We start from the raw sequence: 72,089 nt of genomic DNA, 5'->3' as shown, positions 1-72,089 counted from the left end.
CAGGAGTGAGATGGAATCTCAATGTAGTTTTGATCTGCATTTCCCTGATGACTAGTGACGTAGAACATTTTTTTAGATGCTCATATGCCATTCATATTTCTTCCTTTGAGAGTGCTCTATTTAGTTCCATAGCCCATTTTTTTTGATTGGCCTGTTTAATTCCTTATTATTTAACTTTTTGAGTTCTTTGTATATCCTAGATATTAATCCTCTATCAGATACACAGTTGGCAGAGATTTTCTCCCATTCTGTGGGTTGCCTCTTTGCTTTTTTCACTGTGTCCTTTGCAGAGCAAAATCTTTGTAATTTCATGAGGTCCCAGTGATTAATCTGTGGTTTTATTGCCTGAGCAATTGGGGTTGTATTCAGAAAGTCTTTGCCAAGACCAATATGTTGAAGGGTTTCCTCTACTTTTTCCTCTAGCAGTTTCAGAGTTTCAGGTCTGATGTTAAGGTCATTAATCCATTTGGACTTAATTCTTGTGCATGGCGAGAGAGAAGAATCTATTTTCATCCTTCTTCACATATATATCCAGTTTTCAAAATACCATTTGCTGAAGAGGCTGTCTTTTCTCCAATGAGTATTTTTGGCATTTTTATCGAAGATCAGGTTGCTATAGCTACTTGGGCTTACATCTGGGTCCTCTATTCTGTTCCACTGATGTACATGTCTGTTTTTGTGCCAGTACCATGCTGTTTTTGTTACTATGCCTCTGTAGTATAGGTTAAAATCAGGTATGCTAATACCACCAGCCTTATTTTTGTTGCTCAGTATTATTTTAGATATTCAAGGATTTTTGGGATTCCAAATGAAGTTTTGGATTGTTTTATCTATTTCCATGAAGAATGCCTTTGGAATTTTGATAGGGATTGCATTAAATGTGTAGATTGCTTTAGGAAAGATTGCCATTTTCACAATATTGATTCTTCCAATCCAAGAACAAGGGATGTTTTCCACTTTCTAGTGTCTTCTGCAATTTCTCACTTGAGTGTTTTGAAGTTCTCATTACAAGATTCCTTACTTCCTTGGTTAGGTTTATTCCAAGGTACTTTATTTATTTATTTTTTTTTTTTTGATGCAATTGTGAATGGGAGTGATTCTCTGATTTCATCCTCTGTGTGTTTGTTGTTAGCATATATGAAGGCTACTGATTTCTGTGTATTTATTTAGTATCCTGTTACATGGCTGTAGGTTTTTATCAGCTCTAACAGTTTGCTAGTAGAGCCTTTAGGGTCCTTTATGTATAGAATCATGTCATCTGCAAATAATGATAACTTGATCTCTTCCTTTTCAATTTGTTTCCTTTTTATGTGTGTCTCTTGCCTTATTGCTATGGCTAGGGCTTCCAAAACTATATTAAATAAAAGTGAGGACAGTGGACACCCTTATCTTGTTCCTGATTTTAGTGGAAAACCTTCCAGTTTTTCCCCATTTAGTAATATGTTGGCTGTAGGCTTGTCATAAATAGCCTTTATTATATTGAGATATGTTCCTTCTATTTCCAGTCTCTGTAGGACTTTTATCATGAAGGGATGTTGGATTTTGTCAAATGCTTTCTCTGCATCTAAGTAGATAATCATGTGATTTTTGTCCTTCAACCCGTTTATGTAATGTATTACATTTATAGATTTGCGTATGTTGAACCATCCCTGCATCTCTGGGATAAATCTACTTGGTCAGGGTGAATGATCTTTTTGATATACTCTTGTATTCTGTTTGCCAATATTTTGTTGAGAAGTTTTGCATCTATGTACATGAAGGAGATTGGTCTGTGATTTTCGCTTTTGTTCTATCTTTGCCTGGTTTTGGTATCAGGGTGATGCTGGCCTCATAGAAGGAGTTTGGTAGAATTCCTTCTTTTTCTATTTCCTGGAAAAGCTTAAGAAGCAATGGTGTTAGCTCTTCCTTAAAGGTCTGGTAATATTCAGCAGTGAATCCATCCAGGCCTGGGCTTTTTTTTAGTTGGGACATTATTGATAACTGTTTGGATCTCCATGTTTGTTATAGGTCTATTTAAGTGATTAATCTCATTTTGATTTAATTTAGGTAGGTCATATAAATCAAGGAAATCATCCATTTCTTTCAGATTTTCATACTTTGTGGAGTATATGCTTTTATAGTATGTCCCTATGATTTTTTGAATTTCTCTGGAATCTGTTGTGATGTTACCTTGTTCATCTCTGATTTTATTAATTTGTGTTTCTTCTCTCTTTCTTTTGGTCAGATTTGCTAAGGGTTTATCAATCTTGTTTATCCTTTCAAAGAACCAACTCTTTGTTTCATTAATTCTTTGGATTTTTTTTTTGGTTTCCATTTCATTAATTTATGCCCTAATCTTTATTATTTCTTCCCATCTACTGATTTTTGGTTTGCCTTGGTCTTCTTTATCCAAGGCTTTAAGGTGAAGCATTAGGTCGTTTACTTGTGACCTTTCTAATTTCTTAATATAGGCACTTAAGGCAATAAATTTACCTCTTAGAACTGCCTTCATTGTGTCCCAGCGATTTTGGTATGTTGTGTTCTCATTATTGTTTGACTCTATAAATTTTTTGATTTCCTTCTTGATTTCTTCATTGACCCATTCATCATTTAGTAGTGTATTGTTTAGTTTCCATGATTTTTTGTATGCTCCAAAGTCTTTCTTGCTACTGATTTGTAGTTTAATTCCATTGACGTCAGATAGAATGCAAGGAATTATTTCAACTTTCCTGAATTTGTTAAGATTTGCTTTGTGGGCTGGAGAGATGGCTTAGCTGTTGAGCACTTGCCTGTGAAGCCTAAGGACTCCGGTTCGAGGCTCGATTCCCCAGGACCCACATTAGCCAGATGCACAAGGGGACATATGTGTCTGGATTTTGTTTACAGTGGCTAGAAGCCCTGGCATGCCCACTCTCCTCTCTCTCTCTCTCTCTGCCTCTTTCTCTCTCTGTCTGCCACGCTCAAATAAATAAATAAAATTTTTTAAAAAAAGATTTGCTTTGTGTCCTAATATATGGTCTATTTTAGAGAATGTTCCATGTACTGCTGAAAAGAATGTATATTCTGCAGTCTTTGGATGAATTGTCCTGTATATATCTGTTAGGTCCATTCCTTTTATAACCTCATTTAGTCCAGATGACTCTGTGTTTATTTTTTCCCGGGATGACCTGTCAATTGATGAGAGTGGGGTGTTAAAGTCACCCACCACCACTGTGTTTGGTGTTATCTGTGACCTTAGTTCTAATAGTGTTTGTTTGATGAATTTGGGAGCCCCCATGTTAGGTGCATATATGTTTAGGATTGTAATGTCTTCCTGTTGGAGTGTCCCCGTAATCAATATTAAGTGACCTTCCTTATCTTTCTTGACTAACGTTGGACTAAAGTCTACCTTTTCTGATATTAGGATAGCAACCCCTGCTTGTTTTCTAGGCCCATTTGCTTGAAACACCGTCTTCCAAACTTTCACCCTCAGGTAATGTCTATCCTTTGTAGAAAGGTGAGTTTCTTGGAGACAACAAATTGTAAGATCCTGATTTTTAACCCAGTCTGTAAACCTATGTCTTTTCGTTGGGGCATTGAGGCCGTTGATATTAAGAGATATTATTGAAAGCTGTGTATTTATGTTTGCTTTTTTTTTTTTTGTGGTTCCAGTTCTACCTGTGCTCTCTTCTGCTAACTAGTATTTGAGTATTGCTTGTTTTTTCTAAGTTCCTGCTGCTAAATCTGCCGCTGCTGGGTCTGTAGCCACTGCTGCTGAAGCTGCTGCTGGGCCCACCACTGCTGCTGCCTCTGCTGCTGCTGTAGCTGCCACTGCTGGAGCCACCACTGCTGCTGAAGCTGCTGCTGCTTTGTCCACTGCCGCTGCTGCCACTGAAGCTGCTGCTGTGGGATCTTCTGCTGCTGCTGCAGGATCTTCTGCTGCTGCTGCTGCTGTGTCTGTTGCTGCTGGGTCTGTCACTGCTGCCACGACTGGAGCTGCCACTTCTGGGGCCGCAGTGACTGGTGTCAGAGCCACTGATGTTGCTGCCAAACTCTGCTCCTGCTTGGGTCCTGCTGTTAGCTCAAGTTGGCATGGCTGGGTCCTGGGACAGCTGCTCTGTTTGCTGGAGGTGGGCTCAGGCGTTGGGGGAGGGGAAGGAGCCGCAGCTGCTCTAAATCTCTGGATCTCTCACTGTTCCATGTGTTCTTCTACCTCGTGGTCTGCTCCTCCATTGCTCACTGCTGCTCTCCCTTCACATTTCCTGAGTTGCAGAGAGCGCGGTGTGAGTGGAAGCTCCCGCACCTGGCTTTTCCTGCAGCTAGAGCCGAGCCTGGCAGCTTTCTGGTGCGCCCCACTGCGGCCGTTGGTGGAGCTGCCGGGGCCGCTTTTGCTGGCCTGTGTGGGCTCTGGATGCTCTGGATCTCTCCTACTTCTCTGCTGCCGCTTCAATTTCCTATACACCTCACTTTTTGGTAAAAGTGTGTATTTTGCTGAGGTTTTTTTTTTTTTTTTTGGTCTTTTTCCCCCCTAGGCTGCTTTGGCATGGTGCCTATGCTGCCATCTTAACTGGAAACCCCAACTGATTTCTAATTGGACTGAATGCCCATTCTTTAGGAGGGAATGTATGCCTGGTACTGAATACCTAACCAAAAGTCAATGGCTGGGGAGGTCATGACCCTTAGGGGTATAAAGCCATCTCTTGCCTAGATAAATGCATATATTATTCTCACCAAATTGCCCTGAAAGCACTACACTTAATATTCATATCCATATATAAATGCTATTCTCACTTCTGCTTAGAGGAGCTTCTCTTTTCAGATGGTGATGACCACTGGGATGACCCAAAAGACAACATAGTGCTGAGAAGAAGGGACAGAGGAGTGTCCAGCACTGAAACATCTCACATCCTCCAAGGCCCAGGATCCATTGCAGAAGAGGTGATGGAAAGAATGTAAGAGCGTAAGAAAGGGTACCACTCCTTACAATGTAACTGTCTAGACAAAAATTGGCCTCAATATGCAAGACCTCACATGCCTAACAATACCCACACAATACTCTCAGAATAGGAGAAAAAGATGATGACATCAAATTAAAAGAGAGACTAATGGAGAGAGGGAAAGGATATGATGGAGAGCAGAATTGTGAAGGGGAAAGCGGAGGATGGGGAGGGGAATATCATGGTTTATTGTTTGTAAGTATAGAAGCTGTCAATAAATATATAATAGTAATAATAATAATAGAAGATCTTGCTGGATGTGGTGGTGCACAACTTTAATCCCAGCCCTTAGCAGACAGAGGTAGGAGGATTGCTGTGAGTTAGAGGCCAGCCTGAGACTACATAGTGATTTCCAGGTTAGCTTGGGCTAGAGAGAAACCCTACCTTAAAAAAAAAAAAATAGATGGGCTGGAGAGATGGCTTAGCGGTTAAGCGCTTGCCTGTGAAGCCTAAGGACCCCGGTTTGAGGCTCGGTTCCCCAGGTCCCACGTTAGCCAGATGCACAAGGGGGCGCACACATCTGGAGTTCATTTGCAGAGGCTGGAAGCCCTGTCGCGCCCGTTCTCTCTCTCTCCCTCTATCTGTCTTTCTCTCTATGTCTGTCGCTCTCAAATAAATAAATTTAAAAAAAAATAGAGCAGGGGTCAAGAATCTCAATAACCAGCTGATTAAGCTTAATGAAGATATAATTAAATGCAAGAATGATTTCCGAAAAGCATCAAGAAAATCAAACCATGACATGAAATTGGAACTCAACAAATGTATGGATACTATACAGAAAATACAAACCAAATAGAGCTTATAAAGCCTCCCTAGAATCACTCATTAAAAAGGTTAATCAGGTGGAACACTTCAAAGTCTAAACAATTATGACTTCCAACCCAAACTACTATACCCAGTGAAAGTATCCCTCAAAATAGATGGTGAAAGGAAAATATTCCATGATAAAAATCTCTATGATTATATGAACACTAATGAAAAACACAGAAAATCCTTCAGGGAATACTGTACACAGAGCCCACAAGAGAAAGATCACAATGACCAAAATTAGAGCAGGCTCAAAAATGTCCCAAGCCTAAGAAAGAACCAAATCCCATAAAGACTCCCAGATGGCAGGGATAAAAACAAACTTCACAGTTATAACCTTAAAAATGAATGGTCTTAACTTATCCATCAAAAGACACAAGTTAACAGAGTAGATCAACAAAATGGACCCTTCTGTCTGCTGTCTTCAAGAAACCCACCTTACCACTAAGGACAAACACCTCCTCAGGGTGAAAGGATGGAAAATGATTTTCCAAGCAAATGGAAATAAGAAAAAAGCACAGGTGTGGCTATATTAATATATGATAAAATAGACCTCAAATAAAAAGTAATAAAAAAGGACAAAGAAGGCCACTTTTTGATCATCAAACAAGGGAACAATCCAACAAGAGGATATGACAACCATAAATCTATGTGCACCAAACACAGGTACACTCCGCTTGATTAAACCTACTTGACAACAAACCAGAAATAAACCCCAAAATCATCATAGTTGTGAACTTTAATACCTAACTATCATCAATAGACAGATCATCCAAGCAGAAAATCAATAGGGAAGTAATACAGCTTAACAACACCACAGATCAACTAGACCTAAGAGACATTGACAGAACATTACACCCAATTCCACAGAATACACATTCTTCTCAGCAAGCCATCGAACTTTCTGCAAAATAGATTATATATTGGGGCATAAAGCATGCCTCCATAAATTCAGGAAAATTTATATCTTCCTGCATCATATCACACCACAATGCTTTAAAGCTAGCAATTACCAATAGACACAACGGAAATTTTATGAGCTTCTGGAGACTGAACAACACAATTTTAAATAATGAATGAGTTGTAGAAGAAATCAAAAATGAAATTGTAAAATTTCTACAGCTGAATGCTAACAAACATACAACACACCAAAACTTATGGGTCACAATGAAGGTAGTGCTAAGGGGAAAACTCATAGCACTGAATGCCCTCATAAGAAATGCAGAGACATCTCAAATTAATAACCTTGCTATACACCTAAAGACATTAGAAAAACAAGAACAATTAAACCCTAAAAACTCCACATACAAAGAAATAATTAAGATCAGAGCAGAAATTAATGAATTGTAAATTGGCCAACAACTCACTAGAAGGTATCCCATCCCTGGCACTGAAAATTTTCTAGCAACAATCTATGGCTCCTGAGTGTTCCATTGTCCAAAATGAGAGGATTCTGTATGATTTATTTATACCCTCTTAGATTTTGATTAGCCCTCACTCCACCATTTCTTTACTCAATCTCTTCCCCTAACCTAACTTTGGGCCTTTTCACCCCCATTAATCTATTCTTCTACTTACATATATATAATACCATCCTATTAAGCACCCCCCTCCCTCCCTTACTTTCTCTTTGCTTTGTTTCTCTTTTTACAACTTACTAGCCTCTGCTACTGAGTTTTTTACCTTCTCACACAGAAACCCAATCATCTGTAGCTAAGATCCACATATGAGAGAGAATATGTGGCACTTGGCTTTCTAGGCCTGGGTTACCTCACTTAGTGTAATCCTTTCCAGGTCCATCCATTTTCCTGAAAATTTCATAACTTCATTTTTCTTTACTGCTGAATAGAAATCCATTGTATAAATGTGAAATATCTTCATTATCCACTCATTAGTTGAGGGACATCTAGGCTGGTCCCAATTTCCACCTATTGTGAATTCAGTGGCAATAAACATGGTTGAGCAAGTATGTCTAAGGTAATAAGATGAGTCCTTAGGATATATGCCTAGGAGTGCTATTGCTGAGTCATACAGTAGATCTATTTTTAGCTGTCTTAGGAACCACCACCCTGATTTCCACAATGGCTGGACCAGATTGCATTCCAACCAACAGTGTAGAAGGGTTTCTCTTTTTCCACATTCCCACCAGCATTTATGACCATTTGTTTTCATGAAGTTAGCCAATCTGACAGGAGTGAGATGGAATCTCAACATAGTTTTAATCTGCATTTCCTTGACAACTAGGGATGTGGAACATTTTTTTAGGTGCTTATACACCATCCGTATTTCTTCTTTTGAGAAATCTCTATTTAGCTCCATAGCCCATTTTTTAATTGGCTTGTTTGATTTCTTATTATTTAATTTTTTGAGTTATTTTTATATCCTAGATATTAATCCTCTATCAGATATATAGCTGGCAAAGGCTTTTTCCCATTCTGTAGGTTGCCTGTTTGCTTTATTCACTGTGTCCTTTGCCATACAAAATATTTGTAGTTTCAAGAGGTCCCTGTGGTTATTCTGTGGTTTTCATTGCTGAGCAATCAGAAAGTCTTTGCCAAGACCAATATGTTGAAGGGTTTCCCTATTTTTTCCTCTAGCAGTTTCAGAGCTTCAGGTCTGATGTTAATACATTTTGACTTAATTCTTCTGCATGGAGAGAGAGAAGAATCTATTTTCATCCTTCTTTAGATACATATCCAGTTTTCCCAGCACCATTTGCTGAAGAGGCTGTCTTTTCTCCAATGGGTATTTTTGGCATTTTTATCAAATATCAGGTGGCTATAGCTCCCTGGACTTATATCTGGGTCCTCTATTCTGTTCCATTGATCTACATGTCTGCTTTTGTGCCAGTACAATGCTGTTTTTGTTACTATGGCTCTGTAGCACAGTTTAAAATCAGGTATGGTGGTACCACCAGCCTTATTTTTGTTGCTCAGTATTATTTTAGATATTTGAGGTTTTTTGTGATTCCAAATGAATTTTTGGATTGTTTTTTTCTATTTCCGTGAAGAATGCATTTGGAATTTTGATGGGGATTTCATTAAATGTGTAGATTGCTTTAGGTAAGATTGCCATTTTCACAATATTGATTGTTCTAATCCAGGAACAAGCGATGTTTTTCCATTTCCTAGTGTCTTCTGCAATTTCTCACTTGAGTGTTTTATAATTTTCATTGTTGAGATCCTTTATTTCCTTGGTTAGGCTTATTCCAAGGTACTTTATTTTCTTTTATGCAATTGTGAATGGGAGTGATTCTCTGATTTCATCCTCTGTGTGTTTGTTGTTAGCATATATGAAGGCTACTGATTTCTGTGTAATTTTGTATCTGGCTACACGGCTGTAGGTGCTTATCAACTCTAACAGTTTGCTGGTAGAGTCTTTAGGGTCCTTTATATATAGAATCATGTCATCTGCAAAGAATGGTAACTTGATCTCTTCCTTTCCAATTTGTATCTCTTTTATGTGTTTCTCTTGCCTTATTGCTAAGGCTAAGACTTCCAAAACTATATTAAATAAAATTGGGGACAGTGGACACCCTTGTCTTGTTCCTGATTTTAGTGGAAAAGCTTCCAGTTTTTCCCCACTTAGTAATATGTTGGCTGTAGGCTTGTCATAAATAGCCTTTATTATATTGAGATATGTTCCTTCTATTCCCAGTCTCTAAGGAATTTTATCATGAAGGGATGTTGGATTTTGTCAAATGCTTTCTCTGTATCCAATGAGATGATCATATGATTTTTGTCCTTCAGTCCACTTCTATGATATATTACATTTATTGATTTGTATATGTTGAACCATCCCTGCATCTCTGGGATAAAGACTACCTGGTCAGGGTGAATGATCTTTCTGATATATTCTTGTATTCTGTTTGCCCATATTTTGTTGAGAATTTTTGCATCTATGTTCATGAGAGAGATTGGTCTGTAATTTTTTTTTTAATATTTTTCATTTATTTTTACTTATTTATTTGAGAGTGACAGACAGAGAAAGAGGCAGAGAGAAACAATGGGCACGCCAGGGCTTCCAGCCACTGCAGAGGAATTCCAGATGCGTGCACCCCCTTGTGCATCTGGATAACGTGGTTCCTGGGGAATTGAGCCTCGAACCAGGGTCCTTAAGCTTCACAGGCAAGTGCTTAACTGCTAAGCCATCTCTCCAGCCCTGTAATTTTCTTTTCTTGTTCTATTTTTCCCTGGTTTTGGTATCAGGGTGATGCTGGCTTCATGGAAGGAGTTTGGTAGGATTCCTTCTTTTTCTATTTTATGGAAAAGCTTAAGAAGCAATGGTGTTTTCTTCCCTGAAGGTCTGGTAAAATTCAGCATTGAATCCTGGGCCTGGGCTTTTTTTTAGTTCGGAGATTTTTGATAAACTTCTTTATCATTTCTATTTCTTATTTTTGTCTAGTACTGACCTCTTTATTTCATTAAATTGGTGTCCTGTGTCTTCTTTGATTCCTTTGATTTCTTCTTTGAGTTCTTTTAACATATTTATAAACATTCTTTTGAAATCCTCCTCAGGCATTTCCTCTAACTCATTCTCATTGGAGGCCATTTCTGACGCATTAATACTTTTTGATGGATATATATTGTCTTGATTTTTGGTGTTTCTTGTGTTATCACATATATACTTTTGCATCCTGGATTATTTAATGATTGGGAATTTTAGTTAGCTGTGTATTATTAGATATATCAATCAATCTGATGTTATATATCTTTAGGGTAGGAGCTTAAGGTGCTAGGTGTGGCTCTCAAGATTCTCGGAGTATCTACAGAAGTGACCCTAGGTGTTGGGTTTGCCTGCTATGAGAGTATTCAAGTAGGCTGAGTGGAACCAAATACAGATAGTTTCTAAAATTTAACTAAATAATGTACACTTTCAATGAAAAACAGCACAGAGTATCCAAGAGTAGGTATTATAATAACCAGATCCTCTGTCTGTCCCTTAGGCTGTATGGTGCCTCACCCACTCCCTTAGTCTTGACAACAAGAAGTTCAAAATTTCTGGTCTGTTGAGGGTTCCAAGTCAGTTTGTGACAAGGTGAGACCCTTCCCTAATGTATAACAGAAGAGAAAACAAAGCCACTATGTGGGAAGCCATGCTGGCTTCGTCAGGCTTTGCTATGTCAGCTTGTTTACTGCTTTTGTATCCTAATTGTCTGCGCATGAGCACATGATGTTATTCCAAAATGGCTGCTCACCTATCCCGATTGGGTGATGCAAAATCATCTGATGAGACTTAAGCCAATCAGACGACACTGTACAATCACATGACCACAAGTATATAAGCTTGGCGCTCTGTAGGGTCGGGGTCCTTCTCTCTTTCAGTTTGGAGCTCCCAATAAAGTGTGCTTGAGAAGAATCCTGTTGTTGTCATTCTTCCTGCTGGCGGGAGGGGCGCAACAAGTGGTGCCGAAACCCGGGAATTTGTCAGCAAACGGCCAGTTGAGAGGACCCCTGAGGATACTTCCGAGGGAGGATTCAGAACTCAACACACGGAGCGGCGGTACCAGTAAGTCCCCTGGTGCTATATGATAAGTTTTTGCCTGTAACTGATCTATAAGTAACGTATATAAGGTTACAAAATGGGACAACACCACTCTACCTTTTTGGAGCCACTTCAGGAAGTATTAAAACAATGTAAACTTAAGATTTCAGATAAAACTCTTAAAGGGTTTTTGGAAGAAGTGGATATGATAGCGCCTTGGTTTGAGCTGACTGGGGGTTTAAACTTGACCTGCTGGGATAAGTTAGGCAGAGACATCGACCGTGAGTCAGAAACGCGAAAGTTGCACGCAGGTACACAGCCCTTATGGCGCTTGGTGCGATCATGTTTGGAGGACAAACGTTGTGAAGAAGTGATCAGGGAAGGCCAACGCATATTAGCACATCATCAAGATAGTATGTCAGAGTCTGAAGAAAGTAAAAGGGGACAACAAAAAAAGGTTAAAATGAAAAGTGAACCTAGGTTTCAGATAGAACAGAATAAATGTGCACAGAATAAAAGTAAATCACAAAAGGAAGGGCCACATTCAGGTCCGAAGCTATATCCAGATTTAACGGAACTTGCAAATTTATATATAGAAAGTTCTAGTGAATCTGAGGGAGAAGAATTAACTCCAGAGGAAGAACAGGATTTTGAGGAAGTAGAGACCAAGTATGTTTGGGAATGTTCTAGACCCAGACAAGATGGCATCTTTACTCCTCCTCCAGCTTATGCCTCTACAAGTAAAAAATGTAAACAACAAGATGGCCGACTTCCGTTCGGGGTGTGTCCTTCGTCCGATGTAGTTTGATAAAACCAGAGACTTGGAGAAAGCTGGCTAGTGCTTATCCAGTTTTTGAGACTCATGATACACATGTTAGATACCATGAACCTATAGGGTATAAGGAGCTCAAGGATCTTGCAGAAGCTGCTAGAACTTATGGGATAAATGCTTCTTTTACTATGGCGTTGTTAGAATGACTTACCAATAGAGCTTTGACCCCAGCAGATTGGTTTGGAATCTCTACAACTTGGCTGTGTTTCCCAGTATCAACATTTGTGTATTACTCCTTTGCAATTTAATTTTACTGCTTCTTTTAATCAGAGTCGCAAGCTAGCTGAATTTTTGGCAGGAAACTGGACACTTGAAGGAGAGCAGCTATCTCGGAAGTTATTGTTCCAGATTGTACAGCTGAATGGAACTCATCTGGAGCCAATCTCTTTGGGAGATTTTACTTCTTGGCTATCTTCTGCATTTTCTTTCTTTAAGGAATGGGTGGGGGTGGCTATGTTTGGAGCAGCCCTTTTGTGTGGTATGGTGTTCTGTCTCTGGCTTATCTGTCGAATCAGACGACAACGTCAGCAGGATAACATAAAGATTGTTCAGGCACTTATGGCTTTGGATCAAGGAGCATCTCCACAAGTGTGGCTGGCGAGCCTATGAGATGGTTAGTTCCACCCTGCCTATTGTAAGGCCTTTGCACACCAAGTGACCTTGTTGTCATTGCACCTTGGAAGGCTTACATCCCTGCATGAGCAGCCTTTGCACCCCGAAGGGATTTTTCCCATTGCACACGGGAAGGTGCTTAAGCAAGTTTTTGGTCTTGGGCTCTACCCTCGATCGGACTGGCCATCATGAGGGTTGGTCCTTGATTGGGTATCCTGAGGTTCAAAACAATTTTTGTAAGGGGGAACTGTGGGAAGCCATGCTGGCTTCGTCAGGCTTTGCTATGTCAGCTTGTTTACTGCTTTTGTATCCTAATTGTCTGCGCATGAGCACATGATGTTATTCCAAAATGGCTGCTCACCTATCCCGATTGGGTGATGCAAAATCATCTGATGAGACTTAAGCCAATCAGACGACACTGTACAATCACATGACCACAAGTATATAAGCTTGGTGCTCCGAAGGGTCGGGGTCCTTCTCTCTTTCAGTTTGGAGCTCCCAATAAAGTGTGCTTGAGAAGAATCCTGTTGTTGTCGTTCTTCCTGCTGGCGGGAGGGGCGCAACACCACTATAAATCAAGAAGCAACAAATAACAAGACCAAAATATAGCTTATTTAAGAATGGCAAATCTGACCATCCATCAGATTTAACATATAATTTATCCTGATATGGAATGTGCAATTAGCACTTCTGGTTCAGGCCTATATGCCAGGTTTATTGAGCAGGTACTGACCTGGTATAATCCCAGTTACCTTTTGGGAAGATTTTGATCTCAGTTAAGCTGTGCTCCTGCTTGGGTCCCTCTTTGGTGCGTTGTGGGTCAAGTATGTGTGGCCATGTCGCTGGACTGCTGCTGTCTTCACTGGAGCTGTGCACTGGTGGTGGGGGAGGGGATGCTGCCGATGCTGCTCTAGTTCTCTCACTGTTCCACGTGTTCTTCTACCTTGTTATCTGCTCCTTCGTTTTTCGCTGCCGTTCTCACTTCACATTTCTTGAGTTTTCAGTGAGCTCCGGTGTGAGTGGAAAATCCCCTCACCTGGCTTTTCCTGTGGCTCAAGCCAAGCCTGACAGCAGTGGTCCCACGGACCTGACACCTGCTGCTATAGCCACAGCTGCTGCTGGAATTGCTGCTGCTGGAGCCACTGCTGCCAGCCTGTGTGGCCTCGGGATGCTCTGGATTTCTCCTACTTCTCTGCTGCCATTTCAATTTCCTATATACCTCACTTTTTAGTAAAAGTGTGTATTTTGCTGTTGTTTGTTTTTGGCTTTTTCCCCCCTAGGCTGCTTTGATGTGGTACCTACTCTGCCATCTTAACTGAAAGTCTCCCAGCACCATTCTTCTCAGAGATAGAAAAAAAAAGTTCTCAAAGTTAATATGGAATGGCAGCAAGCTTCAGATATCTAAGTATATTCTTAGCTAAAGAAACATCTCTGTAGGTATCACCATACCCAATCTAAAGCTATATTACAAATCCATATAACAAAAACAGCTTGAACTGGAATAAAAAAGAAAACAGACATATAGACCAATGGAACTGGAATTAAGACCTGGCCCTTAATTTAAATAATTACAGCTGTGGTGGTCCCCCATAAACTTAGGTGTTCTGCATGCTAGGTTGCCAGATGATGGAGATTTGGGAATTAACACCTCCTGGAAGCAGTGTATTGTTTGGGGCAGGTTTATGGGTATTATAGCCAGTGTCCCCTTATCAATATTTGGCATAGTTTCCTGTTCCTCTTGTCCACCTGATGTTGGCCAGTGGGTGATGTCCACCCTCTGTTTATGCCTTCATCTTCTCTTGCCATCATGGAGTTTCTCTCTTGAGCCTGTAAGCCAAAATAAATTTCTTTTTCCCCACAGGCTGATTTCTACCAGCAATGTGAACCTGACTGCAATAATAGCTAATTGATCTTTTTTTTTTTTTTTTTTTTTTGAGATAGGGTCTTACTCTAGCTCAGGCTGATCTAGAATTCACTCTGCATTCTCAGGGTGGCCTTGAACTCACAGTGATCCTCCTACCTCTGCCCCCTGAGTGCTATGTTTAAAGGCATGCACCACCACACCTGGCTGAACTTTTTTTAATGATAAATGCATTTTATTATTATTTAGATGTTTAAGCTCTTGCATTAAGATTTTGCAAACTGGGGAACACTGACAAACTACAACCACACATTCCTATTCAGTATAAATATATGGTTGAATTTAGATTAAAATATGTCACCATTTTATCAATTACATAATAAAACAAATTACCAAGTGTCCAATTATTAAGTTACATAGCTCAAAAGGAATATAAAATATTAAATGTCTGCTCAGTTCATTAGCAGAACCCCAAATTTTTATTAATTATTTATATAGTGTGTATACAGCCATGATGGTACCATCATTAGACTTCTCCTTGTCATCCCTGCACCTCCTGCAGATTCTGGATGTTGCAGTGTAGGGGTGGCCTTCAGTTTTGGGGAAGAGGCAATGTTTCTGTGCATTATGACCCAACTTATGGCTCTAACAATCTTCCACCCCCTCTCCCGCAAACTTCCCTGAGCCATGCTGGGTTCATTTTAGGTCTATTTCAGTGACGAGGTCTTGGGAGTCTCTGTGTCTCTGGATATCTGAATGCAGCCTAGTCTTAAAATATTTGGGTCTGGCCTGGGGTAACCCCAAGTACCAGAAATTAGTTGCTACTCACATTGAGCTATTGACCAGAGAGACCTACAAGGTCCCCAAAACAAGACAGGCTTCTGTCAACACACTTGATTACCCATATGAGGTAAAAGGTGAGACCCTATTGCTGAAGACACCACATAATGCTGATATAGAACACTGAGAGAACCAATTGGAATCTGGAAGAGAGCCAGCCAGCCCATCTAGTGCTGGAAAGCACTACATGAGCTACTGGTGAAAGTGGCCAAAAATGTTGAGCAAACAGGAGTCACAACTGTTCAACACTTATATAAGGGTGGCACACAGCCTTGGTGGGTTACCAATAGCTTTCTGCTTGACTAAGAGATCCACTCAGTGGAAAGGAACCCATATCTAGAACTAGAAACCATGTCAGAACCCCATGGAGACCAAGATTATGGTCTCCAATAACAAGCTCCCATTAATCTTTGGCCAAAAGAGGAAGGACATCCATCAAAACCTCTCTAGCAATGCTTTTTTTTTTTTTTAAATTTTATTTATTTATTTGAGAGCGACAGACACAGAGAGAAAGACAGATAGAGGGAGAGAGAGAGAATGGGCGAGCCAGGGCTTCCAGCCTCTGCAAACGAACTCCAGACACGTGCGCCCCCTTGTGCATCTGGCTAACGTGGGACCTGGGGAACCAAGCCTCGAACCGAGGTCCGTAGGCTTCACAGGCAAGCACTTAACCACTACGCCATCTCTCCAGCCCCAATGCTTATTTAACCTATGATGACTTCATTTTCCATTGGAGAATCTGGCCTTCTTTTATAGAAGGTATTGAGACTGCAGGAGATAAACCACCCCTCACACTTCAGCCAAGGCCCAAATGAAACCACAGATGATTTGGTGAGATGAACCAGAGTGCTCCCTCCATGGCACCCTCCAGGGTGATGGATACAGATGCTGAGGATACTCAACACATACCAAAGCAGAAATTCAAAAGCTCCTGAGAGCTTAACAGTGAAGTAGACTTAAAACACACCTACCACAGATCAATGAATTTTGTGGAAGGGAGGCTGGAAATATTGTAATAGCTATAGGTCAGGAGGGCACACCCAGAGGCACTGCCCCCATCCCCTCCCATTGAATGACTTCTGGTCTCACAGTGTATAACCAACAGCCCCATAGGGAATACCAGCAACCCAACTGAGGTGGGCCTCAGTGGATTAGAGACAGGGAGGAAGGAAATGATGGTACAAACACATGATGTGTCCATACAAAGTATATTCTTAATTTTTAAAAGTCCTCATAGTTTTTATCAATCCCAGTGATGTTCAAACATTCCCATAGTCCAAAGACTTTAGCTAAGCTATAATATAAAGAGAAAAAAAAAAAAGATAATGGCACAGAATAAACATTCAAACTGCAAAAGATGTCACTGAGCATAACAAGAAAAACTTGAACCCATACAAGATTTAAAACAGACAAGAAATACATCAAAGTCTGGAGTTCCAAGTTCAATGACTCTAACCAGTGACAAATCTCTCAGTCTTGTCATTCTATCCAGTGACAGGTCTCTGGAATTCCAATTTCACCCCTCCACTTAGGCTACTCATAGTCCCTGAAAACTTCATCAGGTGCCAGCAGCTCTCCTTGGCAATCATCCCATAGTCTTAATATCTCCATTGGATCTCCACTGCAAACCACAGTTCATCCTCATGGCTCCACCCGGCCTCCAAGCAGGCAATCCAACAAACCTGCTTCACACTGTTCATGACCATTTCCAAAAAACAAACTATGTTGCAAATTCAATGACCCTATCTTTCCTACATTTGCTATAGTCCATAGTACCAGGTAGGCTACCAATTTGCTAATCCATGGGGGAAATAAATCTGACTTTAAAGAACAGAAGACTCCTTCAGTATTCAGTCTCCTTACTTCAAAAGAAACCACATGTTTGGGCTGGAGAGATGCCTTAGCAGTTAAGGTATTTTCCTGCAAAGACAAAGAACCTTGGTTCGATTCCCCAGGACCAACGTAAGCCAGATGCACAAGATGGTGCATGCATCCAGAATTCGTTTGCAGTGGCTGGAGGCCCTGGCACACCCATTCTCTCTCTCTCATAGATAAATAGGTAATAAAGTTTAAAAAAAAAAAAGAGTCCACATTCATCATGCTTTCCCAGTGCAGATCATCTGGCCCAATCTCAATGGTTGTAATCTCTCAAACAATTGCAGCTGAATGGGCAGCAGCTTTAGCCAAAAGATTTCATTTCTTTCTGTGCCATATCCTTCTGCTCACACCAGTCCATTTCTACACAATGCAACCCTGAATAAGTTCTCAGGACATGGGCATAATAGCAAGCCTCACACACAAACTACCTTTAGCCCAGCAAAGCTCTTTTTTCCCCTTACAAGACAAACCACACAGTCCTTAGTTCTTACTACATTCAGGTCTTTCAACTTTGACCTGAATCAAGCGGTACTTATGGCACTACAAGACATTTATTAGGCCACGGTTTCAAATCCTTCCACATTCCTCCCTCAAATCAGTTCCAAAAGCCACACGTCAGGTTTGTAGAAGCAAAGCCCCACTTCTCAGTACCAATTTTACTGTTGCAGTAAGCTATTCATTGCTAGCAAAAAACACCCAGCCAAGAGCAGCTTGTGGCAGGAAAGAGTTTATTTTTGGCTTATATACTTGAGAGGAAGCTCCGTGATGGCAGGGGAAAACACTGGCATGAGCAGAGGGTGTACATCACCTCCTGGCCAACATCAAAAGTACAATAGCAGTAAGAGAGTATGCCAAACACTGGCAAGGGTAAGCTGGCTATAACATCCATAAGCCTGTCCCCAACAATACAGTACCTCCAGGAGGCTCCAATTCCCAAATTGCCACCAGCTGGGGAACTAACATTCAAAATGCATAGTTTTATGGGGGACACCTTAATCAAACCACCACAGCAAGTAACTGCTCTGTTACATGTTACAGTAACTGTACTCCTTGGGGTTTATCCAAATTAAAAAAAAAAAAAAGTCCATGCAATTGTCCATGCAAAATCCTACACCATGTGTTAAGCCAATTTTATTCATAATTGCTAGAACTGGGAAGCAACTTAGACATACTTCAGTGAGCAAATGGATAAATGAACTGGGGTACATTCAGACAGTGGAATATAATTCAGTACTAAAGAGAAATGAGATCTGAATCCTTGAAATAACCTGAGGAAACCTCAACTGTTAAACCAACCTGAAAAGGGCAATGTATACTGTAGGATTCTGACTCTAGAACATTCTGGAAATGAGTAAACATAGAAAAACAAAACAAAAAGATAAATGACTTCCAGGAGCCATAGGAAGGAAAGGGTGCATAGACAGGGCACAGAGGGATTTTAGTGCAGCAAGACTACTTTCTTTGGCACTATAATGGTAATGATATTTAATTATAGGGGCTGGAGAGATGGCATAGCGGTTAAGCGCTTGCCTGTGAAGCCTAAGGACCCCGGTTCGAGGCTCCATTCCCCAGGACCCACGTTAGCCAGATGCACAAGGGGGCGCACGCATCTGGAATTCGTTTGCAGCGGCTGGAGGCCCTGGCGTGCCCATTCTGTCTCTTTCTCTCTCTGTGCCTTTCTCTCTCCGTCTGTCACTCTCAAATAAAAATAAACAAAATTTTTTTAAAAAAGATATTTAGTTATAAATTTGTACCAAGCCATCAACTGGGAGGCAACAAGAGAGAATCTAAGTTGCACTATGGATCCTATATTAATCATCAAATTGAGTGTGATGAAGTGTCAGTGTAGGCTTTTGAGGTGAAACAAATCAACCATCTGTGAAGAATGTGGACAGTGAGAGTGGTTGTGCTTACAGCGCATTAGCAGGAGAATGTTTGAAGTCTCTGCATCATCTGTTCAATTTTGCTACAAATCTAAAGTTGCTCTTACAAAACTAAATAAGATTTTAGAGGAGGGATAATTTTCTTTGGTCCTAAGAATCATTTTCATCACATGTGTGATGTTAAAATTCCCAACCATCAACATATGAGCAAGAATTACATGTACCATTTGCTTGGATTTCTCATTAATACACCTGCCATATTGGCTCAGTCATTTTACTGCTTATAAACCTCTTGTGACAGTGGTCTTCTGAAACACTTGACGAGGTATGAAAACTAATTACAACTCATTACCTGAGAGGATTCTACTGCTGAACTCTGGTGTTTTGTTCCCTTTATGGCCTCTACCTTAGCCTAGTCTTCCACTCATCAGCCTTCTTCTGCTATAAGCCCCCAAGACTAATCTGTGATGTGGTTGGTCTTGACCAAGGATATGCTTTATGTCTAAGAAAGACTATCTGATAAAAATCAGACGAGACGCAAGGCATAGTGGTGCATGTATTTAGTCCCAGATATCAGGAGGTAGAAGGTGAAGGATTGCTATGAGATTGAGGCCAGCCTAGGAGTTCCAGGTCAGCCTGGGCTAGAGAGCCAACCTCAAAAAAAAAAAAAAAAATTAAAAATCTGAGGAGAGAGGCTAAGGATATGGCTCAGTGGTTAAAGGCACAAAGGCACTTGCTTGGAAAGGCTCCAGACCAAGGTTCATTCCCAAATGCCCAGTAAAGTTGATGCAAAGTGGCACATGTATCTGGAATTCCTATGAATCTATGACACAGGAAGTCAGAGCCAAGAAAAATCCTATGAAGGCTAGCTAATCTGACAGTCATTTGAAGTGGCAAGAATCCTTGTCCCTATAAGTGACTTGATGTTCCTCTCTACCTGCATTCAATATATTTTGTTTGGTTTGTGGGTTTAGTAGTTTAATTATAATATAGCAAGTAGAAGTTCTTTCCTTGCTTTGTCTGCTCAGTATTCTAAAAGCTTCCTGTATCTGTATTGGCATCTCTCTCCCTATTTGGGGGAAATTTTCTTCTATGTTTTTGTGGAAAACACCTTTTATTCCTTTAGAGTGAAATTCTTCTACTATACCCTGAATTCTTACGTTTGATCTCTTCATAGTGTCCTAAAAGTCTTATTTTTTATTTTATTTTTGTTTTTCAAGGTAGGGTCTCAGTCTGATCCAGGCTGACCTGGAATTCACTATTTAGTCTCAGGGTGGCCTCGAATTCATGGCGATCCTCCTACCTCTGCCTCCCGAGTGCTGGGATTAAAGACATGTGCCACCACGCCCTGCTTAACTGAAAGTCTTGAAGTTCCATTTATACCTTCCTATTAGTTTGTCTTTCTCTTCGTTGGACTGTGTTAGATCTCCCATCTGTTCTAGTTTACATACTCTGTTGTCTCCTTCATCCATTCCATTTTTGAGACTTCCTACAGAGTTTTTTATTTGACTTGCTGTGGTTTTATTTCTAGTATTTCTGATTGGCTTTTCTTTAGTATTTCTATTGTCTTACTCATGTCTTATATTGACCACCTTGTTTCATTAAGTTGATTTCCTATGTTCTCCAGGAATGTGATTTCTTCTTGATTGCTTTGATTTCTTCTTTGAACATAGTTATTATCATTCTTTTGAAATCATTGTCAGGCATTTCATCTAAATCAGTCTCACTAGAGGTCATTTCTGATTGATTTATTATTTTTGGTGGAATTATACTATCTTGAATTTTTGTGTTTCTTATAATGTATAAATTTTTGCATCTTGGGTTAACTTGATGCTTGGGTTTTCTAATTATCTGCAGTATTCTTAGATGTGTAGATCTGACATTGCATATTTTCAGGGTAGGAGCTTATGATGCCAGGTATCATTCTTATATTACTCCCAGGGTAATAAAATTGACCCTAGCTATTGAGTTTTTCTACTATATAAGTATACTAGTAGGCTAGGTGGAGCAAAATACGGGCAAATTATAAAGTTTAGCTCAGCAATATACACACTCAATCATAGCCAGCATCAACTATTATACAAGAGTGGGTGTTAAAAGAAACAGATAATCAACAAAGTCAAAGTCCCTAAGGGTGTGTCCACACTCTTAATCCTGTAAATTGGAAGGCTGTGATTTCTGGCCTGTAAAAGGTTCCAGGTCAGCTTCTGGGCAAGTGAGAACCTGCCCCCAAGAATAACAAAAGAAGAAGACAAAGGCACTATAAATCAGGAAGCAGCAAAAGACAACCCCAATATACAGCTTATTTAAGAATGGTAAAGCTGGCCAGACATAGTGGCACATGCCTTTAATCCCAGTACTTGGGAGGCAGAGATAGGAAGATCACCATGAGTTCAAGGCCACTTTGAGACTACATACTCTATCCCAAACTGACCTAGAACTAGTTCCAAGCTGACCTTGAACTCACAGCTATCCTCCTGCCTCTGTCTCCCCAGTGCTGAGATTAAAGGCATACACAACCACACTTGGCCCGTTTCTGCCTTTTCTCTGACTTCCTTCCTCACTATATGATTGCTCCTTCTTGCAGGGACCCCCATCTCATTGTGCAAGTGTTTTCACAGGGCTGAGCTGATGCCAGCACCATGCCCTTGAATCTCCAGGAATATAAGACAAATAAATCCTTTTAAAACAAAATATTCAGCATTGTGTACTTTCTTATAGCAACAGGACACAGATGTATACACCATCTGATCAGTGTTTCTCTTTTAAGTCATTTGGTTCTTTGTCCAGAGTAGAGGCAGTGGTTAAGGCATTTCTCTGTGAAGCCAAAGGACCCAGGTTCAATTCCCCAAGACCCACGTAAGCCAGATGCACAAGGGGCACAGGCACCTGGAGATTTTTTACAGTGGCTAGAGGCCCTGGTGCCCATTCTCCCTCTGCCTCTCCTCTCTCTCTCTCTCTCTCTCTCTCTCTCCTCTCTCTCTCTCTCTCTCTCTCTCTCTCTTTCCTTGCAAATAAGTATTTTTTTTATTTCTTTTATTTTCTAATAGAATTATCATGAAGCAATGAGCCCCAAATTTTCTCTTGGCTTACAAATCAATCTTGGGACTAGAACCACCAAATGTTTTTGTATCTTACCATATTCCTTTGTAGTCAATCTGAAGTAAGTATTGACATATAACAATATCAAGAAGCCTGTTGACATGTGAGAAAGGATAATCTCAATGGTGCTGGCACATTTCATACGATTTGGGCTAAGGAAGACCCTTATTTTTCTCATCACTATTTTTTAAATATTTTTATCAATTGAGAGAGAGAAAGAGGCAGACAGAATGACAGAAAGTATCACAAGGGCTTCCTGCCACTGCAAACAAGGATCAGAGGTATGTGCCGCTTTCTTCATCTGGTCTTACATGGGTACTAGAGAATAGAATGTGTATTGGTCAGCGTTCTCTAGAGGAACAGGACCAACAGAATGAATAGTATTAAAAGGTAATTTAGGGCTAGAGAGATGGCTTAGCAGTCAAGGCGCTGCCTGCGAAGCCTAAGGACCTGTGTTATACTCCCCAGATGCCACTAAGCCAGACTCACACGATGACACGTGTGCAAGGTCGCACAGGGGCACAAAGCGGCCCATGTGCTTGGGGTTTAACTACAGGGGCTAGACCCTGGTACACCAACTCTCTCTTTCTCACTTTTGCTTTCACTCCAGCTCTCTCTCTTTCTCTCTCTCTCTCTCTCTCTCTCTCTCTCACACACACACACACACACACACACACACACACACACATAAAAAAAGAAAGGCCAGTCTGTTAGGCTTGCCACAAAAAAACCCCACAAGATTCTCACCAGGGTAAGCTCTTCAACCTAGTACTTCCTAGGCTACAGAAGCCCTGAGAAATCAATCTATTTCCTTTATTAATTACCTCATCAGTAATACTCAGTTATAACACCAGAAAACAGATTAAAATGATATTTAAATGCAATAAAAGAAAGAAAGCTAGTGTTCCCATGGGCTCAGTTAAGAGAGGACATCCCATGGCTTGCCTATAGCCAAGAGAGCACAGCTCTCTGCCAGGCCCCAAAATTCACACCATTCCATTTTTGGGTTATGACCAAATACACCAGAAGGTGGCATCATTATGACTGAAAAAGTAAAAGCATTTGGAGAACAAGGCCCTTCCCAGATCTGGAAAAAGAAACTGAAACCAAGATATCATTTTTTTTTCCCCCAGCCTCCTCCTGTTATTCAGCCACTTCGAGCTGGAACCAAATGCATAAGCTTTTATTCAAACCAGAATAAAGAATACGTTTTTTCCTGACCTTCCAGGAGGAAATAAATACAAACATCAGATGTTTTTTCAGCCCAATTTGACAGTTTTCTTTTTCTTTACAGAAGAAATTTGAAATACAATCTGGGTAAGTACTAAGTTTCATATTATTTATAGTTATATCTTTAATAACAGTTTATTGAACATGAAGAAATATATAACTAGAAACTTGAAATATACTCCAAAACAAAAATTATAACATTCTAAGCTTAGACCGACTAGAATATTTTGTTATTGTTTGTGATATGTCACCAAGAGGATAAGGACTGTGTCTGCCTTACATTAGTTGAAAAGTGAGTCATAACATTCCATTGAAAAGGCAATTGAAAATTAGAGGCAACTTTTATTAATATCCCTTAACATAAAACAGTATCTGGAGATACCAGCCACCCTAAGGAACAGAAAGTTTGTGGTAAATGAAACCTCCTGATAATTTCATGAATATCAGTGTTAAAGGAGAAACATCTATGAGAGGCAGAAACAGACTACGTTAGGAAGAACTTGTGATACCAGAATTTTGGGTGTCTTTGAGAGTAACCAAGTTTTCTCTTAGCTCTTGGTTAGGCTTATAACTCAGCAATTAAAGACCTGGACATTCACTGACACTCAAAACTTTCCCTGAGTCAGTGGACTCCAGGTTCTTGCCTTATGGATTTTGATGACTTAAATTCATAGCCCATAAAGGGTGAAGTTCAAAAAGGTTTTATTATAGAGTTTAAGAGAAGGAAAGAATGCAAAGCTCCCATTGTGAGACAAGAGAGGCTTCTGGAAATGGAAAGCCTTCAGCTGCCTGTGATCTTTGATGGGAATTTACTGGGTGAGAACTGAGCTGGTCATTCTGGTCCCCATGCAAGGTGTTCAGACACTTTGTAATCTTCACATCTTCTTAAGTGTTTTGGAAAAGGGAAAATTCTTTAGGGAAGGAGACATAATGAAACCCTGAAAAAGCAAAAGACACAGCACTCAAAGGAGTTATGAGATGGTTTGTTATGTAGCCAAATATGAGTGACCATGGTCCAGAAACACAGATTTAGGTGACCCCAATTCATGTTCCAACAGGGTAACAATTGATGAAAGTTTTATAGTTACAGAACAAAAAATATGCCATGTAATCCAGCATTGAGGAGGCAGAGGCAGAGGCAGAGGCTCACAATGAGTTTGAGGCCAGCCTAGAAGTATGAGCTCCAGGTCTCCATGGCTGGCCTCTAGCCAAGGCCCCATGGCTTTCTCTGCCCGCCACCTGACACTGATCTTTGGGGTTTGACCAAACATATCAGAAGGTGACATCATTGTGACTAAAGAAGAACAAGCATTTCAAGAAAAAGTTTCTTCCTGAAGGGTTAATAGTCTTCCGTCAAAACGAGAGGGGACTAAGGAGTTAATAACTATCCCTAAGACTTGAAGGCCACAGAAGAAAGAATCGAGTTCAGCAAGGCTCCCCTAATTGATGTACTCCCCTTAGCTCAGATGGCCTTGAAGAAACAGAAACCATCTGAGTATCCTCCCTCTGATAATCCTGGCTGAAGAAGCCTATTGAGAACAAGGACATAAACAGTACAATTTTTATCAACTGCACCTGGTACAATCTGTTCCTTCGGCTCCTTCTTATAAGCTTGCACTCCAGCCTAGCTCAGGGCTTCAACCTTCATCCCCTGAGAAGGCTGCTGCCCCTCACTGTTTCTCTCAGTAAACAGTCTGTAGAGATCAAGTTTGGTGTTCTCTTTCCCTTCTTTCTTAAACTTTCCTTACATTTGGTACCATGTCTCAGATCAGATACCTCAGGGACTTTCAGGCAGCTTCCTCCCCTTCTCTTTTTCTCTCCTCTCTACCACCCTGCCAATGTTTCACTCCCTCAGAAGCACAAAAACTCACTGTGCTCACTACTCTCAAGTAAACAGCTGCCTGTGACCTGAGACCTCCAGTCCTTCCAGCTTGATACCTGGGGCTTCCTCCTTTTCTTCTTCTTTTCAGCCTCTCCCACCAGACTTTTGAACTCCAGATGAGAGGCCTTTGCTGTGTGATCCACTGCATCCACACCCTCACCAAATTACAGCTTCACTACAGCCGAGATGCCCCTTCTCAAACCCTAGAAACTCTGGGAGTTTCTCACTTTTCAATCCATGGATGATCAAAGGCTCCAGGAGCCTGTCTCCCCTTGCCCCCCACCCAGGACATGTGTTGCCCCACCAAACACCCCAAGCATTGTGAGTGCAGGGAAACTCCCTCCTAATCCTTAGGTTTTATTTGCCCTCTCTAAGCCTGGGAGATGTTCCTGGTAGCAGGATTGGCCACTCTAGTCCTTGTCCTCAAACTGGGCTCTAAATTATCTATTCCAAAAGACACTCCATTGGCATGTCTCAAAGCTAATTTAAAAGAACTTGAATTCTGAGCTCCTTCCTACCAAATTACTCCAACTCTCTATTCAAATTTGGCCACAATATTCTCGTAACAATGACCACCACTGGCCTTGAGTGATCTGGTACTTTGGACTTCAACATTCTCATTGGTCTTGATAACTTTCTCCAATGACACAGCAAATGGCTCCAGCTTCCCTCCACCACCCCTCCTAAAACTATCTTTCACACATGGTTCTGCCAGCTGCCCATAACTTGCCAGGGTCTCTCCTTCTCACACCAATTTCAAGTCATCTCACCAAATCAGATACAAACCCTGTCTTCTAAAGAAACTCCTGTCTTCACTGGGCCTCTTTAACTTCTTCTACATATGGATATCGAATTTTTCTCTCCTTGCTAAAAGTTAAAAATCACTAAACAGCTTCTAGAGCTTTTTCCTTTCTTTTCCTTTTCCCCCTTCTTCTCATTACAAGCCACCAAAAGAAAAATGTCAATTTAAGTTCAAACCACTGGCTGTTGCCCTGTTAAGATTAAGTCCTAACTGATTTAAAACATAACTGAAATCTTGAAAGGGTTGTTTCTCCATGTTTCATGTAATCATGTCTAATGTTGGCCAACCATGTCATGTCATATGCTATATGTTTCATGTAGTCTTCCTTATGTATGACTAAATTTATGTTCATTAATTGTTCCAGTGTTTATAGTTATTAAATGTTCTGATATTCATATATTTCAATATATGGTTCAATATAGGGTTTCAATATATTGAAAATAATTAACCTCTGTTTTTGAGAACATGCTTGTTCATGCTTACTACAATAGACATAATTATAACCCTGCTTCTACAGAAAGAGATATATTTTTAGATCAGAAAAGACTTTATAAGGCGAAATATTGTTAGGCATGTTATTAAAAGGATATGGAAGTGATATAAAAATGGTTGTGGGACTTAAACTGAAGATTTAGTTGGCTGTGATATAATGGGTCAACTTAAAGATTTTATTTTCCATACTTTTTCCTCACCTTAATTGTTCATATAACTCAGGCTTTACTCTTTGTAGTAAATTGATAAGTTTATTTATATTTCCATGTCTTAACTTAAAAATTCAGCTACACCTATGTTTCCTACTGTTAAACTCTGACTACTAAAAAACACTGAATGTTTAAAAAAAGCAAAATTAATTTTAATGAGTTTTTATTTATTTAAACCTTAGCTAAGTATAACATAAAAGCTGAAATACGAAATTAATATAACTGACCTTCTGAATATTCAAAAAACATGTGAGCCTAGGGAGACTGCTGAACCAGGGAAATGAGATGACAGACAATCAGAATCCAGTCTATTTATAATTAGCCACAGGGGCAAAAAACATAAAAACAAAAGTTAGGGGGGAAAAGTTGTTACGATTGAATTATATCCAAATGCTAACTTTACATGTTACATGTATAAAGTCTTCATTTTGTTTGATAGAATATCTGCCTCTCTGTTTACAACAATAGACTTCTTACATATTTGGCTGTTGTATGTTTTCCCATTAGATAAAACTTCATTTAATAAAATTTTATTCTAATAGCTACATGAAACATTATTAAGAAAGATATTTAAATGGTCAATACAAATGTAAATAGGTATGAGAATGTAAACAGTAACATTAAAAAACAAAATATGGTAGTGCATGCATTTAATCCCAGGCAGAGGTAAGAGGATCTCCATGAATTCAAGGCCACCCTGAGGATACATAGTGAATTCCAGGTCATCCTGGGCTAGAGTGAGACCCTACCTCAAAAAACCAAAAACCAAAACAAAACAAAAAATTAAAGATGGTCTCTAGGCAAAACGAAAAATGACAAGACATCACGCAACTAGATACTCCTGATTATAGCTTCTCCCCATAATCTCTGATGGTTTCTAGAAACTGATAGCGGACAAGGAGAAAGATCAAAAAATAACTCTATTAGGAAAACTAAATCTTAAGGTAAAAGTTTACATATTCTTAAGATGAGGGTTCACTTATTAATGTATAATTTCCCAAGATAAAAAAAATCTCATAATAAAAACATAAAATTCTAAAAACACTCCTATTTTACATAATCTAAAAACATTGACTATTCAACAGAGTTTTCTCTTTAAAAACCAATTTGTAAAAGGTTGTATTAGAGCTCATCTGTTTTAGTTCAACAGAAACCAAATTCTGCTCTTTTATATATCAGTACACCTTTAATCCCAGCACTCAGAAGGCAGAGGCAGGAGGATCCCCATGAGTTCAAGGCCAACCTGAGACTACATAGTGAATTCCAGGTCAGCCCCTACCTCAAAACAAAACAAAAAGATAAATAACTGCCTCATTTCTGGTCTCTCAGGTTCATTGCTGATAAGACATATTCTCTACCTCAGGGTCCAGCCCCATGCTCAAACAATAGTCTTCATCTAAAATATATGACTTCAAGCTCTATGGCCCTGCTTCCAAACTTCCCTGGGTAATTGGTATCTAAACTAATCAAAACTGTAACCAAATACAAATGCCAAAACTTGATGCTGTCTTACTGACATGTTCTGCCTGTACTTGTAACTATGAGATACATAAAGAATAAAATATGCCTACCTTCTAAAAAGCTATTTCTCTGTATTTCTCTTGGCTCAATTATGTACATAGCTCAAACTTAATTCTCTATAATAAGGTGATAAATTTATTTATAATGCCATACCTTATATTACAATAAAAGAAAAGTTAAAGATATCTGGCCCAAAGCTATATCTTCTACTGTAATAAACTTTTATGCTGATTATGTTCCAAACTACATAGCCTTTTGTACTGACACTGTAGTTTTTATACTGTTTCAACATGTCTCAATATGTTTGTAACATAGCTGTAACAGCTTCTGGCCAGTACTAAAATTATCTTGTGTTTCTTCTTAACTCCATAACACAGCTATAGATATCTCTCTACTAATTAATCATTTTTTCAGGCTTTGGAAGAAATTTCCCTGGACTCACAATGATGTAAAAATAGACTGATTCTCCACTCCATCTCTTGTGCCAGTGGTGTAAGCTTTAGTTTCCCATATCAATATCAAGGTTCACAAGATCAAGATATTCTAAATAGTTTTGTCTATTTAAACTATCTGAATGTGACATAAATATCAAAACTAAGCCTTTGTTTTGCTACATAGGACACCTGTTTACAACAATAGGTTTCTTTTTTTTTTTTTTTTTTTTGGTTTTTTGATTTTTTGAGGTAGGGTCTCACTCTAGCCCAGGCTGACCTGGAATTCACTATATAGTCTCAGGGTGGCCTCGAACTCACGCAATCCTCCTACCTCTGCCTCCCGAGTACTGGGATTAAAGGCGTGCGCCACCACGCCCAGCAACAATAGGTTTCTTAAATTTTCTACTCATGTTTGCCTATTGGGTAAGACTTTATTTACTATGAACTTATTCTGATAAATAAAATTGGGCCTAATTATATGAAATATATTTCATTGTATTATATAAACAACATAATTTTATAAAATAATTTCATTATGTTTATAAAACAAACAACTGGAAATAATAAATTATCAAGTCTAGTCAAACCTTTAGCTTTCCAGCCTAACATAAATTTATTAGTTCTCCTAAAGATAAGACTTTTGGATATTTGGATAAAGTAAGTAAAGACTGTGAACCTTCTATAAAGACTGACACAAGAAGAAACCTTTAGGGCTGGAGAGATGGCTTAGTGGTTAAGCACTTGCCTGTGAAGCCTAAGCACCCCGGTTCGAGGCTCAATTCCCCAGGACCCACGTTAGCCAGATGCACAAGGGGGCGCACACGTCTGGAGTTTGTTTGCAGAGGCTGGAGGCCCTGGCACGCCCATTCTCTGTACCTCTTTTCTCCCTCCCTCTCTCTCTCTCTCTCTCTCTCCTCTCTCTCTCTCTCTCTCCCTCCCTCCCTCTTTCTCTGTCACTTTCAAATAAATAAATAAAAATAAACAAAAATTTTAAAAAAAGAAGAAATGTTTAAACCTAAACTTCAAAATTAGTTAACTTCTTAATCTCTATCATATATTTCAAATATTGCTTCAATACTTATCTCTTATATTCCCTACCTTACCTAAACCAAATCTTTATCATTTCCACAAATTCCAATTACGTTCCCATTCAAGTTAACAACTCCTTCTTCCTTACCTATCACCTATATCATTATTATTATTTTTTCCACCTTAAATACAATATTAAGGTCATCTTTAAATGTCATGTCACATACAAGAAAACTCATATATGTATAATAACCAGATCATAATGGCTGATAGATTTGGTATGATCTAGGTCTTTCTTTCCTAATGGCTCTGGGAACTATCACTGTCCTAAAGAACTACCTCCTTGCCTGTTCGTAAAATGAATGTGGGCCAGGCATAGTGGTGCATGCCTTTAATCCCAGCACTAGGGAGGCAGAGGTAGGAGGATCGCTGTGAGTTTGAGGCCACTCTGAGACAACATAGTGAATTCCAGGTCAGCCTGGGCTAGAGTGAGATCCTACATAAAAAAAAAAAAAGATTGATGTGAGATAATATCGTACTATGTACACGAACTGCAAAATAAAGTTTGACAAGTGGAAAACCAAAAGCTAGATCCCAAAAGTCACACCTGTGTAACTAAGACTTCAATGATGGACCACAGTGATTGTGGAGATTAAAATGTTACCAATCCACAGCCAATATTTTGGGCTATATTGGCCTTTTGAATGGCCAATAATATTATTTCTCTGAATATAACCTGACATCTCTCTGTGACCAACTAAGATATCTATTGCTATAAGTTAAGAAATCTCACAGATCTACTCCAAGTTAAACCTGTCCTGTCTCTGACATGTATTTTATTCCTCTGATTATGATAATATTCACCCACTTGTTTGGACATTACATGCTCAGATGCCTCACTGAACACCTCCAAGACATAATCCTCATCGTCACAGGGAGTCACTAAATTCTTCATGTTCACTGGATATCAGCCCCTGAACATCCAAACTCCACAAAACTGTGTGGGACACCCTGAGAGATCTACTGCCCCCCAAATAGGAAGTAACCAGAGAATCTGATATCACCCCCGTTGCTACCTGTGCAGCCACCCCTACAGTGCCCCACTCATTCCTAGTTCTCCCCAATCCTTTTTATCCTTCCAGAGTCTGGACTGAAGGGTTAATAGCCTTCCCTGAAAAGTACAGGGAACTAAAGAAATAATAACTATCCCTAACACTAGAAGGTCATAAAAGAAACAATAGTGGAGTTCACCCCAGCTCCCCTGATTGATGTACTCCCCTTAGCTCAAACGACCTTGAAGAACCAGAAACCAACTGAGTATCCTCCTGTGGTGGTTTAATTCAGGTGTCCCCCAAAAACTTAGGTGTTCTGAGTGCTAGGTTTCCAGCTGATGGAGATTTGGAAATTAATGCCTCCTGGAGGGAGTATATTGTTGGGGGTGGGCTTATGGGTATTATAGCCAGTTTCCCGTTGCCAGTGGTTGGTACACCCTCCTGTTGCTGTGGTCCACCTTATGTTGGCCAGGGGGTGATGTCCACCCTCTGCTCATGCCATTGTTTTTTCCTGCCATCGGGGAGCTTCCCCTTGAGCCTGAAAGCCAAAATAAACCTCTTTTTCCCTCAAGATGCTCTTGGTTGGGTGATTTCTAACAGCAATGCAAACCTGACTGCAACAGTAAACTGGTACCAAGGAGTGGGATTACTGCTAGACACCTGACTGTGTGGTTTGGGCCTTTTGGAGCTAATTTTCAAGAGGAATGTGGGAGAATCTGAAACCTTGGCCTAAGAGATGCCTTGCAGTGCTGTAAGTACAGCTTGATGGACTAGTCTGGTCTGAGCTGCAAGACCTGAGTGAAGTAAGAACTATGGACTGTGAGGTTTGGCTTATGAGGGTGAGAAAGAGCTTTGCTTGGACTGGGCTAGCAGTTTGTGAGAGAAGCTTGCTCTTATGCCCATGTCCTGAGAAGTTGTGCAGGGTTGCTTTGCATAGAAATGAACTGGTGTGAGTAGAGGGATATGGCACAGAAAGAAAAATCTTTGGGTGAACTGTTGCCCATTCAGCTGCAACTGAGAGATTACAACCATTGAAACTGGGCTAGCTGACCTGTGCTGAGGCAAAGGAAGAATATCGATTCTTTTGAAGGGGCCTGAGTGGTCAAGGAGTGACCTGTTCTTCAAAGTCTGCTTTATGCCCCCATGGATTAACAAACTGGCACTCTACCTGGTATTGTGAAGTATAAGAAATGCAGGAAAGAGAGGGTCATTGAGTTTTCAACATGGTCTTGTGTTTTGGAAATGGCTGTGAGCAGTGTAAAGCAAGTTTGCTGGATGCCTGCATGGAGACCCCATGGGGCCATGAGGATGAACCATGGATTGAAGTGGAGACCCAGTGAAGATGCTGGGACCAGGAGATGACTGCTAAGGAACTTCTGGCCCTTATGAAGTTTCCCAGGACTGTGAGTAGCCTAGCTGGAGGGGCAGAATTGGAATGCCAGAGACTTGTTGCTGGTTAGAATTATCAGACTTGGAGATTTGTCACTGGCTAGAGTTGTTGGGCTTGAAGCTAGAGTTTGATGTTTGTCCTGGTTGTTTTAAATCTTGTACTGGTTGAATATTTCTTTGCTATGCCCAATGCCTTCTTTTTCAGTGTGAATGTTTTTTCTGTGCCATTATGGGTTTTTTGAGGTTATTTTCTTTGGTATTATGGCTCAGTTAAAAGATCTTGGAAGTCAGGCATGGTAGTGCACGCCTTTAATCCCAGCACTCAGGAGGCAGAGGTAGGAGGATCACCATGCATTTAAGGCCACCCTGAGACTACATAGTGAATTCCAGGTCAGCCTGGGCTAGAGTGAAACCCTACCTCAAAAAAAAAAAAAATAAATAAATAATAATTAAAAAAAGATCTTGGACTGTGGGGATGTATGAACATAATTGGGATTGATAAAAACTATGGGGACTTTTAAAGTTGGACTGAATGCATGGCATTTAAAAGCATGTATGTTCATCAGTTTATGGGGGCCAGGCGCGGAATGTAGCGGTTTGATTCAGGAGTCCCCCATAAACTTAGGTGTTCTGAATGCTAGGTTTCCAGCTGATGGAGATTTGGGAATTAATGCCTCCTGGAGGGAATGTATTCTTGGGGATGGGCTTATGGGTGTTATAGCCAGTTTCCCATTGCTAGTGTTTGGCACACCTTCCTGTTGCTGTGGTCCACCTTATGTTAGCCAGGGGGTGATGTTCACCCTCTGCTCATGCCATCATTTTTCCCTGCCATTGGGAAGCTTCCCCTTGAGCCTGAAAGACAATAAACCTCTTTTCCCACAAGCTTCTCTTGGTTAGATGATTTCTACCAGCAATGCGAACCTGACTGCAACACCTCCCTTAAACAATCCTGGCTGAAGAAGCCTATTCTAAACGACACAAACAGCTATAATTTTATTACCAACTACACCTGGTATAATCTGTTTAATATCCTCCTTATAAGCTTGCACTCAAGCCTGGCTCAGGATTTTAACCTTCATCCTGCAGAAAATTTTCTCTTAATAAACAGCCTGTCTGTAGAGATCAAGTCTTCAAGTCTGATGTTCTCTTTTGATTTTCTCTCTCTTTTTTTTTTTTTTTTTTTTGGTTTTTCACGGTAGGGTCTCACTCTGGTCCAGGCTGACCTGGAATTAACTCTGTCATCTCAGGGTGGCCTTGAACTCATGGCAATCCTCCTACCTCTGCCTCCCGAGTGCTGGGTCTTTTGATTTTCTCTTATACTTTCCTTACATTTCCCAGATCTGGAAATAGAAACTAAACCCAAGACAGCTGACAGCATTTTTCTTTCCCAAACCTGCCTAGTATCAGTCATACCCTACTGCTTCCCAACCACTTTGAATTAATACTCAATACAAAAGCTTTCATTCAAACTAAAAGGAAAAATACATTTTTCTTCAAATTTCCATGAGGAAAAGAAGCACAAACATGAGATGTTTTATATCCCAAAGTTGACAATTTTCCTTTTTTTTTTCTTTTTTGGTGTTTCAAGATAGGGTATCACTCTAGCCCAGGCTGACCTGGAATTCACTAAATTCACTATGTAGTCTCAGGGTGGCTTCAAACTCATAGCAATCCTCCTATCTTTGTTTCCCAAGTGCTGGGATTAAAGGCATGTGCCACCATGCCTGGTGTGGTGGTTTGAATAGATAGTCCCCAATATATTCAGTGTTTTATTAGTTTGTAGCTTGCATCTGCAGCCACCTGGCTGGAGGAAGTGTCACTGGGCAGATCGTAGGATCCAGCCCTAACATGTGGTGGTGGGTTTAAAATTCCAATCTAAAGATATGCAAAGTGCCTAGTTCTACCTAGAGTTCCTGAAGTGTACAGTCTGGTGTGGCTTTTGGCCTGGGGATTCTCTCTCTATGTTTGGTTCTGTGAAAGCAGGCAAGCTTCTGCCATTATGGAACTTCCCCTGGATTTATAAGCTTGAATATATCCCTTCCTCCATAACTATGCCTGGTCTGGAAGTTCATCTCAGCAAACCTAAAGCTGTCTGCTACACTGGTAACAGTTTTCCTTTTATTTACAAAAGCATTTGAAATATGGTCTGTGTAAGTACAAATTCCCTATGGTTAGTAGTCATATCTTTAACGAAAGTTTATTAAACAGGAAGAAATCTTCTTTACAATTAGAAACTTGAAATATACTCCAAAACAAAATTATAATATTCCAAGCCTAGAAATTCTAAAATATTTGTTATTATTTATGGTATGTCACCAAGAGGATAAGAACTGTGTGCCTTACATTGGTTGGAAAATGAGTCATAACATTCCATTAAAGAGGCAATTGAAAATTAGAGGCAAGGGCTGGAGAGATGGCTTAGCAGTTAAGTGCTTGCCTGTGAAGCCTAAGGACCCTGGTTCGAGGCTCAATTCCCCAGGACCCACGTTAGCCAGATGCACAAGGGGGTACATGCATCTAGAGTTCATTTGCAGTGGCTGGAGGCCCTGGTGTGCCCATTCTCTCTCTGTCTCTTTCTCTTTCTGTGTCTGTTGCTCTCAAATAAATAAATAAACAAAAAATTTTAAAAAAGAAAGAGAAAATTAGAGTCAACTTTCAATATCCCCCAAAAGCATACCAGAATCCTCAAAAAAGAGTAGAAAATAAAAAGTTTTAAGTTTATATTAAAGACACTTTCCACCAGCCACTCTTAGCAATAGGGGGTTAGTAAATGAGATTTTCTGATAACTTCATGGATATTACTGTTAAAGGAGAAGCATCTATGAGAGGCAGAATCACACTACTTTAGGAACTCCTGTGATACTAGAATTTTGGGTCTTTGAGAGCATCAGAGTTTTTTCTCAGCTCTTGGTCAGGCTGTTACTCAGTGGGTAGGATGCTGGACATTCACTACCACTCAAAACTTCCACTGAGTCAGTGGGTTCAGGTTCTTTCCTTCACCCACAGGGTGTGAAGTTTTAAAATATTGTAAAAATATTTTTATTTTATTTATTTTATTTGCAAGCAGAGACAGGCAGACAGATAGGAAATATGGGCATGCCAGGGCCTCTAGCCACTGCAAACAAACTTCAGATGCATGTACTACTTTGTGAGTCGGTACTGGGAAATCAAATCCAGCTTACTGGGCTTGAAGGCAAGTGCCTTAACCACTGAGAGATCTCTCCAGGCCCTTAAAAAGATTTTATTTTAGAGCTTAAAAAAAAAGCAAAAACTGCAGAGCTCCCATTGTCAGGCAGAAGGGGGCTCCTAGAAATGGGAAAGCCTTCCTGCTGTCTCTAATTGGAGTTTTCTATAGGTATTTACAGGGTGGGGGCTGAGCTGGTCAGGCCAGTTCCCTTGTCAAGTGTCCAGGTGCTTTATAATCTTATTCACATCTTCTTGTCAGTGCTGAGTTATGGGAAAAGCCTAACTCTTATCTGAATGTCAAGGTATCATTTGCTTGGAGAGGGAGTGGCCTCACTTCCTGCCTATCCCGGGTCCAAGATTTTGTCCCGGGATCCAGGCTTACTGCAACCCCCAAGAATGGGGGGAGGATCCTGGCTCACTGCAACCCCTGAGAATGGAGGTTATGATATGACTGAGATTTGACCGACAGTTCAGGCTGCTGCCACCTCTCCACAGCTGGGGGCCTTCATGTCAAACAGCTTAGGTTTGCTTTAACCCAGGGCCCTGGCTATATCTGACACAAGTAGAGGTGGGCCCCCACTCAGGCTTGAATCTTGAGTCTGCAGTGGACAGATTCCCTTCTGGTCCTACTGGACATACAGGTATGTTGCCAGGGGCAGATCTTGGAGTCCAGCTCTAAGGTTCATTTACAGGCAGATATCTAATCCAGCCCTAAGGTGTATGAAGAGCAGTTAGGACTCTGGCTGTCCATGTTTGCTGGTGATACCGGATCTTTGATGGGGTCTCTTTGCTATTGATCAAGTAATTCAGCTTCTCTGATGGTGTTTCCATGGAATTTTTAAGTTTGAAATAAATCCCTTTCTTCCCATAAGCTACTTTTGCTTGAGTGTTTGTCCAGCAACACAAAGTTGACTACAACACTGTTCATGCAAAATCCCATACCGAGTGTTAATGCAACTTAATTCATAGTTGCTAGAACTGGGATGCAACCCAGTCAGTGAGCACATGGATAAATGGACTGGGGTACATTCACAAAGTGGAATATAGCTCAGTACTAAAGAGAAATAAGGTCTGAATCCTTGAAATGATATGGGGGAACCCCAACTGCTAAGCCAACCTGAAAAGGGCAATGTATACTGTAGGATTTTGACTCTGGAACATTCTGGAAATGAGTAAACATTGAAAAAACAATAAAAAGATAAGTGACTTCCAGGAGCTATGGGAAGGAAAGGGTGTATAGACAGGGCACAGAGGGATTTTAGTGCAGCAAGGCTACTTTCTTTGACATTATAATGGTAAAGCTATGTAAATATAAATTTGTACCAAGCTGTCAACTGTGGGGCCCCAAGAGAGAACCTAAGTTGCACTCTGGGTCCTATATAAACTGTCATGTTCAGTGTGATGATGTGTCAGTGTAGGCTTTTGAGATGAAACAAATCAACCATCTGTGGAGAACGTTGACAATGGAGGAGGTTTTGCTTAAAATGAAGTAATGGGGGCAGTATTTGAGGTCTCTGCATCATTTGTTCAATTTTTCTATGATCAAAAGCTGCTCTTCAAAATATAACTAAGTAAGTTTTTAAAGAAGGCATGATTTTTATTTGTATCTAAGAACCATTTTCACCTCTTGTGTGGTGTTAAAACTCCAACCACTAAAGTATGAGTTAGGATTGTATATGCCATCTGCGGTACTGGCTCCCTCTTATTCCTGCTTATGAGCTTCTTGGGACCCTGGTCTTCTGAAACACTCCTGTGAAGTGTGAGAACCACTTATACCTCATTACCTGAGAAGATTCTGCTGCTGAACTCTGGTGTTTTCTATCATCCTTCTTCCCCTTATGGCCTCTGCCTTAGCCTAGTCTTTCCCGGATCAGCCACCTTATGCTATACCCTCCGTCCCCCTGCTCCCCCCCCCCCACTAATCCTGGGATGTGGTTGGTCTTGACCAAGGACATACTTTATGTTTTTATTTCAGTTTATTATATATATATATTATAACAGGATATACGCTTTTATTCTCTTGCCCGGGGCTCCCATTACTCTGGGACCCTCCTCAGTGGAGTTATGGTTTTCACTGTGGGGTCGCAGATGCCTCAATCTCTGTGGGGTACATGGGAACCATGCCTCAGGGTATTCCCAATTCATACTATTCAATCTTTGGGTTTTGACCAAAACAGACCAGAAGGTGGCACTGTTGTGAGTAAAAAAAGAAAAAAAGAACAAGCATTTCTTGGAAAGGCTCTCCCCAGATTTGAAAATCGAAAGTAAAACCAAGGCAGCATTTTTCCCCCACCCTCCTAGAGTCAGACACATCCTACTGTTTCTCAGCCAGTTTGAGCTAGTTTCCAGTGCATAAGCTTTTATTGAAACTGCATCCATGAAGCAATTCATCTTTCTCTAGCCTTCCAGGAAGAAAGAAGCACAAAGGATTTCTACACCCAAATAGATAGTTTCCTTTTTTTTTTTTTTTAACAGAAGAAATTTGAAATACAATCTGGGTAAGTACAAAGTCTCATATGATTAGTAATTATATCTTTAGCAAGAGGTTACTGAACAGGTAAAAATCTACTTTACAATTAGAAACGAAATGTACTTCAAAACAAAAATTATAATATCTAAGCTTAGACCACCTAGAGTATTTGTTACTGTTTGTGATTTGTCACCGAGGGAATAAGGACTGTATATGACTTACGTTAGTCGAAAAATGAGTCTTAAAGTGGCAATTGAAAATTAGAAGCAATTTTTATTAATATTCCCCAAAGCACAACTGTTGGATCAGAGTCGGGGGCTGACCCAATTATTGCGATGTGGAAATAAAGGGAGAGAACATACAACCTCAAGAGCAGATTGTCCTGTATTGGAGAACAAGTGAACAGCGAAGGATGGACAGCCCCATTCCTCAGGTTTGAGGCTGCCATGCCCAGAAGCAGCTGAAGTGGATATTCAAGGAAGAGACTAGCCGGGCAGAGAATGGGGGAAGGAAGAGGGGAAAGGAATCTAACAGGGCTGTTTCCTTTGTTGACTTGTTTTCTCAGGTAGGACCCCAATGTGACCATATCAGGTTGTGGTTTGGGAAGTTATTTATAATCCAAAAGAATTTCCTCTGTGTTAAAACCTGTTTCAGGGCCAGCATATCCCAGTAATTTCTGTGATTCTAGTGATTGTTGGGACCCCAGACTTAACTCTTACAATAACAGTATCCTCAGCAAGAATACAAAATAAGATTTTTTAAGTTTATATCAGTTGAAGACACCTTCCACCAGCCATTCTAAGGAATAAGGAGTTAGTAAATAAACCTCCTGATAACTCCATGTATATTAATTAGTGTTAAAGGAGAAACATCTATGAGAGGCAGAAACAGACTACTTTAGGAAGTCCTGTGATACCAGAATTGGGGTGTTTTTGACAGCAACTGAGTTTTTTCTCAGCCCTTGATTAGGCTGTTACTTGGGAGTTAGGAACCTGGACATTCACTGCCACTCAAAGCTTCCTCTGAGTCAGTGAGCTCCAGGGTCTTGCTTATGGATTTTGATGACTGATATTCCTAGAGAGTGAAGTTGAAAACAAACAACTTTTGTTGTTGTTTTTTGTTTTTTCAAGGTAGGGTCTCACTCTAGCCCAGGCTGACCTGAAATTCACTATGTAGTCTCAGGGTAGCCTTGAACTCATGTTGATCCTTCTACCTTTACCTCCTGAGTACTGGGATTAAAGGTGTGCAACACCACACCTGACCTAAAAAGTTTTTATTATAGAATTTAATAGAAGGAAAGATGTTTCTGGAGAGATGCCTTAATGGTTAAGGCACTTGCCTATGAAGCCTAAGGACCCAGGTTCTACTCCCCAGTACCCACGTAAACCAGATGCACATGATGGCCCATGCATTTGGAAGGTGTTTGTTTGCAGTCACTGATGCCCTGGTGTGCCCATTCTCTCTATCTGTCCCTCTCTCTCACTTTCTCTAGCAAATGGATAAAGTTTTAAAAAGAGAGAAGGAAAGAATGCAGAGCTCCCATGGTGAGGCAGGAGGAGGCTCCTAGAAATGGGAAAGGCTTCCTGCTGCCTCTGATTGGGGTTTTCTATGGGTATTTACTGGGTGGGGCCTGAGCTGGTCAGTCCAGTTCTCTTGTCAGATGTCCAGGTGCTTTATAATTTTATTCACATTTTCCTGTCAGATGTTTGAGGGAAGGGAAACTCCTTTAGGGAAGAAGAGATAAGAAAAAAACAATCCTGACAAAGCAAAAGACACAGCTCTCACCTCAAAGAAGATAAGGCATAGATTATTCTGCAGCCAAATATGACATACAGTTTTGGTGACCCCAGTCTCATGTTCTAATATGTTAACAAGTTCATGACCATTAGGTGTGTGGGCTGTAGAAAAGCAAGGGGATCTCTGCCATAGGTTCAGATGCTGTCTGATGACATTCTTAGTCCCCAGTTTGGTGGAATCCCTGGGATCTGTTTGCACATTCCAAAAATAAATCACACCTGATCAACTGATAGCTACCAGGATGGTAGGTCAGTCCCACAAGTGGGTAATAAATGGCGATTGAGGGGCTAAAGGTAGACCACAGTAATTTAGCTCTGATCTTCCACATTCCTCCGCGATGCCAGCAGTTCTAGCAGTCATTTAGTGTTGTTCAAAGCAGATACAGTTTTTCAGGAACTTTAGATCATAGTTCCCATTGGTCAAGCATCACATTTTGTCCATGCAGAAGCCAAATACTTGCCCCCGACCCACGGGACCAATCTAACATGGGGCAGTCGAGGAGGGCTGCAACCTGAAAGAATGGGCGGGAAAGAAGAAGGAGACCAAGTGGAGGATTTGTCAAGGTCTCGTTTAATGTTGGACTTTTTAGCTCTTTTATAATCAACCAGCAGGTAGGGCAATAAGGAGGGGAAAAAGGGGGAGGGGGTACAAGGAAGGATGAAGTAGGGCCACCTGGCTGTAATCTTCTGGAGCATCTTGTGGTATTTCTGGAATCTCTCTTGTGACATCTCCCAGAGCAGCTGTTTGTTCTCGGGGGAGGGGCTGCATGAGGGCTGCTAGTTCTCTTTTGTCCTCAGGGCAGCCAGGTCATGGTCTCTGACAAATACTATGTTTTATAGGTCCCATGTAGAGAGGAAGGCTCTAGGATCTAATATATGAGTCTGAGCAGTATGCAGGAAAGCCATCTTGAGGAGAAAAGAATTTACTGTACTATAGGACATCTGAAATAGTAACTTAAGAATTATTAGCTCTTGGCCGGGCATGGTGGTGCACGCCTTTAATCCCAGCACTTGGGAGGCAGAGGTAGGAGGATTGCCATGAGTTCAAGGCCACCCTGAGACTCCATAGTGAATTCCAGGTCAGCCTGGGCTAGAGACCCTACCTTGAAAAAAACCAAAAAAAAAAAAAAAGAAATATTAGCTCTCAAGTTATAAAACACTATGAATACTGTTATTATTAAAGATTAATGTCTTTTGTATGTGAAGTAATTAACCCAAATCTTTGGGTATCTCCAAGAGTAAATGAAGTTAAATTTATATTAAAGTTGTCAGAACTTTGAATATATCATAAAATCATTTACAGCCTTTGATTTGTTGTGTTTTGGGACTAAGAGTATGGATTTAAAAATCCAAACCCCAGAATGCAGTTCTTTTTAGAAGGTTAAAAAAAAAATCCTTGTCAATTTAAAACTGGAAATTTTATTTGTGTTCAAATTATACAGAATAATGTGAAAAGCTTGACTTCCTTTAAATATGAAATCTTGGTTCAAGTAAGGTAGCAGTGTGGATGAGCAAACAGTCATAACAAAACATGATTATGAAAGAATATAACATCATCCTCATTTGTAGCTTTATTATAACCAAACAGCATTATCTTTACCACTTAACATATACCAAGAAAAATTAAGTATGTTAGATAATTTCTTAAAATGATTAAATATAAAAATAAAAGTTAGAGATGTTCAGTTACTTGGTGTACTTAATTGCTAATGCAGTTGAAGATGAGGATCACTCAGCATTTCTGAGGTGCATGTGGTTGTATGCTTAGATATTTAAAGAGTGAAATGCTTACCTGAGAGTCCATCTCTAAGTTCTGGAGCACAGGAGTTGGTTAGAAGTACTTGAAAGAGTCCTTATTCTCTAGATAGTCTTTGATATCATGCCATTTGTCATTCATTATGTTCCAGTAGCTCATTGTGAAAAGACTGTACAAAACTCTGAATTTGGGGCTGGTGAGATAACTCAGTAGTTAAGGCACTTGCTTGAAAAGATTAATGACCCTGGTTCAATTCCCCACAAAAAGCCAGATGCACATGCATCTGGAGTTCATTTGCAACAGCAGGAAGCCCTGGCATGCCCATACTCATTCTGTCTCTTTCTCTATGTCTGCCTGTCCCTCTCAAATAAATAAATAAACAAGTAAATAAATAAAAATATTTTTAAAAAGAAATTCTGAATTTTTAGTCATTACTTAAAAATATATGATTTCATTTAATAAAGATGGCACATATATAGAGAGAGAGGGAAAGAAAACTATATGTTTTCTAAAAACATACATCTTAGATTTATAAAAACTAAATAGGAGTGTCTTAAATTGAGGAGGCAAAATGCTTTAGTAATTTTGACACGTTATTAGTGTCATTTGTTTATTTAACCAATACTCCAAAGTATTACATACCATAGACATAATGATTTTTTTAAGTAATAGGTCAAGTTTTATAAATTTAAATTTTTATTAAATTCATCTTTAATAATAGGATATTAGAGGCTTTAGTAAGTAAAAGGATAAAACATAAAATCTTTGTAAACTACTTTTATAAACATTGGTCAAAGAACAACAATATTTAAAGTTGGGTGTGGTGGTACACATCTTTAATCCCTGCACTCTGGAGGCAGAGGTAGGATTGTCTTGAGTTCAAGGTCACCCTGAGACTACATAGTGAATTCCAGGTCAGCCTGGGCTAGACTGAAACCCTACATTGAAATCCAAAATAAAAAATAAAAAAAGAACCACAATATTTAAGAAACCTTATTTTAGGTAGAGAAGTACATGTAATTTATCAAATAAAATAAAGGCTTAATCAAATGGAAAGCATATAAAGTTTTTGTTTGTAAACCATTTAATAAACATTAGTAAAAGTACCTAAGAGAACTATTGATAAAAACATAATTAGGCATTTTGTAAACACTACTAAAAGCAGAATCATATTCAACAAAATTTGAATTTTTGATTATAGAAATTTAATAACCTCTATTTCTTCAGCATATCTTTTTTGTTTGTTTGTTTTCATTTATTTTTTATTGACAGGTCCCATAATTGTAAACAATATCCCTTGGTAATTCCCACCCTACCCCGCCCCCACTTTCCCCTTTGAAACTCCACTCTCCATCATATCCCCTCCCCCTCTCGATCAGTCTGTCTTTTATTTTGATGTCATGATCTTTTCCTCCTATTATGATGGTCTTATGTAGGAAGTATCAGGCACTGTGAGGTCATGGATATACAGGACATTTTGTGTCTGGAGGAACACGTTGTAAGGAGTCATACCCTTCCTTTGGATCTTACATTCATTCCGCCACCTCTTCACAATAGACCCTGAGCCATGGAAGATGTGATAGAGATATTTCAGTGCTGGGCACTCTTCTGTCACTTCTTCTCAGCACCATGGTGCCTTCTGAGTCATCCCAAGGTCACTGCCATCTGAAAAGAGAAGATTCTCTAACCAAAAGTGAGAGTAGCATTAATATGTGGGTATGAACATTAAGAGAAGTACTTACTGGGAAGTTTGGTGAGCATAGTACATACATTTAGCCAGACAGCAGCAGACATTATACCCCTAGGGCTCATGACTACCCCTGTTGTAGGTTTTCACTATCAGGGATGTATTCCCTCCTATGGAATGGGCCTCTAGTCAAATTAGAGGGCGGTTGGTCTCCCCCATAACAGACATGCCACTATTGCACCCATTGGCTCATTTGGACTAGTTGGCCAAATATAAGGCTTGCAGTGTCCACTGTTGTGTATCTCCACTGATGATTTCTTTCTGTCCCATTGAATTGCATGTAGCACCAGCTTTCTGTCAGCTGGTCTACATGGAGGAAGTTTTCATTCTCAGCTACAGCAGGATTTCTTAGTGACCTTGCAAAGACAATAAAAGCAAGATAACACCTTGACATGTCTGTTTTAAAACTTTAAATAAAAAGCATTCAAGGCAAGGTCTCACTCTAGCCCAGGCTGACCTTGAACTCACTCTAGTCCTAGGCTGGCCTTGAACTCACAGTGATCCTCCTACCACCACCACACCGGGCTTTAAAATATTTTTTTTCTGCTGGGTTCTATTCTTTTGTTTTGTTTTGTTTTGATTTTTATTAGCATTTTCCATGATTATAAAAAAAATCCCATGGTAATTCCCTCCCTCCACCCCCCCCCCGCACACTTTCCCCTTTGAAATTCCATTCTCCATCATATTTCCTCAACATCACAATCATTGTACTTACATATATACAATATCAACTTATTAAGTACCCTCCTCCCTTCCTTTCTCTTCTCTTTATGTCTCCTTTTTAACTTAGTAGCCTCTGCTACTAAGTATTTTCATTCTCACGCAGAAACCCATTCATCTGTACCTAGTATCCACATATGAGAGAGAACATGTGGTGCTTGGCTTTCTGGGCCTGGGTTACCTCACTTAGTCTAATCCTTTGCAGGTCCATCCATTTTTCTGCAAATTTCATAACTTCATTTTTCTTTACCGCTGAGTAGAACTCCATTGTATAAATGTGCCACATCTTCATTATCCACTCATCAGTTGAGGGACATTTAGGCTGGTTCCATTTCCCAGCTATTATAAATTGAGCAGCAATAAACATGGTTGATCACATACTTCTAAGGAAATGAGATGAGTCCTTTGGATATATGCCTAGAAGTGCTATAGCTGGGTCATATGGTAGATCAATCTCTAGCTGTTTTAGGAACCTCCACACTGATTTCCACAATGGCTGGACCAGATTGCATTCCCACCAGCAGTGTAGAAGGGTTCCTCTTTTTCCACATCCCTGCCAACATTTATGATCATTTGTTTTCATGATGGTGGCCAATCTGACAGGAGTGAGATGGAATCTCAATGAAGTTTTAATCTGCATTTCCCTGATGGCTAGTGACGTAGAACATTTTTTTAGATGCTTATATGCCATTCGTATTTCTTTCTTTCAGAATGCTCTATTTAGCTCCATAGCCCATTTTTTGATTGGCTTGTTTGATTCCTTATTATTTAACTTTTTGAGTTCTTTGTATATCCTAGATATTAATCCTCTATCAGATATATAGCTGGCGAAGATTTTTTCCCATCTGTAGGTTGCCTCTTTGCTTTTTCAACTGTGTCCTTTGCAGAGCAAAATCTTTGTAATTTCATGAGGTCCCAGGGATTAATCTGTGGTTTTATTGCCTGAGCAATTGGGGTTGTATTCAGAAAGTCTTTGCCAAGACCAAAATGTTGAAGGGTTTCCCCTACTTTTTCCTCTAGCAGTTTCAGAGTTTCAGGTATGATGTTAAGGTCTTTAATCCATTTGGACTTAATTCTTGTGCATGGAAAGAGAGAAGAATCTATTTTCATCCTTCTACAGATATATATACAGATTTCCCAACACCATTTGCTGAAGAGGCTGTCTTTTCTCCAATGAGTATTTTGGGCATTTTTTTTAAAACTTTTTTATTTTTTGATTTTATTTATTTATTTGAGAGCGACAGACACAGAGAGAAAGACAGATAGAGGGAGAGAGAGAATCGGCGCACCAGGGCTTCCTGCCTCTGCAAATGAACTCCAGTCGTGTGCGCCCCCTTGTGCATCTGGCTAACGTGGGACCTGAGGAACCGAGCCTCGAACCAGGGTCCTTAGGCTTCTCAGGCAAGCGCTTAACCGCTACGCCATCTCTCCAGCCCTATTTTGGGCATTTTTATCGAATATCAGGGGGCTATAGCTATTTGGGCTTACATCTGGGTCCTCTATTCGGTTCTACTGTTCTACATGTCTGTTTTTGTGCCAGTACCATGCTGTTTTTGTTACTATGGCTCTGTAGTATAGGTTAAAATCAGGTATGGTCATACCACCAGCCTTATTTTTGTTGCTCAGTATTATTTTAGATATTTGAGGTTTTTTGTGATTCCAAATGAATTTTTGAATTGTTTTTTCTATTTCACTGAAGAAAACCTTTGGAATTTTGATAGGGATTGCATTAAATGTGTAGATTGCTTTTGGTAAGATTGCCATTTTCACAATATTGATTCTTCCAATCCAGGAACAGGGGATATTTCTCCACTTTCTAGTGTCTTCTGTAATTTCTCGCATGAGTGTTTTAAAGTTCTCATTGTAGAGATTCTTTACTTCCTTGGTTAGGTTTTTTCCAAGGTACTTTATTTTCTTTGATGCAATTGTGAATGGGATTGATTCTCTGATTTCATCCTCTGTGTGTTTGTTGTTAGCATATATGAAGGCTACTGATTTCTGTGTATTTATTTTGTATCCTGCTACATGGCTGTAGGTTTTGATCAGCTCTAACAGTTTGCTAGTAGAGTTTTTAGGGTCCTTTATGTATAGAATCATGTCATCTGCAAATAATGATAACTTGATCTCTTCCTTTCCAATTTGTATCCCTTTTATGTGTGTCTCTTGCCTTATTGCTATGGCTAAGACTTCCAAAACTATATTAAATAAAGGTGGGCACAGTGGACACCCTTGTCTTGTTCCTGATTTTAGTGGAAAAGCATTTAGCAATATGTTGGCTGTAGGCTTGTCATAAATAGCTTTTATTATATTGAGATATGTTTCTTCTATTCCCAGGCTATGTAGGACTTTTATCATGAAGGGATGTTGGATTTTGTCAAATGGTTTCTCCTCATCCAATGAAATGATCATGTGATTTTTGTCCTTCAACCCATTTATATAATGTATTACATTTATTGATTTGCATATGTTGAACCATCCCTGCATCTCTGGGATAAAGACTACTTGGTCAGGGTGAATGATCTTTTTGATATACTCTTGTTTTCTGTTTGCCAATATTTTGTTGAGAATTTTTGCATCTATGTTCATGAGGGCGATTGGTCTGTAATTTTCTTTTTTTGTTCTATCTTTGCCTGGGTTTGGTATCAGGGTGATGCTGGCCTCATAGAAGGAGTTTGGTAGAATTCCTTCTTTTTCTATTTCCTGGAAAAGCTTAAGAAGCAATGGTGTTAGCTCTTCCTTAAAGGTCTGGTAAAATTCAACATTGAATCCATCTGGGCCTGGGCTTTTTTTGTTGGGAGATTATTGAGAACTGTTCAGAGCTCCATGTTTGTTATAGGTCTATTTAAGTGATTAATCTCATTTTGATTTAATTTAGGTAGGTCATATAAATCAAGGAAATCATCCATTTCTTTCAGATTTTCATACTTTGTGGAGTATATGCTTTTATAGTATGTCCTTATGATTTTTTAAATTTCTCTGGAATCTGTTGTGATGTTACCTTGTTCATCTCTAATTTTATTAATTTGTGTCTCTTTTCTCTTTCTTTTGGTCAGACTTTCTAGAGGGTTTATCAATCTTGATTACCCTTTCAAAGAACCAACTCTTTGTTTCATTAATTCTTTGGATTGTTGTTTTTGTTGTTTTTTTTTTGCTTGTTTGTTTGTTTGTTTCTATTTCATTAATTTCTGCCCTAATTTTTATTATTTATTCCTGCCTACTGATTTTTGGTTTGCCTTGTTCTTCTTTTTCCAAGGCTTAAAGGTGAAGCATTAGGTCGTTTACTTGTGACCTTTCTAATTTCTTAATATAGGCACTTAAGGCTATATATTTTCCTCTGAGAATTGCCTTCATTGTGTCCCAGAGATTTTGATATGTTGTGTTCTCATTATCATTTGACTCTATAAATTTTTTGACTTCCTTCTTGATTTCTTCATTGACCCATTCATCATTTAGTAGTGTATTGTTTAGTTTCCATGATTTTGTGTATGCTCTATAGCCTTTCTTGCTATTGATTTGTAATTTGATTCCATTGTGGTCAGATAGAATGCAAGGAATTATTTCAATTTTCCTGAATTTGTTAAGATTTGCTTTGTGTCCTAATATATGATCTATTTTAGAGAATGTCCCATGTGCTACTGAAAAGAATGTAGGGCTGGAGAGATGGCTTAGCGGTTAAGCGCTTGCCTGTGAAGCCTAAGGACCCCGGTTCAAGGCTCGGTTCCCCAGGTCCCACGTTAGCCAGATGCACAAGGGGGCGCACGCGTCTGGAGTTCGTTTGCAGAGGCTGGAAGCCCTGGCGCGCCCATTCTCTCTCTCTCCCTCTATCTGTCTTTCTCTCTGTGTCTGTCGCTCTCAAATAAATAAATAAAAAATTTAAAAAAAAAAAAAAAAGAATGTATATTCTGCAGCCTTTGGATGAAATGTCCTGTATATATCTGTTAGGTCCATTCCTTCTATGACCTCATTTAGTCCAGATGCCTCTCTGTTTATTTTTTCCCAGGATGACCTGTCAATTGAAGACAGTGGGGTGTTAAAGTCACCCACTACCACTGTGTTTGGTGTTATCTGTGACCTTAGTTCTAATAGTGTTTGTTTGATGAATTTGGGAGCCCCCATGTTAGGTGCATATATGGTTAGGATTGTAATGTCTTCCTGTTGGAGTGTGCCTGTAATCAATATTAAGTGATCTTCCTTATCTTTCTTGACTAAGGTTGGACTAAAGTCTACCTTGTCAGATATTAGGATAGCAATGCCTGCTTGTTTTCTATGCCCATTTGCTTGAAACACCGTCTTCCAACCTTTCACCCTAAGATAATGTCTATCCTTTGTAGAAAGGTGATTTTCTTGGAGACAACAAGTTGTAGGATCCTGCTTTTTAACCCAGTCTGCAAACCTATGTCTTTTCGTTGGGGCATTGAGGCTGTTGATATTGAGAGATATTATTGAAAGGTGTGTATTTATGTTCGCCTTTTTTTTTTTTTTTTTTTTTTTTTTTTTGGTGGTTCCGATTCTACCTGTGCTCTCTTGTGTTAACTAGTACTGGAGTATTGCTTGTTTTTTCTAGTTCCTTATAAGTGTGCTTTTCCTTTTCTTCAGCATGGAGGATTCTATCAAGTATTTTCTGTAGAGCTGGTTTTGTCTTCAAATACTCCTTTAACCTGCTTTTGTCATGGAATGTCCTTATTTCTCCATCTATTTGAATGGATAACTTTGCAGGATAAAGTAATCTTGGTTGACAGTTGTTATCTTTCAGAACTTGGAATATATCACTCCAAGCCCTTCTGCCTTAAAAGTTTGTGTTGAATAATCTGCTATAATCCTGATGGGCTTACTTTTGTAGGTAACTTGATTTTTCTCTCTAACTGCTTTCAATATTTTTTCTTTGGTTTGTGTGTTTGGAAGTTTGATTATATTATGGTGAGAGAGGATCTTTCCAGGTTTTGTCTGGATGGGCTTCTAAAGGCTTCCTGTATCTGTATTGGCACCTCTTTCCCAATGTGGGGGAAATTTTCTTCTATGATTTTGTTGAAGATGCCTACTGTGCCTTTGGAGTGGAATTCTTCTCCTACTATGCCCTGAATTCTTATATTTGATCTTTTCATAGTGTCCCAAATATCTTGAACTTCCCACTCATACTTTTCTATTAGTTTGTTTTTCTCTTTGTTGGACTGTATTAGATCTGCCACCTGGTCTTCTAGCTTAGATATTCTGTCCTCACCTTCATCCATCCTACTGGTGAGATTTTCTACAGAGTTTTTTATTTCATTAACTGTGTTCTTCATTGCTAGTAATTCTGACTGGTTTTTCTTTATTATTTCTATTTCCTTATTTATGTCTTGTATTGCCTTCTTTATTTCATGAAATTGGTGTCCTGCATCTTCTTTGATTCCTTTGATTTCCTCTTTACGTTCCTCTTTGGCTCCTTTGATTTGTTCTTTGACTTCTTGAACACATTTACAATCATTCTTTTGAAATCTTTCTCGGGCATTTCCTCTAACTAGTTCTCACTGGAGGTCATTTCTGATGTATTATTGCTTTTAGGTGATTATATCGTTTTGCTTTTTAGTGTTTCTTGTGTTATAATGTATATATTTTTGCATCTTGGATTAAGTTAATGCTTGGATTTTCTAGCTACCTGGGTATTCTTAGCTGTATCAATTGATTTGATGTTATATATTTTCAGGGTAGGACCTTAAGGTGTTAGGTGTGGCTCTTAAGTCTCTCAGACTATCTACAAAGATGTTCTTAGGGGTTGAGTTTCCCTGCTATAGGAGTATTCAAGCAGGCTGAGTGGAATAAAATACAGGTAGATTCTAAAATTTAACTAAACACTGTACCTGTTCAATCAAAAACAGCCCCAAGTATGTATGCCAGAGTAGTTATTATAACAACCAGGTCCTCTATCAACATAGAGGTTAAGATTTCTTGTCTGTTGAGGGATCCATGTCAGCTTGTGACCAAGTGAGACCCTTCCCTGGTGCAATCCCAGTTACCTTGGATGATTTTGGTCTCAGTCAAGTTGCTGCCTGGGTCGTCGGGCTGCTGTTCTGATTTCTGGAGCTGGGCACTGGCTTTTCCTGTGGGGCAAACAGAGCCTGGCAACTGTGGCCCTGCAGATCAGCACCCCCGCTGCTGGAACTGCTGCTGCTAAAGCTGCCTCTGCTGGGTCTGTCCGCAGCTGAAGCTGCTGCTGCTGGGCCCACTGCTGCTGTTGCCTCTGCTGCTGCTACTGCTATAGCTGCCACTTCTGGAGCCACTGCTGCTGCTGAAGCTGCTGCTGCTCGGTCTGTTGCTGCTGGGGCTGCTGCTGGGGCTGCTGTTACCAGTGCCCGTAGCCACTGATGTTGCTGCCGAACTCTGCTCCTGCTTGGGGCCCGCTGTCAGCCCAAGTTGGCATGGCCGGGTCCCGGGACACTGCTCTGTTCACTGGAGCTGGGCTCAAGCGGTGGGGGAGGGGAGGGAGCCGCAGCTGCTCTGGTTCTCTCGCTGCTCCACGTGTTCTCCCTCGTGGTCTGCTCCTCCGTTGCTCACTGCCGCTCTCCCTTCACGTTTCCTGAGTTGTGGAGAGCACCAGTGTGAGTGGAAGCTCCGACACCAGGCTTTTCCTGTAGCTGGAGCCGAGCCTGGTGGCATTCTGGTGCTCTGCTGCCACCACTCCTGGCAGAGCTGCCAGAGCCACTTTTGCCGCCTGTGCGGGCTCTGGATGCTGTGCATCTCTTCTACTTCTCCACTGCTGCTTCAATTTCCTATACACCTCACTTTTTAGTAAAAGTTTGTATTTTGCTGAGTTTTTTTGGTCTTTTTCCCCTCAGGCTGCTTTGGTGTGGTACCAATGCCACCATCTTAACTGGAAGTCATCTCTTAAAATATTTTTTAAATATTTTATTTATTTACTTATTTAAGAGAAAAAAAAGAGAGGAGAGAAAGAAGCAGATAGAGAGAAAGAGTGGGTATACCACGGCCTCTAGCCATTGCAAATTACCTCCAGCTGCATGCACCATCTTGTGCATCCAGCTTTACATGGGTACTAGGGAATAAAACCTGGGTCCTTTTGCTTTATAGGCAAGTACCTTAACTGCTAAGCCATTGCTCAAACCCTTAAAACTTTTTTTTTGTTTATTTGTTTGTTTTGTTTTTGTTTTTCGAGTTAGGGTCTCACTCTAGTTCAGGCTGACCTGGAATTCTATCTGTAAAGCTCACCAAAAAGTAGTACATGAAATGAGAACTTTACATTTGCCACTTGTACATTAATCCAGAAAAGAAAATCATTGTACTCAATCTAATTAAAGTACCTTTTAGTGTATGTTACTTCAAGGTATTTTAATGTATTCTTTTTATTACCTATGATTATTGGCAAATTAAATAGAATTGTAAGGGCTGGAGAGATGATTTAGCAGTTAAGCGCTTGTCTGTCAAGCCTGAGGATCCCAGTTCAAGGCTCCATTCCCCAGGACCTACGTTAGCCAGATGCACAAGGGGACACATGTGTCTGGAGTTCATTTGCAGTGGCTGGAGGCCCTGGCGTGCCCATTCTCTCTCTCTTTCTCTCTCTCTCTGCCTCTTTCTGTCTCTGTCTGTCACTCTCAAATAAATAAATAAAAGTGAACAAAAAAAATTAAAATAAATAAATAAATAGAATTGTAAAATCTGTTTTAGAAAGTGTTAACCCATAATTCACAATAATAAAGATCACCAACCACAAATTATGGCCAAAGTGAAGCAGGCTTTTAATCGTACACAACAGAGCTGGTCCAGCGGCTGCCTCCCTATGGCAGGGTGTAGGGAGCAGCCTTGAGTCAGCTTCTCAGGCTCTTTTTATGGGGCAAAACCATAGAAATCACAGGGTAGGGAGTTTCCAGAGGCAAGCAAGCATGGTGACAGAAGCAGACCAGCTGTTACAGATAAGCTACTTCCCAGAACATTATGAATACACAATCCTGGGAACAGTAACCAGGGAGCAGTTTGAGGCCCCAGCACAGACATAGAAACTTGGAGAAACAGAAACTTAACTTAGTCATATCAAAATGTCTCTTGCTGTTAAAATGGAGTCAAGTTGGCTCTGCAAAAGAAATCATCACCAAAATCTATGCATCCAGGCTGCAGAGATGGTTTATCAGTTAAGGTGTTTGCTTGCAAATCCAAATGGCCCAGGTTCGATTCTCCAGGACCCACGTAAGCCAGATGCACAAAGGGGGCGCATGTGTCTGGAGTTCATTTGCAATGGCTAAAGGCCCTGGCACACCTCATCTTCTTCTCCTCCTCCTCCTCCTTCTCCTCCTCCTCCTCTTCCTTCTTCTTCTTCTTCTCCCTCTCTCTCTCTCTTTCCCCTCTCTCTCTCTTTCTCTCTCTCAAATAAGCAAAAATAAAAATTTTTTAAAAATCTGTTCATCCAATGCTAACCTCTAAAACCTAATGAAACTTTTGGCTTAAGATTTTAGTGACCCAAACAAGTACGGTTTCATGAAACATTTAGTAAATCTAAAGATAAAATTTTTATAGGTTTTAAGAAGTTAGAAGTACTTAAGTTTCAAAATATGTACTTATAAGGCTTTTTTGTTTTGCTTTGTTTTTTGTTTTTCGAGGTAGAGTCTCACTCTGGTCCGGGCTGATCTGGAATTCACTATGTACCCTCAGGGTGGCCTCGAACTCATGGTGATGATCCTCCTACCTCTGCCTCCCAAGTGCTGGGATTAAAGGCATGCACCACCACACCTGGCTATAAGGCCTTTTTTTAAGACTTCCAGTACTCTTTATTTTATTTATTTGAGAAAGAGAGAAAGAGGCAGACAGAGAGAGAGAGAGGGAGAGAGAGAGAGAGAGCAATGGGTACTCCAGGGCCTCCAGCCACTGCAAACAAATTCCAATCTCATGCGTCCCCTTGTGCATCTGGCTTACATGGGTCTTGGGGAATAAAACCTGGGTCCTTAGGTTTTGTAGGCAAGTACCTTAACCACTAAGCCATTCCTCCATCCCCATAAGGCCTTTTAATATATCAATCACAAGTTAAGTTGGTATATCTAAAAGAAAAAATAAAAATAATACATAGTGAATTCCAGGTCAGCCTGAGCTAGCATGAGACCCTACCTCAGGAAAAATAAAAAGAATAATAAAAACTTAAAGTGGCCACAAATTATATATATTTGGAATTTTATGTTGTTATACTGGTTTCTTTCTTTTTCTTTCTTTTTTTTTTTTTCTTACAATACAACATACAAAAACATGAAAAGATCATAGATACACAATGACATTAATATATAAAGTTCAGGCTTACCCCAAGAAAATAAAATTACATTGAAAGTTTATATCCTCTGTCTTTGTGATGTCAGAAAGACTCAGTAACAAAAACGATCTGCTGGAGGTGGTGGCACACATTTTTAATCCCAGCACTGGGGAGGCAGAGGTAGGTTCATCACAGTGAATTCAAGGCCACCCTGACACTACATAGTGAATGTCAGGTCAGCCTGGGCTCGAGTAAGACCTTACCTTGAAAAAAAAATCTGTAGCTGATAATTTTCTAGATCTCTAGCAGGTAATTTTCTCCAGTTTTGTTGTTGTTTTTTCAAGATAGGGTTTCACTCTAGCCCAGACTGACCTGGAATTCACTATGTAGTCTCAGGATGGCCTCAAACTCACAGCGATCCTCCTACCTCTGCCTCCCCAGTGCTGGGATTAAAGGCATGTGCCACCATGCCCAGCTTCTCTTTTTTTTTAAGATATAAATTTCTGCTTTATTTTTATTTTTATTGACAAATTCCATAATTATAGATAACAAACCATGTTAATTCCCTCCCCCACTTACTTTCATAACTCCTCTCTCCATCATATCCCTTCCCCCTCTCAATTAGTTTCTCTTATCTGTTTGTTTTTGAGACTTAAACAGCAGAGGGGGAGAAGTCCTTATGATAGAAATGTCTTTTTAAACATTTTATTTTATTTTATTTTATTTATTTATTGAGAAAGAGAGAGAGAATGTGTATGCCAGGGCCTTCAACCACTGCAAATGACCTCAAGACCCATGCACCCCCTTGTGAATCTGGCTTGCATGGGTCCCAGGGAATCAAACCTGGGTTCTTTGGCTTCTCAGACAAATGCCTTAACTACTAAAACATCTCTCCAGCCCTTTTTAAACATTTTAAATCAGAGATTTATTTTTATGTGTTTATTTGCAAGGGATAAGAGGGGGAACAAAAATATGAATGGGTGTACCAGGGTCTCTGGCCACTGCAGATGAGCTCCAGACACATAGTACATGGGTACTGGGGAACTGAACCTGGGCAAACCCAGGCCAGTAGGCTTTACAAGCATGTACCTTTAACTGCTGAGACAAGGTCAGACCTTTTTATTCTTTTATTAAATTTATCTATTTTGGCCTTGACAGCTAGAGAAATTCCTTCAAATATCATTTAGTGAGGATGTAAATTTAAAGACAGATCAGTTTCATAAGGAATAAGGAGAGCCAGCAATATAAGTACTGAAAAGGTTTTTAGAGTTGCCTCTAAGTGAAGCTGGAAAGCAGACTGCTAGAGCAACATTTAGGGTGAGTGTCTTTATCTAAGGCTGTCAGCTTTATAGAGCAGATAAGGAGTAGAACAGGAGTGGCAGGCAGGGAAGGTAAGGAGACACATGGTCATTTCTTATGGCTTGGATTCAGAATGTGTTGCCTTTTTTTGTTTGTTTGTTTTTCAAGGTAGGGTCTCACTCTAGTTCAGGCTCACCTGGAATTCACAATATAGTCTCAGGGTGGCCTTGAACTCCCTGAGTGCTGGGATTAAAGGTGTGCACCATCACACCCAGCTAGAATGTGTTGCTTTTAAAAGTAGCTTTCCACTATGTCCTAAGTGCTCTCTTGAAGACAGGAGAATGCTTAGGACATCTAGGGGATCAGCACTTATGTAATGTCCCCCAGAAAAGCCAGTACTGTTTCCACTCAACCCAGGAATGGGGTATAGGTGTCTGTTGCAATCAGGTTCACATTGCTGGTGGAAATCACCCAACCAAGAGCAGCTTGTGGGAAAAGGAGGTTTATTTTGGCTTACAGGCTTGAAGGGAAGCTCCACAATGGCAGGGGGAAACGATGGCATGAGCAGAGGGTGGACATCACCCCTGGCCAACATAAGCTGTACCGTAGCAACAGGAGAGTGTGCCAAACACTAGCATGGGGAAACTGGCTATAATACCCAAAAGCACGCCCCCAACAATATACCCTCTACATTATTTCCCCAATCTCTATCAGCTGGGAACCTAGCATTCAGAACACCTAAATTTACGGGGACACCTGACTCAAACCACCACATTCTACTCCTGGCCCCCATAAACTGATAAGCATATATGATGTAAAATATGATGCATTCAGTCCAACTTTAAATGTCCCCATAGTTTTTTTTTAATCAACTACATTGATGTTCATACATTCCCATAGTCCAAGATCTTTTAACTGAACCATAATCCCAAAAGATAACCTTAAAAACCCCATAATGGCACAGAATAAACATTCACACTTCAAAAGATGGCATTGGGCATAGCAAAGAAATACTCGAGCAATACATGATTTAAACAGGGCAAACACCAAACTCTATAGCTCCAAGTCCAACAACTCTAGCCAATGACAAATCTCCAAGTCCAATAATTCTACCCAGCAACAAGTTTCTGGAGTTCTAATTCTGCCCCTCTAGCTAGGCTACTCACAGTCCTGGAAAACTTCATCAGGGCCAAAAACCATGTTGCGGTCCAGGCATCTCCATTGGGTCTCCACTGTAATCCACAGTTCATCCTCATGGCTCTATCAGGTCTCCATACAGGCATCAAGCAAAACCTGCTTCACAGTGTGCATGGCCATTTTCAAACCATAACACCATGTTGCAAAGTCAATGACCCTCTGTTTCCTGTATTTCTTACACTCCACAATACCAGGTATGGTGCCAATTTGTTGTTCCAGGGGGGAATAAAGCAGATTTTGAAGAACAGACAGTCCTTGAGCACTTGGCCCCCTTCTAAAGAGTCTACATTCTTTCTGTTGCCCCAGTGCAGGTCAGCTAGCCCAGTCTCAAAGGTTGTAATCACTCAATTGTAGCTGAACAGACAATAGTTCACCCAAAGATTTTTCTTTCTGTTCCATATTCCTTTGCTCATACCAGTTCATTTCTATGCAAAGCAACCCTGCACAACTTCTCAGTACATGGGCATAAGAGCAAGCTTCTTACACAGACTGCTAGCCCAGTCCAAGCAAAACACTTTCTCACCCTCATAAGCCAAGCCTCACAGTCTATAGTTCTTATTGCATTCAGGTCTTGCAGCTCAGACCAGAATAGTCCATCAAGCTGTACTTACAGCACTGCAAGGCATCTCTTAGCCCCAGGTTTCAAATTCCTCTACATTCCTCTTGAAAATCAGCTCCAAAAGGCTAAAGCCACATAGTCAAGTGTCTAGCAGCAGGCCCATTCTTGGTACCAGTTTACTGTTGCAGTCAGGTTCGCATTGTTGGTAGAAATCACCCAACCAAAAGCAGCTTGAGGGAAAAAGAGGTTTATTTTGGCTTACAGGCTCGAGGGGAAGCTCCATGATGGCAGGGGAAATGGTGGCATGAGCAGAGGGTGGACTTCACCCCTTGCCCAACATAAGGTATACCATGGTAACAGGAGAGTGTACCAAACACTGGTAAGGGGAAACTGGCCCCCAACAATACACCCTGTCCAGGAGGCATTAATTCCCAAATCTCCATCACCTGAAAAACTAGCATTCAGAACACTTAAACTTATGGGGGACAGCTGACTCAAACCACCACAGTATCTAAGGGTGAAGCAGGGTGTTAGAGGTTCAGAAGAGTCCTTGAATCCCAAACCCTATGTTCATGTCTACTTTTAATCAAAGAATTGAGTAAAATAAGACTGAGAAAGATAGTTATTAAATTAATATATTTATTGGGGCCAGAGAGATTGCTTAGCAGTTAAGGTGCTTGCCTGCAAAGCTAAAGGATCCTGGTTCGACTCTCTAGAACCCATGTAAGCCAGATGCACAAGGAGTTCGTTTGCAGTGGCTGGAAGCCCTGGCATGCCCTCTCTCTTTCTCTCACTCTTTTTATCTCTCTCTCTCTCTCAAATAAATAAATAAAATATATTTAAATTAATATATTTATTGAGGGAAGGACAGAACCAAGGGAAGGAACATCAACACGCCCACATGATGTGACAGCCCATGCAGTAGGCCTGGAAAACCATTAAAAAGAGAGTTAAAGAGGAAGGGGGAGTGTACAAAGTGCTCCTGCCATGTGGAGGGCAGGAGATGGTAAAGAGCCCATGTGGGAAGTAGGGGTCAGGGAGGTCTCCCCTTGTCTCTGGCTGAAAGGAGGGGAAACTCACAGAACTTGGAGATTCACAAGTGGTAAGGCAGCCCAGAGAGTGATTGTCCTCTGGTGGTAAAATGTATCTATAACTTTAGAGTGGTGGGTTTCTCCTTCTGGCTCAGGTGAGCAAGAGAGACAGCTGATTATTCTGGGCTAGAGGCTGGCTCAAGAAGAGGCCAGCCGTGAGGCCAAGTTCTGGGCTCTAAACTTGACCAACCACAATGTCAGGATTAGCTTTAAATTCTAGAACAAAGATCTCCCTCCCAGGGAAGGGCTCAGGTATGGAAAAACAGGTCTCCTTTAGGCAAGAGATAAGGAGTCAGTTAATCCTTTTGATCGCTAATAAAGTGGATACTGCGAGGATAGGCCCAAAGACATTCCTGCTTCTTACTTTCAGGGGCCCAGCCACCCTAACTGCCTAACAGAACTACGTGATTCCCTCTCGGGGGATTCTTATCTTCAGTGACTGTGATACTCATAAAACATTATATTGGTTTTTGGTCAGAAAAGTAAGCAAAAAACTAAGATACCATACAAGCCAAGAACATAGTGGAAGAGGAGCAATAGTTACAGATGCCCACAGTGTTTTATATGGGTCTCTTGTGAAGCCCCAACATGTTAGCTGTGTAGAGACTGAAGCACAGCTCCACATTGTTACCTTCAACAGCCTGGGGGTGTCCCCTAGACTCAGAGACCCCAACTCAGGCTGTATCTAGGATTCATGGAATTCCAGGAAAAGCCATTATGAAGCACTGTTGAAGATTTACTGAGGATATTTTAGGGCAGGCCTAAGTATGAGAGTTAGCTAAAAGAAGGGGCCTCGGAGAGAGAGAGAAAGCACACCTGAGAGCATGTGCATGGTATATTTAGGAAAGGGTTGCTTTTACAAATTATGATTTTAATCTAGTATATACTTCCTGCAGATTTTATCTTATAACAAATGACCAAAAAAACTTTGCTTTTGATATGAGATTTTGTCTCGGTGAGAAAAGGAAGAGCCAAGGTCAGAGAAAGATACATGAAGAGGAGATTGAGAATAGATTCCTCACAATTTATCTTTAGTTCTGATATAACCACCCAAATGTTCTTAACCTTACTTATTTTTAATGTTGTAAACTTAGATATATGTTCTATAACTCTTATTGATTAGTTGGGAAATCACTGGTTTAGTCATTTCTTAGATGGTTTGAAATTCGAATAAAAGTGATACAGGGGCTGGAGTGATTACTCACTGGCTAAAGGCACCTGCTGTAAAGCCTGATGGCCCAGGACTGATTCCCCAGTACCCACATGAAGCCAGATGCACAACATGCACGTGTGTCTGGAGTTCATTTGCAGTGGCAGGAGACCCTGCCATGTGCATTCTCTCTTTCACGCTTCCTCTTCCTTTCTCTCTCCCTCTCAAATAGATAAAGATTTTTAAAGCAGATTTTTTTTAAAGTGATATAGGATTTTGAGGATCTAGGGAGAGATTAAATTCCATAAAGATACAGGATTCAAGAACCATGGAGCCCCAACTTTTGGGTTCGTATCTGTATTAGCTAAGAATTGAAAAGAAAAAAAGACTCCAAGAAGGGTAAATTATGAATTATATGGTTTATTTTAGGAGGAATTAGGATCCAGAGGAAGAGTTAAGCCAGGAGTGAATTCTTGCCCTTGCCTGGCTGGAAAGGTAGGGGAGGGATGGAGAGACTCTCCTTCACAGGGAAATCTTTCAGAAGAAAGCCTTCTGGAGAAGACACATACACATATGGAAAGCAAAGCATGAGAGCCCTAGCCATAAGATCCTCTTACAAAACAGACCAGAGAGGATTAAGACATACTGAAGGACCTGGAGATTTAAGAAAGCTCATAAATGCAGCACAAAGCAAGGACCAGGAGAGTCAGGTACCAGGAGAACTAGCAGGTCAAGAGAGTTACACACACCTGCCGGCCCATTTGTGGACTAAACATCCAGGTAGAATGAGCTGCCTAATCCAGTTCAGGTAAGTAAAGGAGAGACCTGATTGGTTGGTAGACTCAAGAGACTGACCCAGCAGGGGGGTGGGGTCAACTCACTCAGGTGTGTAGAAAGCTTGAAGCCATCTTGACTCAGATGCAGGTTCCAGTCCTGCCAGAGCAGGCAAGATGACATCCATGGGCCTTTGTCCCTGGCTGACTGCCCAGAAAAAAAAAAAAAAAAAAAAGCTATTTTTCTCCTGTCTTTCTTCATAACTAGGCTGCTCAGTTACAGTTTTTCAGGGAACAAAAAAGTATCATCTAGAATTTTTCCATTTACAAAAAATGGATAAAAATAAAAATGAACCCAATTTAGAATTTAATATTCCCCATTGTATGAAATGTAAACCCAAGTTATTTTAATTAGGTTTCCCCTATAATAGGGTTTTTGGGGGTTTGGGAAAAATCCTTAAACTCCAACCCCTGAGTTCATATCTGTTTTAACAAAGAATTGGAATAAACAGACCGAGAATAGTTTACAAACTATGACATTTATTCAGGAAAGTCGGGGGAAAGGGAGAGTCTATGAACCAAGAAAAGGGAAATGGATAAACCCATGTGGTCTGAGAGCCCATGGGGGAGTTGAGCATGGGCCTGGAAAAAAACATGCAAAGGAATTGTCTAAGAAAGCTTGCATTTAAAAATAAAATTTTAAGACCATAAAAATAATAGAAAAAAGAACATCCTTTCCCACTCTGGCGACCAGACAACCCAGATGGGAAGGACATGGTCTTACCGGTGTTGAGACACTGCCCCCCACCCAAGACTCAGGCATAGAGAGAGGAACAGCCAAAGATCCAGAAACTAATGGAGAGGGTACGCGGGTACCGTCGGGTAAATCTGTTTTCACTGGGGTTAGTGGGCTGTGTTCCAAAGAGATAGGCACAGCTGGATAAGGCATGAGAGCTGACTGGCCTGGCCCAGGGGTCCGCACACACACCTGGGTAAGGAGTGACACAGGGAGAGCGCTGACTGCGTGAGACTCGAGCAGACGCCGACTTCCAGGGCTGCTGCTGCAGCAGAGCAACTGTCACATAAGATCATAAGATTTCTCTCTTGTAAGCTTTTCCCTGAACTGCCTGCCTAGTAATAAAGCTATTTAACTACTTCCCATTCATTCCATTTTTGTCAAAAACTTATAAGTTGAATTAGTACAATTATCAAACCAGCTAGAGTACCAAATAACAGACTTTTCCCCTCAAGTACCATATCACAGGTGCCCCCCCCCCCAATATTTATTCCGATTAGGTCTGAAATTTTGGAAAACATCAGGACAATTTCTATTTTGGTCCAAACTTTTTTTAAAAGCCAACTAGAGGATGGCAGGATGCAGAGAAAAATGAGGAAGGAGCTCTGAACTGCCTGATAAGAGACAGAAAGTTTTTAAAAGATTATTTATTTATTTATTTATTTATTTGAGAGACAGAGAGAAAGAGGCAGACAGAGAGAACATGGGTGCTCCAGGCCCTCCTGCCGCTGCAAAGGAACACCAGGTGCATGTTCCACTTTGGATATTTGGCTTTGTGTGGGCACTGGGGAATTGAAGCCCAGATGTCAGGCTTTGCAAGCAAGTACCTTTAACCATCTCTCCAGCCCCAGTTGTAGTCTTCTGGTGGAGAAGTAGGAAGGAGAGGATCTTACAGTGCATTATATGGGGAGTGTGGTGTCTGCTTCACGCAGAGATCGGAATCTCTGGATCCATACTGTCCCAAATTTCTGGAAAGTGAATTTTGATCTCATGTGTTGGTTCTACAGATGCTAGCTCCTAGGGAAGGCCTGTTTCTTCCCACTCAAGAACAGACAAATGGACCTAGGAATTATAATAGAAGGTGTTGATCCTATGGTTATAGACCTAGCCTGAGGGTTAGAAACAACTCTGAAACCTCAATTTCCACCATAGAAGATAGCTTCCTCTGGGAGTTAGAGCAGGGCCAAAGGAAAAACTCCTGAAATCTTCTCACACTCTTCTTTGAATTTCATAGTGGGAGTGGAAAGAGGGAAAAACTGCTTAATGCTAGCAGAAACAAACCAGACAGGCAGAAACAAAAATGTCTTCAAAGATCTGAATGCAAACAACAAAAACTGAGTGGTCAAAACCAAAATACTGTCAAATCAAACAAAATGGATACTATAAACCAACACTTTAAAAGTATCTAACAAAGAGAATCATAAAATCAGCTCAGAATAAACAAGTGGACCATCCACACAATCAAGTGAGGTCTGACCCCAGAATGGACTCACCAACATACTCTTAGGGAGACAACACTGGGCGGCTGGGCACAAGGGACCCATGCTGGTACTTGGTTCCAGGAAGTGTCTTGTCCTTGGGGCCCCACACTTCAATTTCAAAACTGTTGACACAAAAGACATCTCTCACCTCAAAGGAGATAGGAGATAATTTATTCTGGAGCCAAAATTGAGTGATCATGCTCCAGAAACACAAACGTAGGTTAAAATTCCATGTTTCAACATGTTAACAATTTTATGAGGCTTTTATAGTTACAAAATAAAGGCATAAATAAAGGCACTTTTTTTGTTTTGTTTTGTTTTACAAGGTAGGGTCTCGCTCTAGCCCAGGCTAATCTGGAATTCAGTATGTAGTCTCAGGGTGGCCTCGAAATCACGGCGATCTGCCTACCTCTGCTTCCCAAGTGCTGGCATTAAAGGTGTGTGCCACCATGCCTGGCTTCCACTTTTTTTTTTAAAAACACATTGGCTGACCATCAGGTAGGTGAGTTATAGCAAGGAAGGGAAATCTCCATCATGGGATTCAGATGCTATCTGATAATATTCTTAGCCCTTGGTCTATAGAAGTTAGGGGTATGTTAGTATATTCCAAAAGGTTGTACTTGATCAACTGATAGTCACCAGGATGTTAGGTCAGATACAGAGGTAGGCAATAAATGGCTATTTTAAGGGACTAAAGGTGGCCCAAGGTAATTTAGCTCTGATCCTGCAATGTTCCATCTCTCTGTGAGCACAGGAGTTCTATCAGTGCACTCCGTGTTGTTCAAAGCACATACAGCTTCTTAAGAACTTTATTCCACAGAGCAGAGCCCGTGACATCTGTTCAGGCATCTAGTAGTCTCACCCACATTCTTTGACCAAGTTTTAGGGGAAAAGAAACAAGGGGAACAAAATCAAATTTCCCCCTACCCTACAGACTCATGAACATTCTTTGCTTTTGATTTCTTTTCTTCTGTTTTGCCCTGTTATCCTTAAACCATCTCACTTGGAATTATGGCAACTTTGTGCTCTTAGTCTAAATCACAGATTTGCATATGATTTTTCTCCCAAAACAACTAGTAATGTTATGCATGGATATAGGGAGATATAGTTTCTGAATTAAGACCTCCTTTCAGAAACACTAACAACCCCCACAGTTACTGGACAATTCATCAGAGTATATGGGTTCAAACATGCACCAAAATCTGTTTCTTTGTACACTAGCTGGTACAAAGCTCAGAAGCAACATTTGGGCCAGTTTTAAAAGTCACATACCTTTTTTTTTTTTTTTTCTTTTTTTTAAGTCCTACTCCTAGTTAACCTTACTCTTACTTTTGGTTTTTCAAGGAAGGGCTTGCTCTAACCCAAGATGACCTGGAATTCACTATGTATTCTCAGGTTGGCCTTGAGCTCATGGCAATCCTCCTACCTCTCTCTCCCAATCTCTCTGGGATTAAAGGCAACTATTAAATTGCTGATAATCCTACAAAATAAAGGGGAAAATGCAGAATAAACTATGAAGTTAAATTTAATAAAGGTAAAAATAAGAAGAATTCAGTATAGGAGGAGCAGAGAGTGGGAAAAGAAAAAGCAAGATTACATAGAAAAAAAGAAAGAAGAAAATGTGAGGAAGGGAAAAAGACCAACAAGTAACTAGGAAGTATTCCACCCCTAGACACTAGAATTTTTCTTGTAACAACCTATGGCTTTCGTACACATCATTCTCCACCCTCACAGGCCCAAATGCTTTCCTTTTTAGGATAGATAGATAGATATTTTTGTGGGGGAGGGGTTTCAAGGTAGGGTCTTGCTTTAGCCCAGACTGACCTGAAATTCACCATGTAGTCTCAGGCTGGCCTCAAACTCACAGAAATCTTCCTAATTCAGCCTCCTGAATGCTGGGATTAAAGGTATATACCAGCATACCCAGCAGAGAGAGAAAATGGGCATGCCACAGCCTCTAGCCTTTGCAAACGTACTCCAGATGCATGTGCCACTTTGTGCATCTGGCTTTACATGGGTACTGGGGTGTCAAACCCGGTCATTAGGCTTTGCAGGTAAGTGCCTTAATCTCTGAGATATCTCTTCAGCCCATATGGCTTATTCATAATGTTTTGTTTTGATTAATCCTCCCCTTACTCCCTTCTCACTCTTGGTAATGTATCAAATTAGCTTTTTTTTTTTTTTTTTTTTTTTTGAGGTAGGGTTTTGTTCTAGCCCCAGCTGACCTGGAATTCACTGTGTAGTCTCAGACTGGCCTCAAACTCATAGCAATCCTCCTATCCCTGCCTCCCAAGTGCTGAGATTAATGGTGTGCGCCTCCACACTTGGCAGAAAGAGAGAGAGAGAGCATACCAGGGCCTCTAGTCACTGCAAAGGCACTCCAGATGCATGTCCCACCTAAGTGGGTATTTAGGAATCAAACTCAGGTCATTAGGCAAACACCTGGACTGCTGAGCCATCTCTCCAGCCCTGAATAGATTTTTAAATTATTTCTCTAGCTATTACATCATGTATATACAACTTATGGTCATCTAATAGTGTCATTTTGCCAGTTAGACTGAAATATGGAAACCTTACCTCCCCCACTCTTTACATGCTCAGAGATGAGTTCTGTTCAATGGGGTTCAGTAATAGAAAAGTCCATGGTTCAATGATGTATGCTTGTTCTAATCAGAGAGATTCAGAGAGGTAAGTATGCCTGATCACAGATACAGATCAATTATCTTGATAAGCCACTCTAGGAATTATGGTTTGTTTTGGGGAGCTTTTTGTTGTTGGTTATTTATTGTTTGTTTTTCAAGGTAAGCTCTCACACTAGCCCTGCCTCACCGGGAATTCACTGTATAGTCTCAGGCTGGCCTCAATCTGACAGCTATCCTCCTACCTCTGCCTCCCACATTGTGGGATTAAGAGCATGCACCACCATGCACAGCCTTTCTATATTTGGGCAGGGGGGAGTGATCTGTGGGTTTTGAGTAAAGGATGCAAAGGATCCAAATGGTTTGCCAATGGATAAACCAATCAATACCTCAAGCTATCAAGTCATATATATTGCATGAATATTTAATGTATATTTGATCATAGAATAGATTTATTTGATCAATGAATAAATTCCTTTATAAATATTCTTAATATTTATATAAATATTTAATATATAATATTTATATAAATATGCTCTATTTAGTCTATGTCTATCATAACAAGTTTCACAAACTATACTTAGTTTCATTTTTTTCTTTTATTTTAATATATCACAGTTGAATATTCTTAAATAACACAGCAATCAAACATCATAGTTAACAATCACAAAAAGGATGATATATGAATAGAAGCATCCACAACATAAACTTAGTAAATAAAGCAAAGTAAAGACAATTGTATGCTATAATTCATATGAGAAAAAAATGCTATGCACTTATATTTGATATTATTTCTCTGGGAGGCTATGGAATAAACTGGTATAGGAACTTTGTAACTTTTGCAACACCAGCATAAACTACCTGGTGAAAATTTCATTGTTTTAAATCTTCACTTCTAAAATACCAAATCATTTCCTTTTTTCTATACAGTTATCAGAATGGCAGAAAAACTAAACCTTCCAGAAAACACAGATGAGTGGACAAAAGAGGATGTGAGCCAGTGGCTAGAAAGCCATAAGATTGACCAAAAGCACTGGAAAATCTTGTTTGACCAAGATGTAAGTGGAGCAAACTTGAAGTTGTTAAATAAAAGCCATCTTGTTGATATGGGCATAACACATGGACCAGCTATCCAGATAGAAAACTTAGTCAGAGAATTACAGACCACATCATCTGGTGATTCTATTCAGACATCAAAGAAGCGGAGAGGCAAGAAAAATGTTCCTAAAATGCAAACAGAAACTAGAGTGACTTCAGAGGAAAACCACAGGGATAAGGGACACTCAGATTCAGCTGATGTCTCTACAGCAAGTCTAGGGACAAAAGGTTCCAAGTCACTAGACAAGACAGAGGTACAGGAAAAGCAGCTATCCCCAGAACCATCATGCTTCTCATATCCTTTTGATGAATTCCATGATTCATTTCGTTATAAATTACATTTCATTCTACAGCCTGAAACAGGCCCACTCAATCTCATTGATCCAGTACATGAATTCAAACTCCTCACAAATACAGAAACAGCCACAGAAGAGGATATTATGATGAAATTTAGCAATGAAACATTCAAATTTGCTTCAGCTTGTATGAATTCACGTACTAATGGTACCATTCATTTTGGAGTCCAAGACAAGCCTCATGGAAAAATTGTTGGCATTAAAGTCACCACCGAAACCAAACACTCCTTAATTAACCACTTCCATAAGATGATACCTCAGTATTTTGAGCCTCATCAGGTCCAACAAGCAAAGAAGTGCATTCGGGAGCCAAGATTTGTAGAAGTTTTACTACCAAATAGCAGTGTATCTGACAAATTTGTTATTGAAGTAGATGTTGTTCCACAGTACTCTGACTGTGGGCATAACTATTTCCAGATCAAGCTGCAAAACCTTAAAAACAAAGCATGGCAACAAAGTTCAAACTACTCAATTTTTGTGCGAGATGGGCCCAACACTAATAACATCATAAATGAAAATGCTAAATTGAAAGCTTTTAAAATGGATTTAAAAACATTGGCAGAATCTAGGGAAGAAGCAGAAGAAAAACACAAAAAAAACTCAACTATAAACAAGAGAGAAGGACTAAGGCTTGTTAAACTGTTGACAGGAAATCAAGACTTGTTAGATAATTCATATTATGACTGGTACCTACTTGTAACAAATAAATGTCATCCAAGTCAAACCAAACACCTGGATTTCCTCAAGGAGATTAAGTGGTTTGCTGTGTTAGAGTTTGATCCTGAATCTGAGAGAAATGGAGTGGTCAAAGCTTTCAAGAGAAGCCGAGTAGCAAACCTCCACTTTCCAAGCCTATTTATAGAAGGAAAATCCACGACACATGAGAAGATTTGTACTCTGAATCTCTACCAGCAACCCAGCTGGATTTTCTGTAATGGCAGGTTAGACCTCGACAGTGAAAAATACAAACCTTTAGATCCAGTTTCCTGGCAAAGAGAAAGAGCTTCTGAAGTCAGGAAACTGATTTCATTTCTTACCCATGAAGATATAATGCCAAGGGGTAGGTTTTTGGTGGTATTTTTATTACTCTGCTCTGTGAGTGATGCAAGAGACCCCCTTATTGAGACTTTCTGTGCTTTCTACCAAGAGCTCAAAGGAATGGAAAATATACTGTGTATTTGTGTAAATTCAGATATCTGTAAGGACTGGAAAGACCTGCTTGAAGCAAGATTATCAAGTCAACAAGATGAATTATCAAACCAATGCATTTCTACTTTAAACCTGGAAGAGATTAATGGCACTATTCTTAAGTTAAAATCTTTAACTCAGTCCTTAACGAGATTTTTGCCATCTATTGGTGCATCTACAGTCCTTCTGAAAAAGGAAGAAGAAATCATGACTGCTTTGGAGATTCTCTGTGAAAATGAATGTGAAGGTACACTCTTAGAGAAAGACAAAAATAAATTTCGTGAATTCAAGACATCAAAAGAAGAAGACTTCTACCGAGGTGGCAAAGTGTCGTGGTGGAACTTCTACTTTTCCTCTGAAAACTACTCTTCCCCTTTTGTCAAAAGGGATAAATATGAAAGATTAGAAGCACTGATCCAAAACTGGGCAGATACTTCTAAGCCAACATGTGTCAAAATCATTCATCTGTATCATCATCCAGGCTGTGGGGGGACAACCTTGGCTATGCATATCCTCTGGGAACTAAGGAAGAAATTCAGGTGTGCTGTGCTAAAAAATAAGAATGAGGATTTTTCAGAAATTGGAGAGCAAGTGACCACTTTAATCACGTATGGAGCAACAAGCCATCAGGAATACTTACCTGTTCTGCTTCTTGTTGATGATTTTGAAGAGCAAGAGAATGTCTACCTTCTGCAGGCCTCCATTCAAACAGCAGTAGCCAAAAAATACATTCGTTATGAGAAACCCTTAGTGATCATCCTAAACTGCACAAGATCACAAAATCCCGAAAAGAGTGCAAAGATAACAGACAGTGTTGCTTTAATACAGCAACTGACCCCCAAAGAACAGAGAGCTTTTGAGCAAAAATTGACAGAAATCAAAGAACAGCATAAAAACTTTGAAGATTTTTATTCCTTCATGATCATGAAAACTAACTTTAATAAAGAGTACATAGAAAATGTGGTGAGGAACATTCTTAAAGGACAGAATATCACCACCAAGGAAGCAAAGCTCTTTTCTTATCTGGCTCTTCTGAATTCCTATGTGCCAGACACCACCATTTCTCTCTCCCAGTGTGAGAAGTTCCTCGGCATCGCAAACAAGAAGGCTTTCTGGGGAACAGAAAAACTTGAAGACAAGATGGGAACCTTCTCTACAATTCTCATAAAAACACAGGTGGTAGAATGTGGGAGCTACTGTGGAGTGCGAATCATTCACCCTTTGATTGCAGTTCTTTCTCTGAAAGAATTAAAGAAAAGCTATGACTTGAATACAAGGCAAATTATGCTGAATATGCTAACAGAAAATTTGTTCTATGATGCTGGTATAGGCAAGAGCAAATTTCTCCAAGATATGCAAACATTGCTGCTCATAAGACAGCGTAATGAGCACGAAGGTGAGACAGGAAACTGGTTTTCCCCATTCATTGAAGCACTGCATAAGGATGAAGGAAATGAAGCCGTTAAAGATGTATTACTTGAAGCTACCCAACGCTTCCACCCAAACGCATTCATTTGTCAAGCTTTGGCAAGACATTTCTACCTTATAGAGAAGGACTTTAAAAATGCTTTAAATTGGGCAGAACAAGCAAAGAATATAGAACCTCATAATTCTTATATCTCAGATACACTGGGTCAAGTCTACAAAAGTAAAATAAGATGGTGGATAGATGATAATGGAAGAAACAGGAGTATTTCAGTTGATGACCTAATAGAGCTTTTGGATTTAGCAGTACATGCCTCCAGTGCGTTCAAAGAATCTCAGAGGCAGACTGAAGACAGAGAATACGAAGGGAAGGAAAGGTCTTATCAGATGTCAAAAAGGAAGTATGATACTTACAACATAGCTGGTTACCTAGGGGAGATTGAAGTTGGGCTCTACACCATCAAGATTCTCCAGCTCATTCCTTTTTTTGACCCACAAAATGAACCATCTAAGAGAGATATGATTAATTTTATATCAGGAAACTGTGCTCTTCCAGGGGATTCAAATGAATTTAAATCAGCCCTCAAGAATTTTATTTCTTACCTAACTACTTTGAAATCTTCTTTGAAAAAATCCTTTGATTTTTTTGATGATTACTTTGTCCTTCTAAAACCCAGGAATAACATAAAGCAAAATGAAGAGGCCAAAACTCGAAGAAAGGTGGCTGGGTATTTTAATAAGTATATGGATATATTTGGTCCCTCAGCAGATTCACAAAACCAAGATCATGGATCCAAGCTCAGCTTACCACTTCAAGTAGAGAGTTGTCGGAGAAACTTAGAAGCTTTAAAAGCAGACAAGTTTTCAGGACTCTTGGAATATCTTATCAAAAGTCAGGAAGATGCTTTATACCATATGGAGTATATAGTGGACAGGTACACCTTCCTCTTTGAACAATGTACCACCAAAATGCAGCCAAGGGAAAAGCAAAATTTCATCCTGGCCAACATCATCCTCTCTTGTATAAAACCTACTTCCAAATTAGTGAAGCCAGTTAAAAAACTGAAAGATCAGCTTCGAGAAGTCTTGCAACAAATAGGAATGACTCATAGATTTTCAGAGCCTTATTTTCTAGCTTCTCTCTTATTCTGGCCAGAAAACCAGCAACTAGATCAAGATTCTAAACAAATGGAAAAATATGCTCAAGCACTGGAAAATTCTTTCCGGGGGCAATATAAGCGCATGCATCGCACAAAGCAACCAATTGCTTATTTCTTTCTTGGAAAGGGTCACAATATGAGCAGACTTGTCCACAAAGGAAAAATTGATCAATGCTTTAAAAAGACATCTGATATTAATTCCTTGTGGCATAGTGGAGATGTGTGGAAAGAGAAAAAAGTCCAGGAACTTTTGCTACGTTTACAGGGTCGAGCTGAAAATAATTCCTTATATATAGAATATGGAATCAATGAAAAAATCACAATACCTATCACTCCTACTTTCTTGGGTCAACTTAGAAGTGGAAGAAGCATAGAAAAGGTGTCCTTTTATCTGGGGTTTTCCATTGGAGGCCCACTTGCTTATGACATTGAAATTGTCTGAAAGCTTATCTTTTTTCTCCTGAATGTGGTCCCTGTATCATTGAATATGTTTTCATTGGATCCAAGACACACATACTTTTGACCAGTAAATACAATTGAGATGTTTCTATTAATCTTTCTGTGCATGCCTTATTTCACTTCTTTTCAAATCTCATTCTGTGTGTGTGTGTGTGTGTGTGTGTGTGTGTGTGTGTGGTATGTGTGGTGGTTGTGGTTTGGTATGTAAATGTGTGTCCCTTTTTTTTTTTTTTTTTTTTTTTTGGTTTTTCAAGGTATGGTCTCACTCTATCCCAGGCTGACCTGGCATTCACTATGTAGTTTCAGGGTGATCTTGAACTCATGACAATCCTCCCACCTCTGCCTCCCAAGTGCTGGGATTAAAGGCATGAGCCACCACACCCAACTCAGACTGTCCCTTTTCTATTTTTCACCTGTACATTTCCTAGAAATGGAGCCTCTCTCTAAACTGAAAGTTGCAGATTTTGTGAGCCTTAGCTTGCCACAGGACTGTGCTACAGACATATGTGACCACACTCGGCTGTTTACATAGGTCCTGGAGGATGTAACTCAAATGATAACTCAAATGACCTCAGGACCTCTCAGGCCCTCATTTCTCTTACCCAAACTTGACAGTCTGCAAGCACTCTTCCCCACTGAGACATCTGCCCAGCCCAATAATGAAATTTAAAATAATAAATCCTTTGGTCCAAGACAGTCTTGATCTAAAAATTGGGATGTCTAGTCCTCTTCTCTCTGAGCCATTTTCCACTCTGTACCAAGTGTCAGTATGCTCTTTACAAAAGCATCCCTGTTTCAGCCTGGCCTTCTGAGGTGATTCTTTTGCATTTAATATCAGCCAACATAGGCAAGTGCTGTCTCCACCATGATCTGCATTGGATACACATTAAACACTCAAGGATGTTTGTTTTATCATTAGTAGGGAATGAAACTGATTTCCATTCTTAGAAGCGACATGCATTATAAATTGATGGTGTGACATAAGCCAAGCCCTCTAAGAAAGCCTCCTGAACATTTCCTCTACCTAGACTCAAGATGAGGTCCTTTAGAGGGTTGGGGAAGCTTCTCTGAACAAAACTCTGCATAGGAGATTGGGGGTGCAGCTCAGTGGTAGAGCCCTCACTTAGCATGCATGAGGTTTGGTGTTCAATCTTAAGCACAGATAAATAAATAACTAAAGTTAGGGCTAAGGATATAGCTAAATGGCAAGCCACTTACCTAACCTACATTGAGTCCTCATGACTGCAAAAATCACAAGAAAAGAAAGAGGAATAAGAAGGAGAACAACAACCTCTTTATAAACTCTTACTTCCTCAATTCTGGCAGTTAACATCATGCTACAACCTAACCTCTAGACCAAATCAAGGCTATTGCCTTTATTTGTGTGTATGGGGGAGGGGAGTAAGATTTAAATTGAATGATTACTCTTCCCTTCCCAGAAGTGCTCAGTGGGAAATCCCCAGAGTTTTACCAAATTGTATATTCTATCTCCCAATTCAAGGATAATGGCTTTAGCTCAGTATATGAGCACTTGCCTAGCAAGCACAAGGCCATGGGTTCAGTCCTCTGCACTGAAAAAAAAAAAAAAAAAAGATCAATACACAAAACAAAGCAAAGGAACTATCTTCCAATCCAGCCTAGAGCTGAAAAGCATGAGAACTTTGAAAACTGTCTCCTTGAAAGCCACTGATTGGGTCATTGTTATGTAGTGAAATTCAACAACTCAGTGAGCAAAAAGAAAATGTTTATCAACAGTAGCAAAATAAATAATAGCCTGAACAAAGGAGCTTCGAGAGTTCAGCATATCAAATTCTAATCTATTTGGAATGTAGATTACCAAAGTCACTATCAAAAATAGCAGGGCTGGAGAGATGGCTTAGAGCTTAAGACACTTGCCAGCCAGACTGTACAGTGATGCAAGCATGCAATGTTGCGCATGTGCCAAAAGGGGACTCACATGTTTGGAATTTGTTCACAGCAGCTAGTGTGCCCATTCTCTCTCTTTCTCTCTCTCTCTCCCTCTTTCTCTCTCAAAATAAAAATAAAAATAATATCAAAGATAAGGTCACTCACTCATTTTTTAGACAGACTTTAAACATTTCCTTAAAAATAAAAGGATTATTTTATTCCTTTTGTCATGGTTGAGTTTTTGTTGTTGTTTGTTTGTGTTTGTTCTTGAGATGGGTCTTGCTATGTTATCCAGGACTGACTACAATACTCAATCTTTCT

At 40.1% G+C, this 72,089-nt stretch overlaps 1 protein-coding gene across 2 annotated transcripts; it reads left to right on the top strand.

Annotated features, from left to right (window-relative positions):
* Positions 1-23,454: 23,454 nt before the first annotated feature.
* LOC101609855 (sterile alpha motif domain-containing protein 9) lies at positions 23,455-69,955 on the top strand. 2 transcript variants are annotated; one of them, XM_045160615.1, is made up of 2 exons: positions 23,455-23,571; positions 65,105-69,955. In XM_045160615.1, the coding sequence occupies exon 2, from the start codon at positions 65,113-65,115 to the stop codon at positions 69,841-69,843; it is 4,731 nt and encodes a 1,576-aa protein (XP_045016550.1). In that variant the 5' UTR covers positions 23,455-23,571; positions 65,105-65,112; the 3' UTR covers positions 69,844-69,955. The 2 variants fall into 2 exon arrangements, with proteins under 2 accessions (XP_045016550.1, XP_045016549.1); XM_045160614.1 differs by lacking the exon at positions 23,455-23,571 and adding an exon at positions 37,758-37,978.
* The last annotated feature ends 2,134 nt before the right edge of the window (positions 69,956-72,089 follow it).

This window comes from Jaculus jaculus, chromosome 10, assembly GCF_020740685.1.
Source record: "Jaculus jaculus isolate mJacJac1 chromosome 10, mJacJac1.mat.Y.cur, whole genome shotgun sequence".
NCBI classification, from domain to species: Eukaryota; Metazoa; Chordata; class Mammalia; order Rodentia; family Dipodidae; genus Jaculus; species Jaculus jaculus.
The sequence above is the reverse complement of the archived record's forward strand: the minus strand, read 5'-3'. Positions and strand labels throughout refer to the sequence as shown.

Bases quoted from the DNA above. Each gene is read 5' to 3' on its own strand.
- LOC101609855 (XM_045160615.1), top strand. From the start codon at position 65,113: ATGGCAGAAAAACTAAACCTTCCAGAAAACACAGATGAGTGGACAAAA.